The sequence below is a fragment of the Eretmochelys imbricata genome, chromosome 7, assembly GCF_965152235.1.
Source record: "Eretmochelys imbricata isolate rEreImb1 chromosome 7, rEreImb1.hap1, whole genome shotgun sequence".
Classification (NCBI taxonomy): Eukaryota; Metazoa; Chordata; order Testudines; family Cheloniidae; genus Eretmochelys; species Eretmochelys imbricata.
Window position 1 is genome coordinate 124,783,427 of NC_135578.1, and position 61,277 is coordinate 124,844,703.

Sequence of the window (61,277 nt, forward strand, 5' to 3'; positions counted from 1 at the left end):
CCCCTGGGGGGATGTACCCAGCACCCACCGCTGGCCCAAATCCCGTGCTGGGTGCAGGACAGGTGCAGTCTCACCCTGTGACCCCTTGTGCCTGTGGGGCCAGAATCCTGCTCCCAGCTTGTGGCCAGGCAAGAGACAGGGCCTTCTGCTCGGGCAGCTCTGCCTCGTCTGGAGGCGCAACGTCTGGAGGTGCCAGGCCTTGGGCTGGGCTCCCCTCACAGGGGCCTGAATATCCACGCACCTCTGAGACGTCCCGGGCAGGGACTGACCCGTTTGGCCTGGACTGTCCCCTGCCCTCTCACTGCAGAGCCAGCTGCCTGTCACTCAGATTTCTCTGTGCCCAGTGGCAGGAGGGTGCCCAGGTGCTGCCCCCCCCCACGGCCCACCATGTCCTGTGGGTGCCTCCAGGGCCCCTGGGTGATGACCCTGTACTAGCTGTCTGAATGCCCATGTGCACTGAGGGAGCTGGGTGCAGGTTGGAGCATCCCCTGGCCACTGGGCTTCCCCCTCAGCTTGGCAGCTGCCTGCCCAGTGGCAGGCTGGGAGAGGGCAGCATTAAGATTGGGCTGGAAACTTACCCAGCACTGGGGCCTGCTTGAACGGCTTCCCTCCTGCAGTGTGGCTAGTGGGAGCCAAGCTTGGAGCATTTCTGAGGAATCTGTACTCGCTGGGGCAGGGGGTGGGGGTGGGTGTTCATGGTGGCTGTGAAATGCTTTGGCCAGGTGCTTAAGAGCCTTTGGTGAGGGACCTTGTCAAAGGCTTTCTGAAAATCTAAGTACACTGTATCCACTGGATCCCCCTGGTCCACATGCTTGTTGACCCCCTCAGAGAATTCCAGTAGATTGTTGAGGCATGATTTCCCTTTACAAAAACCATGCTGACTCTTCCCCAACATATGGTGTTCATCTATGTGTCTGACAATTCTGTTCTTTACTATAGTTTCAACTTGGGCTGTCGATTAATCGCAGTAAACTCACACAATTAACTCAAAAAGATTAACTGCAATTAAAAAAATTAATCACAATTAATCACACTGTTAAACAATAGAATACAAATTGAAATTTATATTTTTGGATGTTTTTCTACATTTTCAAATATATTGATTTCAATTACACCACAGAATACAAACTGTACAGTGCTCACTTTATACTATTTTCTATCACAAATATTTGCACTGTAAAAATGATAAAAGAAATAGTATTTTTCAATTCACCTCATACAAATACTGTCGTGTGATCTCTTTATCATGAAAGTGTAACTTACAAATGTAGATTTTTTTTTTGTTACATAAGTGCACTGAAAAACAAAACAATGTAAAACTTTAGCGCCTACAAGTCCACTCAGTCCTACTTCTGGTTCAGCCAATAGCTCAGACAAACAAGTTGGTTTACATTCGCAGGAGATAATGCTGCCTGCTTCTTATTTACTATGTCACCTGAAAGTGAGAACAGGCATTTGCATGGCACGTTTGTAGCTGGCATCATAAGATATTCACATGCCAGATATGCTAAACATTCAAATGCCTCTTTACATGTCGGCCACCATTCCAGAGGACATGCTTCCATGCTGATGATGTTCATTAATTAAATTTGAGACTGAACTCTTTGGGGGAGAATTGTTCGTCCCCTGCTCTGTTTGACCCACATTCTGCCAGATATCTCATGTTATAGCCGTCTCGGGTGATGACCCAGCACATGTTCGTTTTAAGAACACTTTCACTGCAGACTTGACAAAACACAAAGAAGGTACCAATGTCAGATTTCTAAAGATAGCTACAGCACTCGACCCAAGGTTTAAGAATCTGAAGTGCCTTCCAAAATCTGAGAGGTGTGGCGCATGCTTTCAGAAGTCTTAAAAGAGCAACACTCCGATGCGGAAACTACAGAACCCGAACCACCAAAAAAGAAAATCACCCTTCTGCTGGTGGCATCTGACTCAGATGATTAAAATCAACATGCGTCGGTCAGCTCTGCTTTGGCTCATTATTGAGCAGAACCTGTCATCAGCATGGAAACATGTCCCCTGGAACGGTGGTTGAAGCATGAAGGGACATATGAATCTTTAGCACATCTGGCACGTAAATATCTTGTGACGCCGGCTACAACAGTGCCATGAGAACGCCTGTTCTCACTTTCAGGTGACAGTGTAAACAAGAAGCGGGCCACATTATCTCCTGGAAATTGTAACCAAACTTGTTTGACTGAGCGATTGGCTGAAGTAGGACTGAGTGGACTTGTAGGCTCTAAAGTTTTACATTGTTTTATTTTTGAATGCAGTTATTTTTTTGTACATAATTTGACATTTGTAAGTTCAACTTTCATGATACAGAGATTGCCCTACAGTGCTTGTATGAGGTGAATTGAAATACACTATTTCTATTTTTACAGTGCAAATATTTGTATTAAAAATAAATAGAAAGTGAGCACTGTACACTGTATTCTGTGTTGTAATTGAAATCAACATATTTGAGAATGTAGAAAACATTCAAAATATTTCAATCAATGGTATTCTATTATTGTTTAACAGTGCGATTAAGAGCAATTAATTTTTTTAATCGCTGGAGAGCCCTAGTTTCAACCTGTTTGCCAGATACTGAAGTCAGGCTCGCCAGCCTGTCATTGCTAGGGTCACCTCTGGAGCCTTTTTGAAAAATGGGTGTCCCATTAGCTCTCCGCCGGTCACCTGGTCCAGAGGCTGATTGAAGCGATAGGTTACACACCACAGTCAGCAGTTCTGCAGTTTCACATCTGAGTTCCTTCAGAACCCTTGAGTGAATCCCATCTGGTCCTGGGGACGTATTGCTGTTTATCAGTTTGTTCCAAACCCTCCTCTAATGACCCCTCAGCCTGGGACAGTTCCTCAGATTGTCACCTAAAAAGACTGGCTCAGGTGTGGGATTCTCCCTCGCACCCTCAGCCGTGAAGACCAATGCAAAGAATTCATTTAGTTTCTCCGCAATGGCCTTGTCATCCTTGAGTGCTCCTTTAGCATCGTGATCCTCCAGTGGCTGTTTGTCAGGCTTCTGAAGTACCTAACATTTTTTGAGTCTTTTGCTCGTTGCTCTTCCAACTCTTTGTTGGTCTCTCGTATTATACTTTTAAAACTATCAGTGGATGTCTGGAACACAGCTAGAAAGTCCTTGCTTCACACAGAACTCAGAAAGTTACAGCATGCTTGGCCCATTCTGGTTACCCCAGCCAAGCGGTGTCCACCCTTGCCTCCTGCTCTGTCCCTCTGTTCAAATTCCCGGGCCTGTCCCAGCTGGCCCCTCCTCAGCCCTTTGTCCAGCTGGTCACACCTGGCTGGCTTCCTGCAAGGGCGGGACCTTGATGGCCCATAGCTGCTAGGTACCAAACGTCCCAGTGATTGGATTTGCCATTGTCTTCATGGGCCCCCCATAGACCTGGGCCCCCAAACCAGAGACAGCCAGGCGACATTCCCACCTCTGTTGTAGCCTGCCCAGCAGCCCGAGACTAAACTGCCTTTTCCCACCACCTACTTATCCATGCAGCAACTAGGGGAAACCGAGGCACACCCAGTTTTCATACAAAATAATACAGGAAATGTCCACCCCACCGCAACAAGCACTTACCCCATTTGTCACCACTCAGTTGTCTGCCTGCAGGTGATGCCATTGAACAGGGCTCTTTCCACCTCTCCTCCCTCAACTTACAGCCTCTCCCCCTCACTAGGGCACAGAACCCCCGTGAATGGACCTCCCCTGGGGATGCCTCTGTCCCCACCCCCGCTCCTCTGCCTCTCAGCTTCCCCCAGGCCCTGGAGGAAACCTGCTCTAGGCCCTTTAATTGCCAGCGACCTGGGGCTGGCGGTCCGCGTGGAGCCCGTCCTTTCCGCACAGGCGCCTCCTTTCCCAAAACATTCCCCCGTTCCTGGCTCCCCTGGCTCCCTCCCCCCCAAACCCCCCCGACCGCGCCCCGAGGCCCTGGAGCTCCGCCGCGGGCTCCCCTGGCTCCCTCCCCCCCAAACCCCCCCGACCGCGCCCCGAGGCCCTGGAGCTCCGCCGCGGGCTCCCCTGGCTCCCTCCCCCCCAAACCCCCCCGACCGCGCCCCGAGGCCCTGGAGCTCCGCCGCGGGCTCCCCTGGCTCCCTCCCCCCCAAACCCCCCCGACCGCGCCCCGAGGCCCTGGAGCTCCGCCGCGGGCTCCCCTGACTCCCTCCCCCCCAAACCCCCCCCGACCGCGCCCCGAGGCCCTGGAGCTCCGCCGCGGGCTCCCCTGACTCCCTCCCCCCCAAACCCCCCCCGACCGCGCCCCGAGGCCCTGGAGCTCCGCCGCGGGCTCCCCTGCGCCCGGCACTGGAGGCATCACAGGGGGGCAGGGGACACGTCTGCGCCCGCCCGCCCGCGGGGCCCCGCCTGTGGGGGGCCAGCCCGAGCCCGAGCCCCAGCCCCAGCCCGAGCCCTCCTCCGAGCCGGGCCTGAGGCCCCCTCCCCACGGCGCCCGGCGCCAGCCCAAGGACCCCCCGTCGCTCAGGGCTGGGCCCAGCCCCCCCCGGCGGCCCGGGGTTCGCGCCCCCGCGCTGCTGCCCACGCCGGGAGCCGCCCGAGCCCGCCCGCTCCCCCGCAGAGCCCGCTGGCGTCGCCGCCCGCTCCCCTGCACCTGCCGCCCCGCCCCGCCAGGGGTCCCACCCCACGCTCTCGCCGGTGGGGGGCGGGGCCAGGGCCTGGGAGGGGCGGGTCGGTCTGGGCTCTGGGGGCGGGGCCTGGCCGGGGAGCGGGGGCGGGGCCAGGGCCTGGGAGGGGGCGGAGTCGGTCTGGGCTCTGGGGGCGGGGCCTGGCCGGGGAGCGAGGGCGGGGCCAGGGCCTGGGAGGGGGCGGAGTCGGTCTGGGCTCTGGGGGCGGGGCCTGGCCGGGGAGCGGGGGCGGGGGCGGGGCCAGGGCCTGGGATGGGGCGGAGTCGGTCTGGGCTCTGGGGGCGGGGCCGAGCCGGGGGGCGAGGGCGGGGCCAGGGCCTGGGAGGGGGCGGAGTCGGTCTGGGCTCCCGGGGCGGGGCCGGGCAGGGTGGGGCGGGGCCAGGGCCCTGGAGGGGGCCGGTCGGTCTGGGCTCTGGGGGCGGGGCCTGGCCGGGGAGCGGGGGCGGGGCCTCCTGGCCAGACCCGCCCCCGCACTCCCGATTGGCTGTTGGGGGCAATGGGCGGGTCCGGGGGTCACGTGCTGAGGAAGCAGCTCCGCCAGCCCCGGAAGCGGACGCTGCGGTCCCAGGGCGGGGCCCGGCCGGGGGCTCCGGCCAGGTGAGAGACCCCCCCCCAAGTCTGGGGGGCACCGGTGGGCCGGGGGGGGTACCGGCGGGGCGGGGCTGGGCTGGGCTGGCGGCGGGCCGGGAGGGGGTGGCGGGGCTGGCAGGGGGTGGCGGGCCGTGGGGGGGGGCACGGGCGGGGCGGGGCTGGCAGGGGGCGGCGGGCTGGGGGGGGGGCACCGGCGGACCGTGGTGGGGCTGGCAGGGGTGGCGGGCCGGGGTGGGGCTGGCAGGGGGCGGCGGGCCGGGGGGGGGCACCGGCGGGGCGGGGCTGGCAGGGGGCGGCGGGCCGGGGGGGGGCACCGGCGGGGCGGGGCGGGCCGGGGCCGGGAGGGGGGGGCGGCGGGCCGGGAGGGGGGGGCACCGGCGGGGCGGGGCTGGCAGGGGGCGGTGGGCCGGGAGGGGGGGGGCACCGGCGGGGCGGGGCTGGCAGGGGGCGGCGGGCCGTGGTGGGGCTGGCAGGGGACGGCAGCCCGGGAGGGGGGGGCGGCGGGGCGGGGCTGGCAGGGGGCGGCGGGCCGGGAGGGGGGGCACCGGCGGGTCGGGGCGGGGCTGGCAGGGGGCGGTGGGCCGGGAGGGGGGGGCACCGGCGGGGCGGGGCTGGCAGGGGGCGGCGGCCCGGGAGGGGGGGGCGGCGGGGCGGGGCTGGCAGGGGGCGGCGGGCCGGGAGGGGGGGCACCGGCGGGCTGGGGTGGGGCTGGCAGGGGGCGGCGGGCCGGGAGCGGGGGGCACCGCCAGAGCTCTGGCACGTTGGTGGCTGCGGGGTTCATCCCTCCTGCCGAGTCCCCTGGTGGGGCTGACGAGATGTGGGACCCCCGGCCCCCAAGACGTGGCGGGCACCGGCACCCTGTCTTGTCTCCCGCCTGCGGAGCGGAGAGCTCGGGCCCCAGGCCGCCCTGGGGGCGGGACGTGCCAGGCCAGCGAGGGGACGGGGCCTTTGCCCTGGCAGGGGAGGCTCTTGGCTGCTGGGCTGCGGCTGCCTCGGGCCTGTCTCCTGCGCTGGCGGCGGGAAGGGGCTGCGAGCCGCCAAGGCGGTGCCCGGGCCCCTCTGCCCCTCAGCCGGGTGGGGCTGCCTCGTGCGTCCCTGGGCTGGCTCTGCCCGGCTGGCTCTGCCCGGCTGGCTGAGCAGGGCCTGGCCGTGCTGCCCTGGGACATGGCCTCCTTTGGAGGGTGCTCCCCCCATGGGGGGCCAGTGGAGGCCCTGTCCCAGAACCTCCCACGTCCCGCAGCCCCTGAGTGTCTCCTCCCCCCACACCCCCCCAGCAGGCAGTGCGGCCCGGGGCCGGCGGGCAGGATCTGACTCCTGTGTGCAGCATGCAGGTGACGGAGCGTGAGGCTGCGGGGCAGGGACTGGAGGGGGGCCCTGCCCAGCCCGATGCCCAGATGGAGTCGCCTGCCCCCCCCAAGTCCCCGGCCTTCGACCTCTTCAGCCTGGTCCTGTCCTCCAAGCGGCTGGAGATGTACCTGGAGCCCCTGGGGGACGCCTGGGAGGGCATCCACTTCCTGCTAAGGTAGGTGCCGTGCCCGGGCTCTCAGCATTGCCTGCGGGTGGGGGGGCTCCCTCTGGCTCCAGCACGGTTGGCAGCCACTAACCTGGGCTCTGCCCTGCAGGTGGCAGATGCCTCTGTGCTCGCTGCTCACCTGCCTGGGCCTCAACTTCTTGCTGCTCACCCTGACTGAAGGTAAGGGGTCGCGGGGGGGTGGGTGGGGTGGGGATGTGGTGGTGGGGATGGGGAGCAGGCTGGTTGGGGGGAGAACGGGGTGGCGGGGGCTGGGGATGTCGTGGCAGGTGGGTGGGGGATGGGGAGCAGGCTGGTGGGGGGGAGGATGGGGTGGCGGGGACTGGGGATGGGGAGCAGGCTGGTGGGGTGGGGGATGGGGAGCAGGCGGGTGGGGCGGGGGAGGAAGGGGCGACGGGGGGGCGGGGTGGGTGGGGGATGGGGAGCAGGCTGGTGGGGCAGGGGATGTCGTGGCAGGCGGGTGGGGGATGGGGAGCAGGCGGGGGAGGAAGGGGGGGGCGGGGTGGGTGGGGGGCTGGGCAGGTGAGCATGGCTGATGGGATGGGCTGCAAGCCTGGGGCTGGAACCGGCTCATGCCCTGGGGCACAGCTGGGGCTGTGGCTGGTTCTGCTCCGGCCTGGGGGCCTGATGTGGCCTGGCTCTTCCAGCTGCCTGGTTCTCGCTGTGCGCGCTGCTGGTCCTGGTGCCCGCCCTGCTGGGCTACCTGCAGGAGGCCTGCCGGGCCCGCCGGCCGGCGCCGGAGCTGGTGCGCCAGAGGTACCATAGCGTGCGGCGCGAGGACCTGCAGCAGGTGCGGCTGGCGCGGCATGAAGCCGTCACTGAGGTGAAGAGATTGTAAGTGCTGGGGCCCGGCGGGGCGGGGCGGGGCCCTACGGGGCGGGGCGTGGCCGGGCAGGGCTCTCAGGGACTCCAGCTTGGGGGTGAGACACCTGACACCCCCACCCCTCCCCGCCAGGGCTCAGGCCTGTGGAGTGGAGGCAGGGAGAGGCTGAGAGAACTGGAGTTATTTAGTCTGCAGAAGAGAAGAGTGAGGGGGGATTTGATAGCAGCCTTCAACTACCTGAACCCCCCTTCCAAAGAGGACGGATCTAGACTGTTCTCAGTGGTGGCAGATGACTGAATGAGGAGCAATGGTCTCAAGTTGCAGTGGGGGAGGTCTACGTTGGCTATTAGGAAACCCTATTTCACGAGGAGGGTGGTGAAGCACTGGAATGGGTTACCTAGTGTCACGGACTCACCGATCGTGCCCACTCTTGGCCCCGTGTGGTCCGTGGCAGGGTGCCCTTTCAGTGAGACAGCCCTTCTAGGGGGTCCACTCTTTCTCGGGGTTAAGCCCCTCCACCTCCTCGATCCACACCTCTTGGAGCTTTAGCACCCCTGTCTCTGCCGTGGGCCCCCTCGGGGAGTCCCCTCACTCTGGACCCCCCAGGGCCTCCGCCTCCCAAAGGGGATGATTCCCCCTGTTCTCTACACCGCAGCGACTCTCAGCCAGCATAAAACAGGAGGTTTATTGAGTGCTGAACACAGTCCAGGAAACTCAGGACCTCAGGCCTGGCCTCCCTCAGCACAGGACATCCAAGTCTCCCTGCACGCAGGGGGGATCTGCCTGCTCCTTCCCTCCAGCCCAGAGCCCCCCTGTTTCCCTGCTGGGCATCTGATAGCACCGGCCCCAAGCCCCCCTCTGTCCATTGTCTTCTCTTCAGGTAAACAGGGTCGCCTGGACCCTTCTCCTCTCGTCTGCCCTCAGGTCCCGGGGGTTCTCTCTTCACAGCCCTTGTTCTCCTGCTGGCCAGAACCAGCTGCCACTGAGCGGAGCCCCCGGGTCACCAGGCCATCGGCCGGGGTCCCCAGTTCCCTGGCTGGTCCTCTGGAACAACAAGCTCCCTCTCCCGTCACCTTGTTAAACCGGTAACCCCCGGAGAAACTGATTCCCACTCCCTCTGCATGCAAACCATAGGAAAACCAAGGGGGGGGGGGAACCCCTAGGAAGCAAGGAAACCAGGAATCTCCCCCACTTCCTCACACCTAGGGAGGTGGTAGAATCTCCTTCCTTAGAGGTTTTTAAGGCCTGGCTTGACCAAGTCCTGGCTGGGATGATTTAGTTGGGGATTGGTCCTGCTTTGAGCAGGGGGTTGGACTAGAACCTCCCGAGGTCCCTGATATTCGATGACTCCGTTTCGTAACTGCCCGCCACGGGGCAGGGTCCCTGCCAGACAGGCCCTGGGGTGGCTAGGCCCTGCTCAGCAGCCTCTGGCTCTGAGCAGTGGGGCAGCCCCAGGGCTGTCTCTATAATCCCAGCATTTGCTGAGCCTAGCGGTGCCCCCGGCCTGGCCCTTCCTGGCTGTGTCAGGCTGAGACAGTCCCCAGGAGCCCTGCAAGGTGCCCCTGTGCTGCTGGGCCTGGCGCAGGCGAGGGGCTGCCCAGCTCAGCGACTGGCAGGGACTGGGTTCAGTTCCTGGCTGTGGGCCCTGCTGGGGAGGATGGGACGCGTGTCCTGCGCGGGGTGGGGTGGATCCGTGGTCTGGGTGGCTGGGTACATGCCCGGGGTGGGCACCCCCTGACGCTACCGTTTCTTCCCCAGCCTGATCCACCTGGAGGGCTTCCTGAGCTGGCTGTGCTATGCCTGCGAGGGGGCGTACCGTGTGCTGCATTGGGAGACCCCTGCCCTGTCGTCCCAGTGAGTCTGCCCGGCCCCCAGGGGCTTTCTCCTCTGGTCCTTTCTGCTGCAGGGCCTGGCTGGGGACCCCCTGGAGAGGTTGCAAACCCAGCCAGTGAGCCAGGCACCTGGTGCCCAGTGTGTCTGGGAGGAAGGGAGGTGTCCAGGTTGGCTCCCCTGTGTTTCGGGGGTGGGGGGTGGGGGTGGACTTTGGGCATGGAAGAGTCATGGAGCAGGTCCTCAAGGAATCAATTCTGAAGCACTTAAAGGAGAGGAAAGTGATCAGGAACAGTCAGCGTGGATTCACCAAGGGCAAGTCATGCCTGACTAATCTAATTGCCTTCTATGACAAGATAACTGGCTCTGTGGATGAGGGGAAAGCGGTGGACGTGTTGTTCCTTGACTTGAGCAAAGCTTTTGGCACGGTCTCCCACAGTATTCTTGCCAGCAAGTTAAAGAAGTATGGGCTGGATGAATGCACTATAAGGTGGATAGAAAGCTGGCTAGATTGTCGGGCTCAACAGGTAGCGATCAATGGCTCCATGTCTACCTGGCAGCCGGTGTCAAGTGGAGTGCCCCAAGGGTCGGTCCTGGGGCCGGTTTTGTTCAATATCTTCATAAATGATCTGGAGGATGGTGTGGATTGCACTCTCAGCAAATTTGCGGATGATACTAAACTGGGAGGAGTGGTAGATACACTGGAGGGTAGGGATAGGATACAGAGGGCCCTAGACAAATTGGAGGATTGGGCCAAAAGAAATCTGATGAGGTTCAACAAGGACAAGTGCAGAGTCCTGCACTTAGGATGGAAGAATCCCATGCACTGCTACAGACTAGGGACCGAATGGCTTGGCAGCTGTTCTGCAGAAAAGGACCTAGGGGTTACAGTGGACGAGAAGCTGGATATGAGTCAACAGTGTGCCCTTGTTGCCAAGAAGGCCAATGGCATTTTGGGATGTATAAGTAGGGGCATAGCCAGCAGATCGAGGGACGTGATCGTTCCCCTCTACTCCGGATGAGGCCTCACCAATGTCGAATACTGTGTCCAGTTTTGGGCCCCACACTACAAGAAGGATGTGGAAAAATTGGAAAGAGTCCAGTGGAGGGCAACAAAAATGATTAGGGGTCTGGAACACATGACTTGTGAGGAGAGGCTGAGGGAACTGGGGATGTTTAGTCCTCAGAAGAGAAGAATAAGGGGGGATTTGATAGCTGCTTTCAACTACCTGAAAGGGGGTTCCAAAGAGGATGGCTCTAGACTGTTCTCAGTGGTAGCAGATGACAGAACAAGGAGTAATGGTCTCAAGTTGCAGTGGGGGAGGTTTAGGTTGGATATTAGGAAAAACTTTCACTAGGAGGGTGGTGAAGCACTGGAATGCGTTACCTGGGGAGGGGGTGGAATCTCCTTCCTTAGAGGTTTTTAAGGTCAGGCTTGACAAATCCCTGGCTGGGATGATTTAGTTGGGGATTGGTCCTGCTTTGAGCAGGGGGTTGGACTAGATGACCTCCAGAGGTCCCTTCCAGCCCTGATATTCTATGATTCTATGCAGCTGTAGGGGGATGGTTGTGACAGCCTGTACGAGGGTGGGGGCGTACACTGTGGGGACATGGCCTGGGGACATGGGGGAGGTACATACACTAGGCACATGGCACGGTGGGAGAGGTGCTGGGGGCTGCGTACGCGTAGCACGGGGTGCGTATGCTAGGCGTGCGGCCAAGGCGCTCCTGCTATCCTGGGCCCTGTACCCTCCTTTCCCAGGTTCTATGGGGCGCTGCTAGGCTCCCTCTGTGTCCTGTACTTGCTGCCCTTCTGCTGGGTCCTCGCCCTGCTCAACAGCACCCTCTTCCTGGGGAACGCCGAGTTCTACCGAGGTGAGAGCCCCCCCGAGGGCGCCCATGGGCTCTGGGGGCAGCAGTGGGTCTGACTGGCTGCCAGGGGACAAGTGCCAACTGGAGACCCACAAGCACCCCCCTCCTGGCTGGGCCCAGGCAGATTCCCCCTGGGTCTGACTCTCCCCATAGCTACAGCTGCCAGGGTCATCCCTGCTGCCAGCCTCCCCGCTGCCCCTCTGCTCTGGGGTCCCCTGTGCCCTCTGTGCCAGGTTCCCGCTGCCCCTTTGGTCCAAGGATCCTGGCTGTGGCAGTAGCTGCTGCTTGGCCCTTCAGGGGGTGACGCCGCAGCCTGGCACCCAACGAGGCCGGTGTGAAGGCAGCTGCTGGCCCTGGTCTCAGACCACTAGCGCCCGAGATGCCATCCTGTTCCCTCTGCCGAGCTAGGGACTTGCTTGGCCCCTCACCGCAGGATCGGCCCCTGGGCTGCCCTGGTACCGACCAGATCCGTGGCCCAGAGAGACCGAGCATCTCCCCGGGTCCCCTCCCCGAGTCGGGGAGCTGGTGGCAGGAGTGAGTGCTAGCCGGGACTCTGCCGGGGGAGGGCTCCCTGCACGTGGAACGGCAGGTCTGGGGGGGGCCCTGCTGTCCCAGCCAGCCCTTGTGCACTGTGGGGCAGGAGGGGCAGCGGCCCCGGCTCCATGCCGGGGCTGCGGCTGCCCCTCGGCACCATGGAAACTGCTGCTAGGGCCTGGATCATGGCTGGGCTGGACCCTGCCTGGGGGTGGGAGCTCTGGGCCCCGCCTGGGGGAGACTGGCATGCTCCAGGTGTGTCCCGCCCCGACGCTCGCTGTCTCCCCAGTGCTGCTGGAGCTCAAGGCTGCGATGGAGCAACGCCTCGGCCCCAAGCCCCTCGCCAGCACCCTGGAGCCGGTGGAGCCTGACGCGGGAGCAGAGGGGGGCAGCTCCCTGGTGGATCGGACCCCCACGCCCACGAGCACCGAGGTGAGCCGGCTGGGCTGGGGGCTGTTGGCTCGTGCTTCCCGGCCCCCATCCGGAGCCTGGTCCCTGTGCTGCCCGCGGCCCTGCCCACGGCCCTGGCTTCCCTGAGCTGCCCGCGCCGCTCCCTGCCCGGGTGGGCAGGGCCGTAGTGACTGGGCCTGTATCCTGGCAGGACCTCACGCCCGGCAGCGTGGAGGAAGCAGAGGAGGCGGAGCCTGACGAAGAGTTTAAAGATGCTATTGAGGTGCGTACCCAGCGGGGCAGGTGGGGGGCTCCCCACACACCAGGGTGCAGGTGGGCATTGCGTTGAGCTGTGTACCCCCTCGGGCGGCCACTGGAGGGCACCGGTGAGCGAGAGCTGGACAGGGATTCTCACTTTCCCCCTTAGAATGAGAGGGGCTGGATGTGGGGGGGGGGTCCTGCCCCCGGCCCTTCCCCACGCCCTGGCACGTGCTGCCCATGTGCCAGGCAGGCAGAGCCTAGTGCTGCCGCCTCTGCCTCGGAGAGAAGCTGGGGGTCTATGGCTGTCCCGGGCAGGGGCGGGGGGGGCCTGCCTCTGTGTGTTCTGTTGCTACTGCCTCTCCTCTCTTCTCTCCACGCGGCGGGAGAAGGAGACCCAGGCGCTGGCCATGGTGAGTACCAGGCAGGGCTGGCGCTCGCCGGGTGCTGGGGACGGGGGTGGCACCTGTCCCGGGCAGAGCGCGGCCCTCGTGTCCCTGGAGCGGAACCAGGCCGAGCAGCAGCTCCTGCCCCGTGGCCCGTGGGAGGCTCGGTCAGGGCGAGCTCTGCGCCCAGCTGGGTCCCCAGGGAGCGGCCCCCGGCTGAGTTGGGCTCTCCGGCAGGAGGACGACGAGGTCTCCCAGTGCTCCGCCACGTTCGACCTCGGCCTCCCGGACGGCAGCAGCGTCATGAGCAAGAACGAGGTGATCCGCAGCAAGGTGTCGCGGCTGACCGAGCGGCTCCGCAAACGATGCCCCAGCAATAACTTCGGTAGGGGGGCGGCGAGCGCCAGCCTGGCAGGAGGGGCTGCCGAACGCCAGCTTGGCGAGGCAGCCCCTCCCCTGCCTGTGTCTGTCTGTCAGGGGCTGGCCTGGGGGTGCCTGGGCGGTTGCTGCCCCGGGGAGCTGGGGATGGGCACTGGCTGGGCTGTGCTGTCCGGGTGCCAGGTCTGCCCGGCCCTGAGCCACGCTGTGGGCAGTGGGGGGCTCCCCCAGGGGTAATGCTGCCGGGGGGATGCTTGGTGCCCCCTGCAGGGCCCTGCCAGCTGGAGCTCTGGCCTCTGCAGCCAGGCTGGAGCCCCCGGGAGATCCCCTGAGCCAGGGCTCCTGCTGGGCTGGACCTGGGGCTCCGAGCTGGGTCCCCACTCTCCCGGGCGGCAGCAACGGGCACGTGGCCGTGGGAGCTCAGGGTGCGGGCGGTTGCCTCTTCCAGAGCCAGGGCATTCTCAGGAGCGCCAGGCGGCTCCGGGGGAGGCTGTGCAGACAGCAGAGAAGCTGGTCTCTGCATTGAGGCTGCCTTGGGCCAGGGCATCGCCTTGGCCCCTGGGATGCAGGGACTGGCGCCAGGCTGAGTTCCCACTTCCCCCCTGCTGCAGGCAGTTCAGCCCCAGGCAGTGCCCAGCCTGACCCTTTGCTCTGTCTCCTCTAGGAAGCTGCACCCGCTGTGCAGCCACCTTCTCCGTGCTCAAGAAGAGGGTGAGTCCTGCCTGCTTCCCACCCGCTCCCATCTTGCCAGCTCTGCTGTGGGTCTCTCTGGGCCCTGGCCTGGCTGGCTCAGCTGGGCAGTAGTGGGGCCTCCTGGCCACCCCATGCCCTGGGCTGTTGGTGCGTGGGTCGGCTCCTTGAACCTGCCACACCAGCGCTGCTTGCAGGCCTTGCTCTCCGGACAGTCAGCGACAGGCACCCGCCATCCCCCGAGTGTCCCGCCACAGGGCCCAGCCGCCGTTCCCTGCCTGGCACTTGGCCCAGGCTGCCGCTTGCCTGACCCCGCAGGGTCTGGGGTGAGACAGTGTGAGAATAAGCCACGTTTACAGTCGGGGGGGAGCCCAGCCATGGGACGTGAGGACCCTGGCACCAGAGCCCGCACTTGGCCCCAGCTGGGTGAGAGCCCCTCTCCGATTGCTTGTCCTCACGCACCCGGGTTCCGCTGCACCCCACACAGCGAACAGGGACTGGTCTTAGGTCAGGTCTTTGCTGGTGAATTAGCTGGCCCCAGGGCATGGTCTGGGGAGTGAAATTCACCCCGCTGCCGACCTAGGCCCTGGTGTAGACAGCGTCGGGCTGCCGCCTGGGGAGGTGAGCTACGCTCCGTGCTGGACTGCGTGTCTATGCTGCAGCACCAGCTCAGCCCCTTTGTAGTGTTGACGTCACCACGCTGGGACGACCCCCCCCGGTCTCCCCTGCAGCCTGACCCGCACTGTGCCCTGACTGTGCCCGCTGTGCCAGACCATAGTGCCGTGCCCAGACAGAGGGACGCGTCCCCCCCTCCTGCCGCATCTCTGCCCGAGGGACAGCAGTTAGCCTGCAGGCAGCTCGGCCCTGCGGGACCTTCCTTGGCACTCGAGGTGGGTGCCAGAGCCAGGTGATCTCCGTAGCCCGGGTGCCCTCAGCAGGTCCTTGGGTCACAGCCCCCCGGGACAGTCTCCAGCAACCCCTGCCCTGCCCCCGACAGGCAATCGCCTGCCTTCCCCCGGGGGGGGCTGCACACTGACCGGCGTCTCTCCCCCCAGCGGAGCTGCAGTAACTGCGGCAACAGCTTCTGCTCCCGCTGCTGCTCCTACAAAGTCCCCAAATCCTCCATGGGAGCCACAGGTGAGCGGGTGCAGGTGGGGGGCCTCTCTTGCTCCTGGCGACTCCAGCCCTGGCCTGTCCCAGCAGGGGGTGCTGTGGGGAGGGGGGCAGGGCACTGGCTGGGGGGGGCTCCCAGCGACTCCAGCCCTGGCCTGTCCCAGCAGGGGGCGCTGTGGGGAGGGGGGCAGGGCACTGGCTGGGGGGGGCTCCCAGCGACTCCAGCCCTGGCCTGTCCCAGCAGGGGGCGCTGTGGGGAGGGGGGCAGGGCACTGGCTGGGGGGGGGCTCCCAGCGACTCCAGCCCTGGCCTGTCCCAGCAGGGGGCGCTGTGGGGAGGGGGGCAGGGCACTGCGGGGGGGCCTCCCGGCAACTCCAGCCCCGGCCTCACCCAGGCAGTGGGGTGGCAGCAGTGCATCGGTGCTCAAGTAGGGATACCAACTTTCTAACTGCAGAAAACCAGCTCCCTTGCCCCACCCCTGCCCTGCCCCTTTGAGGCACCCCCCCCTCCAGCCCCCTCCCTCCATCGCTTGCTTTCACTGGGCTGGCTTGGGGTTGGGGTGCAGGAAGGGTGAGGGCTCCAGCTGGGGCTGCAGGCTCTGGGGTGGAGCTGGGGGATGAGAGGTTTGGGGTGCAGGGGGTTGGGGTGCTGGAGGGGCTGCAGGCTTCGGCTGGGGCGGAGGGGTTTGGCGTGCGGGAGGGGGTTCCAACCTGGGGCAGGGGTGCGGGGTGCAGCTCCCAGGCGGTGGAAGGGAAGCTCCCTGGCTCCGTGCTGCTCCTGAAAGCAGCCGCCAGGTCCCTGCAGCCCCTAGGCGCAGTACATGCTGCCTGTACCCGCAGGCACTGTCCCCGCAGCTCCCATTGGCCACGGTTCCCGACCAATGGGAGCTGCGGAGCTGGTGCTCGGGGCTGGGGGCGCATGTGGAGCCATGGTGGCTGTCCCTACGCCTAGGGGCCGGACATCCCGGCGGCTTCTGGGAGCTGTGCGGAGCCAGGGCTGGCAGGGAGCCTCCCTGAGCCCCGCTGCGCCCCGACCAGACTTTTACCAGCCTGGTCAGCTGCCACGGGCTCTTTTTGACAAAACCGGACACCGGGCAGCCCTAGCGCTCGGGAGCGTGCAGCGGCGATTGCTGGCTCCTCTCCCTTTGCTCTCTGGTGTGGGAGGGGCTCTGCTGGGGGCCATGGTGCAGCCGATCTCGGGCAAGCTGGGGAGGGGACAGGTCTCTGCTAGCTGGGAATGATGGGGAGGGTCTCTGGGGGGGATGGAAGTGATGGGGCATGGGGGTTGGTGTTGGGGGTGGTTGGATGGTGATGGGGGTCTTTGAGAAGGGTGATGGGCAGTGATGGGGGACGATGGGGGTTGGGTTTCTGGGGGGGGCAATGGGGTGGATCTCTGACAGCTCCTTTCCTTCCAGCCCCAGATGCCCAGAGGGAGACCGTGTTCGTTTGCTCGTTGTGTAACCAGGTTCTCGTCAAGTGAGCAGAGCCCCCAGCGGGGGAGTCTCCGGCTGCCTGTCCCTGCTGCTCTGGGCAGGAGAGCACCAGGATCCTGCGTCGCTGAATCCCCCCCTGCCTGCCCTGGCACTGCCCAGCCCATGGCACTGGGTGGCTGCGTGGGCCCCACTGCTCTGTTCCCTGGAGCTTTGCTGTGGGGTCCTGACTGGGGCAGGGGACTGAGGCCAGCCACCCCTCCTCTCTGCTCTGGGGCAGTGCCTCAGGGGCCTTTGCAAACCCCTGACAGTCACCCTGACCTGCCAAGCCCGAGGGGTAACCATATGCACAGTGCCCTCTGCTAGCTAAGTCCCCCACAGCCTGCCCCTGGGCTCGGAGCAGACCCTCCTCGCCCCACAGGGCTGGGCTTCCTCCCCGCCTGCAGGCAGATGGAAGCAGGCAGGAGCCAGGCTGTGCTCAGCTGGGCTGGGCGGAGTGCAGTGGCTGGCTGGAATGGGCCATGGTGGGAGGGCAGGGGGAGTAGAGGGCCTGGCGTGGGGTGGCTCTTGGCTCACACTCTGCATGCTGGGCTGCTGGCTTTGCCCACAGCGGTGGGTGCTGGTTCCGCTCCCCTCACCTGGGGCCACAGCACCCCCCTGCTCTGCTGCCGCCCTGCCCCACGGAATCCGGGCAAAGGCTTCACCCCCCATGGCCCTGGGGGGCTCCTCTCTCAGCAAGGGGGTTGGGTGTCTGCTGCTGTGAGTGAGGGCTGGAAGCACTACAGGGCCAGGGCAGAGCAAGGGTCTCGCAGGCAGGGCGAGGCCCACCGCCCGTTCTGCGCTGACCCCTGCATATGTGGACATTACTCTGTGTGTAGCTGGAGCTGGCTCCTGTGTCCCCCTGTGAGGGATCGTGGGGCCCCTGCAGGCCTCCTGGGCTGCACACGCCCTGCTGGGGTAGCCGGCACCTGTTCTGCTGGGGGGGGCTCCCTGCTGCCCCATGAGCCGCTGGCAGCAGGCTCCAGCCTGGCCCTAGGGCAGCATCTGCCACGTGCAGGTCACGTGAAGCAGGGTTAAAAGGTGGGGCTGCTGTGTGGAGACCTCCACCTGCTTTGTCCCATGGCAAACGCCCTGGACTGGCACCAAAGGTATGGGAGCAAGGAGAGCGCTTCATGCCTGGCCAGGCTGGGTGCCAGGCGTAGCTGGAGCGAGAGGAGACCTGGGGGGGCGGGGGGCAGAGGGGCTAGCTGGCGTGGTTGCTGCTGCTGTGCCAGGGTGTCCCCCTCACTGCCCTGGGCTGCTCAGGAGCAGGGTGACCACGGCCGGCTCCCAGGAGACTGGGGATGGGGGGCTGTCAGCGTGAAGCTCCCTTCAGCTTCTGTTCTGCCTGTTCCCCCTCCCCCTGTCCTTAAGGACTCACAAGGGAGGGCGGGATAGTCCAGCCCTTCCCCCTTTTTCTCCACCACTTAGGCCCAGTGTCTGACTCTCCAGTTTGGGTTTATTAACTTCTGGCCACATGGCCTGGGCCCGGTACCAGGGCGAGTTCTGGGGAGGGTGTGGTGTGAACGTGGCTCCTCTGTTTACGCAACAGCAGCTTCCCCTCTGCTTCTCTTGCACCGGTTGGTAAATGATGTGACTCACTTTCCCTGGCTGAGTTAGCACCAGTGAGAAACCACCTGTCCCGGTGGCCTTGGCCCGCTGGGCAGGTCCCTGCTCTGTGCCTCCAGGCCCCTGTCCCTGGGTGAAGGCAGGGGAGCTCTGAGGAGGACTGTGCTGTTAGGACCAGGGAGCCTAGTTTTCCATGATAACCCCCCCAATAAACGTGACTCTGCATTTCTCTGCCGTTTCGCTGACTCGCTGTGTGTGTTGCCCTGGCCCCAGGTGGGCACCCTCGGCCGGATCTGGCAGGCTCGGATACGGGGGTGCTGCAGAATGTTTTTGTTCTCTCACAAAAGGTGAAAAGTCCAGATTCTCTGCAAACCCCAAATCTGTGTTTTCTGGGCCCAGGGGCTTGCTCGGACCCCTGGTTATTAGTCATGGGGGGCTGGGCTGCCATCTCCTTGCCAGGCGAGGGGGCTTGTGCAGAGCTGAGTAGTGCTGGTGCCGGCTGTGGGGGGGGGTCTTCCCCTAGCACCCATGTCTCTGGCCGGAGGGCAAGGGCCGGCTCCCAGGGTGCTGTGGTGGGGAGGGGGCTTTGCAAGAGAGGAACCTCCCCTCCCACTTCTGCCAGCTTGGAGCTGGGGGTGAGGGCTGAATCCTGAGGTCTCTGCCTGCAGCCCCCCCGGGTCCAGCCGGGAGATGCCCCAAGGGGAGCCAGGCACCCCCAGGCACCTTGCACTGCAGGGACTCAGCCAGCGGGTGACCGCAGGGGCTAGGAGGGGCTGGAACAGGCGTAGCCGGGCCTCGGTTAGCACCGAGAGCAGGAAGTTACAGCCTGGCCCAGCTGGGTCCGGCCCAGGGCCCAGAGCTCGTGGCCCCTCTGTAGTCCCAGCCCAGAAGAGCTTCTCCCTCTGCCTCCAGCAGCCCCCACTTAACCCCACCTGCCCGCCCACCCGCCCCTGCCCTTTCTTCTCCAGCTGGTCACACCCGGCTGGCTTCCGGTGTGGGGGCTACATGGGTGTTTCTTGCTAGGTGCCAAATGTCTGGGCAATTCGGTGGCCATTGTCTTCTGGGACTGTCCGTGGACATGGGGCCCAGACAGCCCAGGGTCAGTCACACCTGGCTCTCTGCAAAGAGCAACCAACCTTCCCCCCACACCTAGTTACCCATGCAGCACGTAGGGGAAACTGAGGCACACAATATTCCTACAAAACATGAAAAATTCCCAGACTGTTCCCTCCCAAACTGGTGCATTCATTAGCCTTGTTCTGTGCCCTGCTACCCCCAAGCCTGGTGTGCCCCAGGCCCTAGTTCACAGGCTTGGCTGTAGCCCCAGCACAGGTCAATCTCCGGCCCAGCCAATGCCCCTCTCAGCCTGCCAGCCCCCGCCTTGCTGCTTCCTGTGACCTGCTGGAGCCGCGCTCCCTCCCCGCGGTGCCTCGTGTACAGCAAAGTGCCCAGCTCTGTGCAGGGCGTAACCCCTGGAGCTGGGGAGGGGGCACTTGGCTGCATTGATGCTCCCGCAGGGTGCCCGGAGAAGGTGTTGCTGGAGTCCTGGCCAGAGTGGCTGATGCAGGGGTGGGGCAAAGGGGGCAGCTCGGGCTGCGGGGCCTTGGCCTGGTCCCCAGTGGGGGTGTCTGTGCCATGGGGACCTGCACAGGCCTTGGCATGGGCCAGTGGATGCTGATGGGGCCAGCGTTTCCGGGGGCAGGTGGCCCCAGCGCCAAGCGGGAGCAGAGTTCTAGGTCTGGCCTGTGGCCCCCACCTGCCTGTTCATTGGAGCCAACGTGTGAGGGAGACAGGGCTTGGGGTGGCTGCGTGGGTCAGCCCCCAGCTCCTGCCACAGCCCCCCAGGTGGTCGTGTCCCTGGACTCAGCTGGTATTTCCTGGCCTGGTGTGTGGCATCTGCCCCTTCCCCCTGAAGTGCCCACCTGGGATGCCAGGCCTGGCTGTGCACGGGCCGGGCAGCTTTGGCACCGTGTGCGGGGGCAGCCAGGCTGTGCTAGGGCCAGGCCACAGTTGCTGTGTGATGCTGGGTGTTGGCAGGATCCTTGGGTGCCCCGCGGCCAGGACCGTGACACGGAGCACAGAGATCTGCCCCCACCCTGCCAGCAGCCAGGTGCCCAGTGTGGGAGCTGCCTTGGCAGCACCCTCTGCCCGTGTCCCCGGTGCTCGGGGCCTGCCGCGTCTCTCCGGCTTGGAGGGGCAGGGCCATTGGGCACGGGGCATTGTGGTGCCTGCAGGGCAGACGGCTGCAGAGCAGGGAGCCGAGCCTTTGCTGGCCAGGACTTGTGCCCTCCTGTAGCCATGGGGTCCCCTGCTGGGGCCTTGCTGGGGGATGGGGCCAACTCTGTGGGTGCTCAGGGGCTCAAGCACCCATGAAGAAGAACTAAGGGGTGCTCAGCACCCATGGGGCTGGCCAGGGCTGCTGTCATGGTGGCCCTGGGGCTGGCTGCCAATCAGCTGCTGAGCAGGAGGGGGCAGACAGGAGCAAGTGAAGGGGGCGGAGCCTGGATTCCCCCCTCCCCCGGGGCCACCCCACTGAGCAGGAGGGACAGGAGGGACCTGGCACCCGGGTTAACCTGCCCGACACACCGGAACTCGCAGGCTGGGATGGGGGGACCCGACTGCCCAGGGTTTGCCACCCGCTGGGCCTGACAAAAACATGGAGTGCCCCTCAGTGCAGCTTGGCCCCCATAGACCAGGGGGTAGCACAAGGGGCAGGTATCCAGCAGGGAGGCGGGAGTTGTGGGGGTCCCAGGGGTGCCCAGCAGAGGGGAGCCCTGGGGGGGTCTCTGGCAGGTGGGTGGGGCGTCTGTGGGGTGGCCGTCAGGCGAGTGGGGTGGGGTCCTGGGGATGCCTGGCAGGCAGGAGGGGGACCTAGTGGGGGAGGGGTGTTCCCGGGGGTGCCCGGCAGGCAGGAGGAGTTCCCAGTGGGGCCTAGCGAGGGGAGGGTTCCCAGGGGTGCCAGGAAGGGGCGGCGCGGGTCGGCCAGCTGCGGGCAGGGGCAGGCGGCCACGTTCCGCATGTGCAGCGCCGGGCGCCGGGGAGCTGCAGGGGGCCCCGCTTCAGCAGCTTCTTCTTCGGCGCTCGCCGCCCTCCGCCCGCAGCTCCCGGAGCTGCGTCTTCAGCACTGCAGGGGGAGTGGGGCTGGCTCGGAGCTGCCCCCGGACTGCCCGGGGTACCTACAGCCCCCCCGGCCTGCTCCCCCCGGCCCCCCGATCCGGCCCCCCTGGCTCCGCTCCCTACTGCCCAGCCCCACCCGGCCCCACTCCCCCCGGCCCCCCGATCCAGCCCCCTTGTGCCCCCCTGGACCCGCTCCCCACTGCCCAGCCCCCCCCCCCGGGCCCCACTCCCCCTGCCCCCCCGATCCATCCCCCCCGGCCCAGCCCCCTCTTGCCTCCCCACTGCCCAGCCCCCCCAGTCCCTTTCCAGCCCCACTGCCCAGCCTCCCCCTACCCGCTCCCCCCACCCACTGCCCAGCTCCCCTTATCCAGTCTTCCCTCCCCCAGGACAAGGCCTACCCAGGCCGATCCGAGGGGGGGACACCCCGGGAGCCCCTTTCTCCCCACCACACTCACTGAAGTCACTAGTACACATCTGCTCCATCATGCCCTCCGCCTTGTGCTCCATCTCGCACTGCGGGCAGACCCTGGACGCTGTGGGGATGGGGAGGTGAGAGGCCTGGCACAGGCCCCCCCATGTGACTGTGTTCCCACCGTGTGCCCAGCTGTCAGCAACCCCCCAGGGCAGAGCATGGGGAGTCAGGCTGGCAGCAGGAGGGGATGCTGCTGCCAAGGTGGGCAGAGGGGCTGGGCTGACGTATCTGCCCCGGGGAGCCCGTGCGGCTGCGGGAACGGAGCCAAAGCCCCAGGCTGAGCCGGTTCAACCCCTCTGCCCCAGGGACCATGGCAGGGTCACTGCTGCCCCCTTCCCATCCACCTGTCTCCCCAGCGCAGCCCCACATGGGGGGCACCAGGGGCTCTGCAGCAGCCCTGCTTGGCCCCGGGCAGGGTCTGCCGGGCATTCAGCCCGCCGACGGGGCTCGGAGCCGCGGGTATCAGGGCCGAGCGGGTGACCCTGGCACTGCGGACGGATGCTCCGCGACCCAGCCCTTCATAGAATCATAGAATATCAGGGCTGGAAGGGACCCCAGGAGGTCATCTAGTCCAACCCCCTGCTCAAAGCAGGACCAATTCCCAACTAAATCATCCCAGCCAGGGCTTTATCAAGCCTGACCTTAAAAACCTCTAAGGAAGGAGATTCCACCACCTCCCTAGGTAACGCATTCCAGTGTTTCACCACCCTCCTAGTGAAAAAGTTTTTCCTAATATCCAACCTAAACCTCCCCCACTGCAACTTGAGACCATTACTCCTCGTTCTGTCACCTGCTACCATTGAGAACAGTCTAGAGCCATCCTCTTTGGAACCCCCTTTCAGGTAGTTGAAAGCAGCTATCAAATCCCCCCTCATTCTTCTCTTCTGCAGACTAAACAATCCCAGCTCCCTCAGCCTCTCCTCATAAGTCATGTGTTCTAGACCCCTAATCATTTTTGTTGCCCTTCGCTGGACTCTCTCCAATTTATCCACATCCTTCTTGTAGTGTGGGGCCCAAAACTGGACACAGTACTCCAGATGAGGCCTCACCAATGTCGAATAGAGGGGGACGATCACGTCCCTCGATCTGCTCGCTATGCCCCTACTTATACATCCCAAAATGCCATTGGCCTTCTTGGCAACAAGGGCACACTGCTGACTCATATCCAGCTTCTCATCCACTGTCACCCCTAGGTCCTTTTCCGCAGAACTGCTGCCGAGCCATTCGGTCCCTAGTCTGTAGTGGTGCATGGGATTCTTCCGTCCTAAGTGCAGGACCCTGCACTTATCCTTATTGAACCTCATCAGATTTCTTTTGGCCCAATCCTCCAATTTGTCTAGGTCCTTCTGTATCCTATCCCTCCCCTCCAGCGTATCTACCACTCCTCCCAGTTTAGTACTTCCCGCTGTCCCACCCCGTTACCTGGCGGCGGGGTGACCTGTCTCCCCCATTACCTGGTGGCAGGGCAGTGTGTCCCCCCTGTTACCTGGAGGCGGGGTGGCCTTTCCCCCCCACGTTACCTGGTGGCTGCGGAAATGGAGGGAGGCCCAGATGGGGCTCTGGCCTCCTGTCACAGAGTCCCCGGGTGATGCTCTGGAATTGCTCCCTATGAAGCCAGTCAGGACTCTGGGGGAGCCGCCTCTCTGTGGGGCCTGTTTTAGCTGTACTTTAACCAACCTTGGGGGGCAGGGAGGCCAGAGCCGCATCTGGGCCTCCCTCCATTTTGCCAGCCAGCTGCAAACTGAAACTCTCCCACTCCTCCTCCGGCCTTTGTGTCTTTCCGGGTCCGGAGGCCACCTGATCTCTTTGTTCTCCAACCCCTTCAGTTGGCCCCTTTGCAGAGGAGGGGCCGTGGCCAGGAGACAGGGTGTCGGCCATTCTCTGTGCAGACACCATCATACTGGCCCTCTCGGGCTCTGCAACAATCACACCCCCTTATCCCACCACCTAGATACTTAAGAACTGCCTAGGGGAAACTGAGGCACCCACACAGTATTCAGAGAAAGCATAAAGAACATTCCCACTTTGTCACACCTCCCTGCCCCCAAGATGGACCTGGCTGAGGGGTCCTGTTCTCTGCAGCTACAAGCTCTGTGTTAGACCATGTTCCTGCCGTCTAATAAACCCCTGTTTTACTGGCTGGCTGAGAGTTACGTCTGACTGCGGAGTTGGGGGGCAGGACCCTCTGGCTTCCCTAGAACCCCGCCTGAGCGGACTCGCTGTGGGAAGCGCACGGAGGGGCAGAGGATGCTGAATGCTCCGAGGTCAGATCCAGGAAGGTGGAAGCTGGGTGAGCTGTGTGTCCTGCAGACAGGCTGCTCACAGGAAGGTGACTGCCCCAGAGTCCTGCCTGGCTTCGTAGGGAGCAGTTCCGGAGCATCGCCCGGGGACGCCGTGACAGGAGCATTGCACAACTTTAAACGAGCATGTTCCCTAATTGAGCAGCGACGTAACTTTGAATCAACGTTAGGCGGGAGGACGTTAAGTGAGGAGTTATGTAGTTTGTTTGCTGACCAGGTATGTCCTTTCTCTGCGGCTCCTTTGTGCTGCCATTTATGGGCAGTTCTCTCCTTCCTCTACCAGTTAGGCAATTTGAATCATAGAATCATAGAACCATAGAATATCAGGGTTGGAAGGGACCCCTGAAGGTCATCTAGTCCAACCCCCTGCTCGAGGCAGGACCAATTCCCAGTTAAATCATCCCAGCCAGGGCTTTGTCAAGCCTGACCTTAAAAACCTCTAAGGAAGGAGATTCTACCACCTTCCTAGGTAACGCATTCCAGTGTTTCACCACCCTCTTAGTGAAAAAGTTTTTCCTAATATCCAATCTAAACCTCCCCCACTGCAACTTGAGACCATTACTCCTCGTTCTGTCACCTGCTACCATTGAGAACAGTCTAGAGCCATCCTCTTTGGAACCCCCTTTCAGGTAGTTGAAAGCAGCTATCAAATCCCCCCTCATTCTTCTCTTCTGCAGGCTAAACAATCTCAGCTCCCTCAGCCTCTCCTCATAAGTCATGTGTTCTAGACCCCTAATCATTTTTGTTGCCCTTCGCTGGACTCTCTCCAATTTATCCACATCCTTCTTGTAGTGTGGGGCCCAAAACTGGACACAGTACTCCAGATGAGGCCTCACCAATGTCGAATAGAGGGGAATGATCACGTCCCTCGATCTGCTCGCTATGCCCCTACTTATACATCCCAAAATGCCATTGGCCTTCTTGGCAACAAGGGCACACTGCTGACTCATATCCAGCTTCTCATCCACTGTCACCCCTAGGTCCTTTTCCGCAGAACTGCTGCCGAGCCATTCGGTCCCTAGTCTGTAGCGGTGCATGGGATTCTTCCGTCCTAAGTGCAGGACCCTGCACTTATCCTTATTGAACCTCATCAGATTTCTTTTGGCCCAATCCTCCAATTTGTCTAGGTCCTTCTGTATCCTATCCCTCCCCTCCAGCGTATCTACCACTCCTCCCAGTTTAGTGTCATCCGCAAATTTGCTGAGGGTGCAATCCACACCATCCTCCAGATCATTTATGAAGATATTGAACAAAACCGGCCCCAGGACCGACCCTTGGGGCACTCCACTTGACACCGGCTGCCAACTAGACATGGAGCCATTGATCACTACCCGTTGAGCCCGACAATCTAGCCAGCTTTCTACCCACCTTATAGTGCATTCATCCAGCCCATACTTCCTTAACTTGCTGACAAGAAATCATCAGCACAGAGGCTTCATTGCATCAGCACAGAGGCTTCCTGTCTTGCTTTGGGATCCAAAGCCATCATCAGAGCTCAGAGACTCTGTCTTAGAAGGGACACAATCAACTTCCACCAGAGTTTTGATTTCTTTTCACTTTCAGCTTCTGCTTCCAAAACACACAGAGATCTGAAAAGGAAAACACAACCTATGGTGGCTCCCTTTTGGAGCCCTAATAGGATTTTAATTAAGTAGCAAGTTTTGTTTGCATTTCTTTTACCCCTTCTCCAAGATACAGTGCACATGTCCTGGGAAAAATGCACATTCCTTCCATAGTGTAGCTTCTATAACATGCTATTAGCCAGATCAGTTTTTACCTCAGGTGTCCCTGTTTCTTTGTGTTCAGAGTTTTCAAGTACCTTTATTAAAGTCACAGTCTGATTACTCCGGGCCACCTAAGGCTCAGTGTTTCTGACACTGCTTCTTACCGTTTTGTGCACCTCACCCCTGTTGTTGCTTCAGTGGGGTGCTGTCTTTTTTTTTTAATTTCCTGTTATTTTACAAACAAACAAAAAAGATCCAGAATCTCTTCCCGTTCGCCTGGTTTTGACTGCCCTGCTGCAGCCATGACTTTGGTCTTTATTTAAGAACAAATTAAACTTTGTAAAGCATTGGGGTTCCTCTTAAGGGTTAAAGGCCAAAGTCCAAAGCAACAACGCTAATTACCCGTATTTGGCAGAAAGGTCTGTCAGTTCCGCAACTTTGAATTAAAGACTCAAATGGATTTTTAGTGGCATTATTGAAACCAAAACCAATTTATCTTAAACCTACAAAACAAGAGTTTTACAAACCAGGTGTGTTGGTGTAGGTCCTTAGAACCTCATGTATTTTCACAATATAGTTATACTGTACACACAGATAGATCCATACATATCTATGTACAGACACATACACATATTCTTTTTTCCTTAACATCCCTTACACTGCTCTATGGATACATAGCTGTACATAGATTACATTCCCTTTATACATTTGGGGCAGTTATGTTCCAACAGAAACCCCCTCTGTTCTTTTACCAAATTTGACTAAATTGTCCATAGTCAAATGATTTCAATCCAATTGTCTCTTTGCCTGGATTATTTACAGGCATTCCTTTGGAAAAGGGCCATTTTTCCTTCAGAATAGCTGCAAAGAAGCCAAGAATTCTCTTTCTATAACATCTTGCCTTTTTAACATTTTCACAATGTTCAACTGTTTAATTCCCTCCAGAATTTGCAGAGTTAACTTCTCACTCTCTTTCCTTAAATCACTTGCTTATCTCCCAGAATGACACCTTCATCAACTCAAGATTTCAGGGTTCCAAGTATTGCCCCAGGGATCTGAAATCCCCATGCCTGGACTTACTTACTGCTTTCCTTACTCCTGCCTCTATGCCCCTCAGGGCTCCCATCCTGTTTTCCAATCTCTTTGTCTGTTGCCTACCTGCTTGTCTGGGCCTGATCCTGCTTTCCTCGCTGAGCAGTCCCTTCCCATGGGCACAGGCTTTGTCCCACTAACCATTTAGCAAGGAGGGAGGGCTCCTCAGCTAGCATGGGTATTGCTCTGTTCTGGGCCTGGCCTGCCCTGTGCGTGTGCGTCACCCCTTGCCCGGGGCAAAGCACTGGCTGCCGCTTGGTTGTGGGACCTCTGTGCCTGGCGTCAGTGACTCAGGGCGTCGGGCACAGGGAGCCTGACCAACCTGTGGTGCATGCTGCCTTTGGCCAGGGCGACCGTGCCCGCTGTATCACCTGGCAAATTCACCGGCTTCCAAGACATCTGCGGCGGCACCGGCTCTGTGTCCGACGCTCCCAGCGCTGCAGCGGCTGAGCCCACACCCCGCTCCACTGAGCTGAGACGGCCGCACGGGGCCCCCTGTCCTCATTTGCCGCCTGAGGGGCTGGAGGGCCAGCCCCCAGCTGGGATCCTGGCACCGTAATGAGGCGGGGCGGGTCCCCTGTGCTGAATGTGTGCCCCACTTGACCGGTGCCTGGCCATCTGGGCCACTGGTTGCTCCTGCCCCGGTTTCCTCCGTGGGCCGGGCTGTAGCTGGGAGGGTTTGCACGTGTGTGAGGGAGTCTCTGCAGAGCTCCCCCGGGAGCGTCTCTCTCCTCCCTAGGAGGCGCTGTGCTCAGCCGGGGCTGTCCGCCTGGCCCCCAGAGCTCTTCTGGAGCAGACACCAATTAGTTACTGGGGCTGCGTCAGCCAGGCTGCTGCCTCCGGGCCGCCAGCTTCCAGCCAGCCTCCACCCGCACGCCCCCTCTGCGGCTCCCACACGGGCCGTAGGTGGGCACCTGGGGAAGGGAGACTCCAGCGCCTGGCTCTAGGCCTCCCCCCAGACGGATGCCCCATGGGGCAGAGCCCAGCTGGGGCAGATTGGCACAGCTCTCAGCAGCCTGGATCCGACAGGGCCAGACGTTGCACTCAAGGGCTGAGCTCTGGGGCCGAGGCACCGGGCTGAGGTTCCTCCCAGGAGCAGGTTAACCTTGGGGGGCAGGCGGGGAGCTTTGTCCCTCCTCCCTGAGGGACTGGCTGTCAGTGGACACCAGAGCCTGGGTCCCATGACGGGGCCCTGAGACCTGTGTGCCTTGACTGGGGTGTGTGTGGGGGGGGGGGGGAGGGGGGGGGGGTTGTGCAGGGAGCTCTGGGACTGGGGATTCCACCCCCCTGCAGGGCCAAGGGGTCCCTTTCCCAGGGCTGGGCCCAGGCCGAGTCCCCCTCCCCAGGGAGCTGGGAGCAGGCCAATGCACAACCCCCGTGAGCCCCTCCCTGCCCTGAGCCCGGGACAGGAGATGAAAGGCCCTGTGAGCAGAGGGCTACCTGCCAGCTGGCCTGTGACCCCCGTCTGTCAGCACGCCTCCATTAGAGCCACTGAGTCACCACCTGGCAGGGAGGGCTGGCGGCTGGGGGGCAGGGCTGGCCCCTGGCTCCCTTAGCTGCCCCCAGACCCCACACAGCCCTGCACTCGGGGCCCCCAGGGGACCCTGGCCTGGGGTAGGGAAGGGCCTGCCCCTTCACTGCCCTGAGGGGAATGCCCAGCTCCAGGCCCCCTGCCCCCCAGCACTGCTGCTGCCCTGCAGCTCTCTGGGGCTCCCGGGGCTGGGCCCAGGCCCCTGCGCTCCTGGAGTGGCGTTTCCCACAGGCTGAGCCCCCCTGCCTCCGCTAATAACCCAGCACCCGCGGGCAAGCAGGTGCTCTCCCCCAGTGGGAAGGGGCCTCTGGCAAGGCAGGGTCATACCCGGAGAGAGAACCCAGGAGTCCTGGCTCCCAGCTCTATGCACCAACTTCAGCCCATCCCCCGAGTCTGGCCTGTGCGGTTTTCTCTCTTCCCCGCTTTAATTTTATCCCCTGCAGCCCCCCTCCCCCTGCACACCCTGCCCCCCTCCAGCCCCTCCCCCACACTCCAGCCCTCTCTGTCTCACCCCCTGTATATGGGCCCCTTGGGGTGTGGGAGGGGCGCTGCTGTCCCTGGCCCAGGGGGCAGGTGGGTTGGAAGGGACAGGAGGGCAAGGAAACCGGCGGGGGATCCCTGGCAGCCCCCCCGTCCTGGGACAGGAGTGCAGGGGAAGTCGCTCCTGGCCTGCAGCCCAGCTGGCATCTGTGCCTGTCATTCGGCTGCGTGGGGCCGGCCAGCCCATGGAGGCAGGAGAGGGGCCTGCCCCAGAGCGGTGGGACTGGCGATGGGGGCTGCCACTTCTGCTGCTGGTGCCCCAGGACCCTCACCAGGTACTGCCGGCTCCCCTCCCCCTCAGGCACGTCCCAAGCACCTGGCACTGCCCAGCCCCCGGCCTGGCTCCGCGTTCTGGGGGACCGTGCAGGCCGTGCTGGAGCGGGGGGTTTGCATACTCTGGCCCCGGCCATGTCGGGGGGGACACATGCATTGGCCCTGTCCGTGTTGGGGCAGGGGACATGCTCTGGCCCTGGCTGTGTGTGTGGGGACATGCTCTCTGGCCATGTCGGGGGGGGACGTGCTCTGGCCCCAGCTGTGTCTGGTGGGTCGTGCCCTGGCTGTGTTGGGGTGGGGGGACGCACTCTCGTGTGGGCCGTGTTGGAGCTGGCAGGGGGTTGCACGCTCTGGCCCTGCCCGTGTCTGGTGGGTCGTGCCCTGGCTGTGTTGGGGTGGGGGGACGCACTCTCGTGTGGGCCGTGTTGGAGCTGGCAGGGGGTTGCAGGCTCTGGCCCTGCCCGTGTCTGGTGGGTCGTGCCCTGGCTGTGTTGGGGTGGGGGGACGCACTCTCGTGTGGGCCGTGTTGGAGCTGGCAGGGGGTTGCACGCTCTGGCCCTGCCCGTGTCTGGTGGGTCGTGCCCTGGCTGTGTTGGGGTGGGGGGACGCACTCTCGTGTGGGCCGTGTTGGAGCTGGCAGGGGGTTGCACGCTCTGGCCCTGCCCGTGTCTGGTGGGTCGTGCCCTGGCTGTGTTGGGGTGAGGGGACGCACTCTCGTGTGGGCCGTGTTGGAGCTGGCAGGGGGTTGCATGCTCTGGCCCTGCCCGTGTCTGGTGGGTCGTGCCCTGGCTGTGTTGGGGTGAGGGGACGCACTCTCGTGTGGGCCGTGTTGGAGCTGGCAGGGGGTTGCACGCTCTGGCCCTGCCCGTGTCTGGTGGGTCGTGCCCTGGCTGTGTTGGGGTGGGGGGACGCACTCTCGTGTGGGCCGTGTTGGAGCTGGCAGGGGGTTGCACGCTCTGGCCCTGCCCGTGTCTGGTGGGTCGTGCCCTGGCTGTATTGGGGTGGGGGGACGCGGCCTGTGAAGCTGTGTCGGGGGATGGGGAGATGTGCTGGGCGGGCAGGGCGAGCCCTACGTGGCTCTGGAACAGGCTCCTCTGCAGAGGGCTCCCCGGAGCTGCTCCCTCCGTGCACTGTGCTCATTGCCAAACCCTGGGCGTGGCACGTCTGGGTTTGGGGCCTCCTGCCAGGGAAGGGAACTGGACCCGCACTCCTGAGTCCCAGCCCAGTGCACTAACCCACCCTGCCTAGCCACAGTGGGCCCCAGGAGCCCCCCTGCCCAGGCCTTGGTGCCAGGGGACTCAAACACACCCAACCTGCCATGATCTTAGGTGCAACGTATGAGCCCACAGAGGCTGGCGGGGCGGCGCTGGGTACCCCTGGGGGGCACTGGTGGGCCTGCTCCCAAGCCCCACACTTGGCCTGTGGGAGGCGGGGGGTGCTGCCCAGCCAGGCAATGCTGGGGCCTGCTGGGGCTCCCTGGCCCTTGGTGAAAGGGCTCAGGTTGTGTCCCATGGCTGGACCACTGGTTCTGGTGGGGGTGGAGGGAGCCCAGGGCTGCTTGCCCTGCTGGGGGGGCTTTTCCTCCGGCTGGGGGGACGGCGGGGTTCAGGACTGCCAGCTCAGCAGGTGCCACAGCGGCCTCTGAGGGTCAAAAGCCATAACTGCAGGTAAATGCCTTCCTGCAGCCCATTGGGCCAGGGCCAGTCCAGCTGGGCAACGGGCATGGGAGTCGTGCCTCGCTCTCAAGCTGGGCAGCCCTGCTCCTCCGGGGCTCTGCACTGCTGTCTGGCGTGCGGCTGTGCCGAGGGGCGGGAGTTGGTGACGGGCGTCTGGCTCCTGCCCGTGGACGCTGGAGCTGGTACTTGCAGAGTTCCCCGAAGTCCTGCAGCAGCCTTTGGCTGAGCACCCTGCGTGCGGGGCGGCTGTGAGCACATGGCAGGTGCGGGTAAGGAGCGAAGGGCTGAGACAGCAGCCCAGCGCCTAGCAGGGCTGTGGCTGGTGATGCCAAAGCAGGTTCTCAGCTGTCTGAGTGGCTGGAATGGATCGTTACAGGGGCCTGGCCAAGGCCGACCCAGATGGCTGGAAAATCCAGGAAGACAATGGAAAGCCCCAATTGCCAGGACACTGACGCCTAGCTGTCAAGGGCTCACAGGAACCCCCTTCAGTGAGACAGCCCTTCTCAGGGGTCCACTCTCTCTCGGGGTTAAGCCCCTCCGCCCCCTGGAGCCGCACCTCTCTGAGCCTTAGCCTGCCTGTCTTTCGGCGTGGGCCCCCTCAGGGAGTCCCCTCGCTCGGGACCCCCGGGGCCTCCACCCCCAGAGGGAATAATGCCCCCTGTTCTCTAGACCGGAGCGACTCTCAGCTAGCATAAAACAGGAGGGTTTATTGAGAGTCCGAACACAGCCCAGGAAACTCTCAGAGCCTCAGGCCTGGCCCCCCTCAGCACAGCACATCCCAGGCTCCCCTGCATCCAGGGGGGCTCTGCCTGCTCCCTCTCTCCAGTCCCGAGCCCCCCGGCTTCCCAGCTGGTCATCTGCTATCACCGGCCCCAAATCCTGCCTCTATCCATTGTCTTCTCTCCAGGTAAAGAGGGTTGCCTGGGCCCCCTCTCCCCTCTTCTGTCCTTTGTCCCCTCTGGCTGGAACTGGCTGGTCAGGTCACGGGGTCCTCTCTCCGCAGCCTATTGTCCTCCCACTGGCCAGACCCGGAGGTGACTCCTGAGCTGGGCCTCTGGGTCCCCAGGTCGCCAGTCGCTGGGGTCTCCATTCTCCAGGCCATTGGCAAGGGTCCCAAGTTCCTCGTCGGTCCTGTGTCCCAACAAACCCCCTCTCCCATCCCCTCGTTAAACCAGTAACACCCAGGGACACTGAGTCCCACCCCCTTGGCATGCAAACCATTGACAAAACCAACCAAGAGAACCCTCACGTCAGCACACTAGCAGCCAACACTGGGAGGGAGGAGGATTTCTCCACCTCTCAGCAAGGAGGGAGCTGAGCGGAGACCCCAGGGAACAAAGGACAGTGAGGTCGGGTCGGGGGTAGAGGAGGGGGAGAAGGAGCCTGGGCTCTCACCTGGGAACTGCCTAAGGATCAGCCGGAGAGGCGCAGAGCCTGATCTGGGCTGCCCAGAATGGACTGGGCTTCACCTAGCTACCAAAGGATTCCCGTGCTTCTGTCATGTCCCGGGGACTAATAACCCGCCTGCTTTGAAAGCACTGCTGGGTCGCTGCACACGCTGGGAGAGGGGCTCACTCCCTGCAGACTGGGCAAGTCCCTGGGGCAGCCGGGCTCATGGTGCCAAGCAGTTTTCTAGTCTGTAAACGGTTGTTACAAAGAGGAGGGTGCCACGTTGTTCTCCTGAGGCCAGGACAAGCTGCAACGGGCTCAAATTGCAGCCAGGGCGGTTTAGGTTGGACACTAGGAAAAACTTCCTGTCAGGGTGGTTAAGCCCTGGGATAAGTTGCCCAGGGGGTTGTGGCGTCCCTGTCATTGGAGGTGTTTAAGAGCAGGATGGACACACACCTGCCAGGGCTGGTCTAGGTAATACTGAGTCCTGCCTCGGTGGGGGCTGGAGTAGCTGACCTAGCGAGATCCCTTCCGGCCCCACATGTCTGTGGTTCTCTGAAGGTTCAGTCTCAGGAAGGGGTGGGTCGCGTGGCCACCCTGGAGGAAGAGTGAGATCCCTGGGGGTCTGGCCCCCTGAAGGGGTCCTCCAGAGACTGTTCCAAAGCTGGGGCCCAGCTCCGCTCCTGTGGGTCTGTGACACAAGCCCTGAGAGAGGCCTGTGTGAAGAGCCAGTTTGTAAATTGTTTAATGGGGAGTCCCTCACCTGCTGGAGAAGGAGCCTGATGGGCTGAGGAGAGCTGTGGCTCCGACAAGACAGAGTCACAAATGTGGGAGCAGAAATTGGAGTTTCCTTAAAGGGATCAGCTGTTAATTCCCAGCCCAGGGGTGACGGAGTCTTCCTAAAAGTGTGTGTGTGGGGGGGGGGGGGGGGGGGACGACATGAGGCCCTGCCACCTCCGTGGCCCTGTCCCCGCCCCCTTGGGCCCCGCCCAGGGCAGGTGGAGGGTCTGCAGGTCTCCACAGCTGCCTGTTGCGGGACCCTGGGGGTAGGGACATGGGCCGGGGGCTGCTCTCGGGTCTCCTCACCCCAGGCAGGTGGAGGGTCCGCGGCTCTGCACAGCTCCCTGGGCTCCCTGGGCTGCTCTTACCTGGGCTGGGCTTCAGGGGCAAGAGGAGGGGCTGGGAGCCAGGCCCCGTGGTGAAAAGTGGGAGGGCCGTGGCCCCTTGTCCCCCTGTTCCAGCACCCCTGTTGCCAGCCCCAGGGCGACTCCTTCCTACCCGAGGCAGCTTTGCAAGGAACGATTGCTAATGAATTGCTGAAAAATCGGAGGAGGCCCATGTGCCAGCTATTCTCCAGCATCCCATGGGTCGGATGCGGGGCTGCTCCCGCGTGGATCCCAGCCCAGCTGACTTGTGCAGATGATGTGGAGGCAAAGGAAACAGAATTGCCCAAGCAGAGGGAAGCCGTGCCAGGGAAACTAGAAGCTGTTGATCCAGTAGGGCCAACCATCAGCAACTATCAGACCGGCCCATGTGAAGAGCTGCCGAGCATGGAATCATAGAATATCAGGGCTGGAAGGGACCTCAGGAGGTCATCTAGTCCAACCCCCGCTCAAAGCAGGACCAATCCCCAACTAAATCATCCCAGCCAGAGCTTTGTCAAGCCTGACCTTGAAAACTTCTAAGGAAGGAGATTCCACCACCTCCCTAGGTAATGCATACCAGTGTTTCGCCACCCTCCTAGTGAAAAAGCTTTCCTAATATCCAACCTAAACCTCCCCCACTGCAACTTGAGACCATTACTCCTCGTTCTGTCATCTGCTACCACTGAGAACAGTCTAGATCCATCCTCTTTGGAACCCCCTTTCAGGTAGTCGAAAGCAGCTATCAAATCCCCCCTCATTCTTCTCTTCCGCAGACTAAACAATCCCAGTTCCCTCAGCCTCTCTTCATAAGTCATGTGTTCCAGACCCCTAATCATTTTTGTTGCCTCTGCTGGACTCTTTCCAATTTTTCCACATCCTTCTTGTAGTGTGGGGCCCAAAACTGGACACAGTACTCCAGATGAGGCCTCACCAATGTTGAAGAGAGGGGAGTGATCATGTCCCTTGATCTGCTGGCAATGCCCCTACTTATACATCCCAAAATGCCATTGGCCTTCTTGGCAACAAGGGCACACTGCTGACTCATATCCAGCTTCTCGTCCACTGTAACCCCTAGAGCCATTCGGTCCCCAGCCTGTAGCAGTGCATGGGATTCTTCCGTCCTAAGTGCAGGACTCTGCACTTGTCCTTGTTGAACCTCATCAGATTTCTTTTGGCCCAATCCTCCAATTTGTCTAGGTCACCCTGGATTCTATCCCTACCCTCCAGCATATCTACCTCTCACCCCAGCTTAGTGTCATCTGCAGACTTGCTGAGGGTGCAATCCACACCATACTCCAGATCATTAGTGAAGATCATGGAGTCAGTCCTGGTGCTCTGGAACTGCTCTGAACAGGGGCAGCAGCTGTGGCAGGCAAAGCTTCCCCTTGGGGAGGCTAACCCCCTACCCCCGCCTCTTCCCACCGAGGCCACGCCCCCACTCGCTGCTCTCAGCCCCTCCCCCTGTGGCCCTGGCAAGGGAGAGAGAGGTTATTTAAATACATTGGAAGTGAGAGAAAGACAAAGGAAAGTCTAGGCCCTCTATTTAGTGGGAAAGAAAAGTTAATAATATCAAGAAAGAACATGTGTTTATTGCCTTTCTAGCCTCTGTCTTCATTTAAGACATTAATGGTGACTCAACACAGTTAATATTAAGAACCCGGGGAAGGAACACAAGCCAAAAAAGGGGAAGAACAGGCTAACAAATATTTCAGTGTATTCAGGGTCATGCCAAACCAACCTGATTTCCTTCATTGCCAGTGTCACTGTCCTACTGGAAAGGGGAAAGTGGTAGACGTGATACACCTTGATTTTAGTGGGGCTTTTGACGCAGTCCCACCTGACATTCACATAAGCAAACTAGGGAAATGGGGTCTGAATCAAATGACTATAAAGTACACCTGGTTGAAAGACCGTGATCAATGATCAATGGTTCACTGTCACACTGGGGGCTAGGGGAAATACCTGATGGGGTCCAGCGGGGGTCAGTCCTGGGTCTGATCCTATGCAATATTTTTGTCAGGGATTTGGAAAATGGATTGGAGAGAATGCTTATAAAATTTGCAGATGACACCAAGCTGGGAGGGGTCATAGGCACTTTGGAGGACAGGATCAGAATTCAAAGTGACCTTGACAAATTGGAGAATTGACCTTGAATCAACAAGATGAAATTCCATAAAGACAAGTGCAAAGTGCTTCACTTAGGAAGGAAAAATCAAATACCCAAGTACACACTGGAGAGCAGCTGGCGAGGTCTCACACAGCTGCCAAGGAGCTGGGGTCAGAGTGACTCACAAATTGAATATGAGTCACAATGTGACACAGTTGCAAAAAAGTCTAATACCATCCTGCGGTGTGTTCACAAGCGCGTCATATGTGAGACACGGGCGGTAATTGTCCTGCTCTACTCAGCACTGGTGAGGCCTCAGGTTCTGGGCCCCACACATGAGGGAAGATGTGGACAAATGGGGGAGACCCCAGAGGTGAGCAACAGAACTGCTCAAAGGTTTAGAAATGCTGCTCTTGAGAAAAGGCTAAAACCTGCTTAGTCTTGAGAAAAGACGACGGGGGGGACGTGCGAAGCATCTGCCCTGTGTGTGAGGGGCGCCCAGGGCTGGTACCGCAGCCCCCTGCACGGCCCAGTGCTGCCCCCTTTGTGGGCTGTACATGGGCTGATGGGCCGGACAGTGGCTCGCGGGGGGGCAGGGGCGTCTCTAGGCCAGGCAGGTCTGGCCCCAGCTCACCGTGCGGAGGGAAGGGACCCAGCTGGGAGAGTAATTACAGCTCCTGCAGCCGCGCTGGGAAACGAGCCGCCTCCACTTCCAGGCCGGTTAAAAATAGCAGCTCTCAGCTGCTGCGGCTGGAGCCCAAGGGCCAAGCCCCCAGCATGGTGGCACCTCGCCGCCCGCGCCAAGGAGCTGCAGCAAAGCGACATGCCAGCCTGGGCGGGGGCTGCCGTTTCAGAGCATCAGTGACGTTTACGGCAGAGCTTTGGGGGGCAAGGTTGGGGGGGTCAGTGAGCATGCCCCTGCCTGCCCCCCAGTGCAGCATGCCGCCCACCTGGCACAGTGTGGGGCCGGCCATGGGGGCTCTATGGGGCCTCTGGCCCTGGGTGGGGCAGACCCAGGAGTTCTCTGGGGGCGCTGGGCGCTGGTGTGGGGCAGACCCAGGGGGCCGCACCGAGATAGCCATGGGGGCAGAGGCTCAGCGCCCAGTTTGCTTCACACTGCTCAGGCGGGGGCTCTTGCCCCGTGCCAGAGGAGCAGGTTTCCTCACCCCCCCGGCATTCCTACCCAGGCACCAGTCACTCGCCGTGCCGCGACCCCGGGGTCTGGGTGCGTGGCGGAGGGGGCCGCTCGCCCAGAGCCAGCCTGAGATGGGGCCTCGCGTAGGAAGTGGCTGCAGGTGGGAGAGAGGAAATCCTCCTGCCACACACGAATGTCGCACCCACTCCCTGGGGCCCCGGGCCGATGCTCCTCTCCCTGGCGCCCGCCCAGCCTGGTGTGACTGAGGGGGCGCCCAGCGGCTGTGCGGCTGTTTGAGGGGGTCTGTGCTGGCTCTGGCTGGGGGACGCTGGGCTACCCTGCCTCAGCCCCTGCCCATTCATGTGCCGTGGTGGCTGCGGGCTCGGCCGTGCCCACAGGGCACACGCCTGGTCCTGGGGTGCTGCAGCTGGCGTTGGTGCTGCCAGGCAGGCAGGGCGCCCTTAGGCAGGGGGCAGCCCACGTGCCCAGCCCTGCGTGTTGGGGTGACATCCCCCTGCCGGTTTGGGGTGGTGCTAAGCTCAAGCAGTGGGGGCGGGGTGGGGTCTTTGTGCCAGGGCTGAACCTGGCCACAGACCAGGCCCCCTCCCCTGGTCCCCAAACCCTTCAGGGCCCTGTGGGAGGCCAGCAGGGCCGAGGGGCAGACTAGGCCGCCCTGGGCAGCGCTGGCTGGGCACAGACAGGCAGCGTCCGCAGACCCAGACTGGTGCTTTCCCAGCCTAGTCACGAGCCACCTTCCCTGCCCCTGGGGGGCCGAGCCCCGGGGGGGCTGCAGGCAGCTGATCTCCTGGCTCCCATTGGGGGGGGCTTTATTCATACAGTCAAAGGCAGCATCGCTATGGCAACACATCCCGTCCTGCCGGGCGGGGGAGGTGGCCTGCTGCTGACGTGGGGGATGACAGGAGGAGAGGCAGGAGCTGGGGCCGTGGGGCCCCGACCCCGGGGGGCACTGGGTCTGTCAGTCCACCGGGCTGCTGGGGGATGAGTGTGGGGGTCTGGGGGCTTGTCCCCCCCCGCAAGCCCCACTCTGGGCTGCAGGGCAGGGGCCGGGCTCTGGGACTCAGGGCCCAGTGCTACCAGGGGCGCCCATCTGGGCACAGGGAGTTGGGTCTGGCCCTGGCTCCAGGCGGGTGGCAGCACCGTGCACAGAGAGTGCGGGGTGGCCGAAGCCTGGCTGCAGCAGCTAGACATGGAGAGGAACCAGATCCCTGCCCCTGCCCCCCGCACAAACCGCCCGCAGCACCATGCCTGTGGAGGGGGGCACAGCATGGCAAAGGCACGGCCTGGGGCAGGCTGGAGTGGGAGAGGTGCCAGCACCATGGGGGTGTTCACTGAAATCCTTCACCCCACCCCAGGGCAGCTTGTGTGGCCTTGTGGGAGGCCGGTGGGCTGGGGGCTCTGCTTGGCTCCCTGGGTGACCTGAGGGGAGCCCTGTCAGGTGCTTTGACACTGTAGGGCTGGGTGCGAGGGGGTGGGGGAGGTAGGTTGGAGAGCTCTGTGCTGGGGGGCCCTGTGAGCCCCTCTCCCTCCCAGCAGCTGCCCCTCCCCAATGTTATCTCAGTGTCTTTGGGTGGCAGGGGCTAATGCCTCCTAGGGGGTTGTTTTCCCCACTCACAGGGCCTTTGGGGGCCACCCATGCTGCCCTGCCAGGCCTTACCTTCCTCTGCTTGCTGGGTTCTAGTCACACGCCAGGCTTGGGCCTGTCCAGGCCCGTCTGAATGCTCCAGCCTTGGGGGTTGCCAGACCCTGTTGCCAAGCTGGGGCAGCTCCCCCCGGCAGATGCTGGTGGAGGCATGGGGGGCGGGGGGATGCTCCATAGGTGCTGGTCGCCCCGGCGTGCTCTGTCTGTGGGGAGCTCAGCTGAGCGGTCTCTGGGCCCTTGGTTGTTCTAAGGGTCCCAACTGGTGTCACTCGCTCGTAGCAGGAATCCTGAGCGGGGCTACCCAGCGTTACCCCATTGACCGCACTGAGCTGCTTTGGATTGATCAGACCCAGGCCGTGGAAGCCATGAAACGGTTGGATTTGCAGCACCAGCCCCACGACACGCAGCTCTGTGCCAGCCCAGGGCAGAGCACGCCCTCCATGGGGGAGCAGAGAGCAGGCTGGAGCGGGTGGGATGGGTCTGCTCTGCGACCAAGGAAAGAGCAGGGCTTCTGCCTCCTCACCCCAGAGACCCCTGAGGGAGCTGCGGGGTCCAGGCTATACACAGGGGTCCTGGCTTTGCAGCGCTGGCGGGGGTGGGGGGGAACAAGGCAGTGATGCGGCACGCCGTTGTGAATGGTGTGAGCACAGCTCCATGGCTGGTGATGGCCCTGGCCGGTGTGGCCGGGAGGAGACATGGTCCAGGCCCTGCCCTGTTTTTGCTCAGCTCTGTGACAGTCCCTGGCACTTGGAGGAGCCTCAGGCCTGCAGCACAGCGAAGACCTTGGGCAGCCGGCAGCTGTGACCCCGCAGTGACCGCCAGGCTGGCAAGCCCATTGTATAAATCACTGGATGCCGCAGCGAGAGGCCTCCTGCAGACCTGAGCACTGCTGTCGGCTCCCGCGTGTCCGCAGGCCCCAGTGCAGCTCGCAGCCCGCAGGGGACGCTTGTCACTGGCACTAAGCCCCGTTTGTCTGCAACACCAGGGTGAGTTCTGGGGCCAGGCTAGTCAGTGCCCACAGCTGGGGGCAGCTTTGCACTGTTTACCCACTGGGCTGGGCATGTCTCAAACCCTGGGTGCATAATTAGGTGCCTAACGGGGACCCGGCGCCCTTGCAGTGCTGGGCGCGGTTCCTGTGGCAGACCAGGCTGGTAAAGGGCGAGATATGGAGCAGGTGACGCTGACCCAGGGTTCAGGTTCCCTGCCCAGGGGGCCCAGCCGCTGAACAACAGCAGTGCAAGAAGCATGAGGAGCTGGTGCCTTCTCTCCCAGGGTCCCTCTGGGGTTGGAGCCAAGGGCAGGGTTCTCCCAGCTCATCCATTCACAGACTGGCGTAGTGCCAGGCCATGAGCCACAGCTATGGGTGCCAGGAGCCTGCTGCAGCCATAGGCACTGGCCTTCCACGGCAGCCGCTGTATCCGCTGGCACCAGGAGCCATAGGTGCCAGGGGTCATGGGCTCTGGTGTCCACGCCAGCATAACATGCGCTGATGTGCTTTGTCGACGTTAGCGAGACCAGGTGGGTGAGGAATATCGGTTATTGGCCAACCCCTGGTGCTGAGTGAGAGGCTTTCACGCTTACCCAGAGCTCTTCTCCAGGCCTGTGCTGGGCTAGTAAAAGCTGGTACCGCCCTGTCCCCGGGCGATGCTCTGGAACTGCTCCCTGCCAGGCAGGACGCTGGGGGAGCCTCCTCTCTGCGAGCAGCCTGTCCCCAGGGCAAGAAGCTCACACAGCCCACGGCAGGAACACGAGTCCGTGGAGCCCCTTGTGAACACAAGGCCTATTAGCCATTAGTGGTGTGGGAGCCAGCAGGGGGTTGGGTCCTTTACTGGCTGGTCCAAGCCGCACAGGCCAGGCTCCCAGGGCCGCTGGTCAAACAGCAGCGGCTGTAAACAGCTCCCACCCCGAGGCGCCAGGCGAGAGATGCCGTTGCACTGTCATGCCCAGGGGTAACTCCAGGCACCCCGCACAGCACCTGCGAGGCCAGCCCCGGAGCGAGACGTGGGCACCGCACACCGGCGGAAGGACACCACAGCCTGCGGACGGCACCAACCTGAGCTGGGGGCAGGCATGGGGGGGGCATGGAGACATGCCAGTGAAGGGGGCCATGCATGTACCTGGAGGGACGGATGGACAGGCAGGCGGGTGCTGCACCTCTGCCATAGTGACCTGGGTACGCAGCAGGCCCCGGCACTGTGGTGGAAGCCCTCACAGATACCAGCTGTGACCAAGTGGGAATTATTTGTAATATTTGGATGAAGCCTGTGCGTGCCTCAGTTTCCCCAACGTGCTGCAGGGCTCCCTAGTGGGTAGAAAGGGGGGTTCTCTGCAGCGGCTCAGAGCCACAGGTGTGACCGGCGCCCGCCCAGCTCTCTGGCCCTTCGGTCCCACAGTTGGAGCATCTGAGAAGACAATGGCAATCCAGTGGCTAGGACTTTGCTCCCGAGCCCCGACCCCAGCACCCGCCAGCCAGGCCATGCGGGGAGCTTGTGCCGGGGCCTGAGGTGAGACCGGCCCGGAGGGGCTTCGCACCACCATTTCCCAGCCAGGCCCTGCAAGCCAGGACCCCGGGGCCAGGGCGGGGGGCAGGCAGAGCGCGAGGTGGTTATTCCCCCTCCCCACGGTGGGTCTGTGCCCTTGGGGGGGGCAATGCCCGGGCACCCCACGCTCATGCAGCCACTGGGCTCTGCCCCCGCTCCCAGCTGCCCTAGGGCAGCGCCCAGGAGGGGCCTCCCCGGGGTGCAGGGGCCCTGCCAGGCCGGGGCTCCCCACCCCGCTGCTCCGACCCGCCGAGCCCCCCCGCGCCAGCGGTGCACGAGGCGGACCGGGCGCCAGCTGGCGGGGGGGGGGGGAGCGGCTCCCCCCGCAGCCAGCGCGGGCCCCGGAGCCGCCTGTCACCGACCCGGGCCGCGCGCCGCTGGGCCCGGGAGTCCTGCGCTCGGCGCCGGGATCCACCCCCCTTGAGCCCCCCCCAGCTCCGGGCTCCGCCCCCCCGGGCTCCCCCCAGCGCCGGGCTCCGCCCCCCTGGGCCCCCCCCAGAGCCGGGCTCCCCCCAGCGCCGGGCTCCGCCCCCCCGGGCTCCCCCCAGCGCCGGGATCCGCCCCCCCGGGCCCCTCCCAGAGCCGGGCTCCCCCCAGCGCCGGGATCCGCCCCCCCGGGCTCCCCCCAGAGCCGGGATCCGCTCCCCCCCGGGCTCCCCCCAGCGCCGGGATCCGCTCCCCCCAGCCCCCCGCCCCTGTTCCCAGCATCCGGGCCGCGCCGCGCAGGCTCAGCCCCGGTTCTGCGCCTCGCTCCGGGCTCCGGGCGCCGAGAAGCGGCTTCAGCACCAGGGACAGAGCCCGCCGGGCCCGCGCCACGCCATGGCCAGCGAGGTGAGCGGGGGGGCGCAGCCTGGGGGGCGGGGGGGCGCAGGCCGGGCGGGGAGCGGGGGGCTGCAGGGGCCGCAGCCGGGGGGGCGGGGGGCGCAGGCCGGGCGGGGAGCGGGGAGCGCAGGCCGAGCGAGGTCCCCGGGCTCCGGACCGGGGGCGGGGGGGCTGCCGACACGGGACATCCGGCCGGCTTGTCCCTGAGCAAACCTGCATCTTGTCCCAGGGGCTGCCCGGAGCTGGGGGGGGGTCCCAGGGGCTGCCCGGAGCTGGGGGAGGCGTCCCAGGGGCTGCCCGGAGCTGGGGGGGGGTCCCAGGGGCTGCCCGGAGCTGGGGGGGGTCCCAGGGGCTGCCCGGAGCTGGGGGGGGGTCCCAGGGGCTGCCCGGAGCTGGGGGCGTCCCGGGGGCTGCCCGGAGCTGGGGGGGGTCCCAGGGGCTGCCCGGAGCTGGGGGGGGTCCCGGGGGCTGCCCGGAGCTGGGGGAGGCGTCCCAGGGGCTGCCCGGAGCTGGGGGGGGTCCCAGGGGCTGCCCGGAGCTGGGGGGGTCCCGGGGGCTGCCCGGAGCTGGGGGAGGAGTCCCAGGGGCTGCCCGGAGCTGGGGGAGGCGTCCCGGGGGCTGCCCGGAGCTGGGGGGGGTCCCGGGGGCTGCCCGGAGCTGGGGGGGTCCCGGGGGCTGCCCGGAGCTGGGGGAGGCGTCCCAGGCGCTGCCCGGAGCTGGGGGGGGGGTCCCAGGGGCTGCCCGGAGCTGGGGGGGTCCCGGGGGCTGCCCGGAGCTGGGGGAGGAGTCCCAGGGGCTGCCCGGAGCTGGGGGAGGCGTCCCGGGGGCTGCCCGGAGCTGGGGGGGTCCCGGGGGCTGCCCGGAGCTGGGGGGGTCCCGGGGGCTGCCCGGAGCTGGGGGAGGCGTCCCGGGGGCTGCCCGGAGCTGGGGGGGGTCCCGGGGGCTGCCCGGAGCTGGGGGAGGCGTCCCGGGGGCTGCCCGGAGCTGGGGGGGGTCCCGGGGGCTGCCCGGAGCTGGTCCTCGTGTGCGCTGTGGCGAAGTGCCTGTCTCCTTGCACTCCCACAGCGGAGCCGGCAGCCCATTGCCCAGCCCAGCTGGTGCTGCCTTCGCGACACCCTGCGACCTGTGCACCACCTGCCCGGCCCAATGGGCTGGAGCCACTTGGGGGCACGAGGGAGATGGGGTCAGCACAGCCCCCCATGGGCTGCTCTTTTGGCCCCCACTCCCTCCCTTCCCAATTCCGGCTGTTGTCCTGCACCCATCCCTGGGGCGTCCCAGCGCCTTCCACAGAGAATCCACAGCAAGAGCCAAATCCCAGTGGGCTCCCTGCCTCTCTGGGTCACAGCTCAGCTGGGGAGGGGGAGTCAGCTGGGTCTGGTGGGTAGAGGGGGGGACAGTCAGTGGAGGGGATGTGGGGCAGTGTCTGGGCTGGGGGCACGAGGGGCAGTATTGGGGGCAGGGGCAGTATGAGGATAGAGGGGCCTGAGTCAAGGCCGGTGCAGCGGGGGGGGGGGGCAGGGGTGAGTGGGGCCTGAGTCAAGGCCGGGGCAGTGGGTGGGGGGGGCAGGGGTGAGAGGGGCCTGAGTCAAGGCTGGGGCAGCGGGGTAGGGGGGCAGGGGTGAGAGGGGCCTGAGTCAAGGCTGGGGCAGCGGGGTGGGGGGGCAGGGGTGAGAGGGGCCTGAGTCAAGGCTGGGGCAGCGGGGTAGGGGGGCAGGGGTGAGAGGGGCCTGAGTCAAGGCTGGGGCAGCGGGGTGGGGGGGCAGGGGTGAGAGGGGCCTGAGTCAAGGCCGGGGCAGCGGGGTGTGGGGGGCAGGGGTGAGAGGGGCCTGAGTCAAGGCCGGGGCAGCGGGGTGTGGGGGGCAGGGGTGAGAGGGGCCTGAGTCAAGGCTGGGGCAGCAGGGTGGGGGTGGCAGGGGTGAGAGGGGCATTCTTATGCAGGTGTCACTGCTGGGTGCTATGCCCCAGCTTTGGCCCAGTCTCTGGGAGGAGCCCGTCAGTGGGCCGGACCCTGAGGGGTCTCCCTCTTCCTCCAGGGTCAGCCCTGAGGCTTCACCACCTCCTTTGGCTGGACCTCTGGGGCTCCAGCCCCCCGTTCCCCACCGTGAGCTCTGCCCAGCGAGTCCCGCCGAGCCAGGCCCTGGGGGGACACTTGTCCGCTCTACAGGGATTAATGCACCGCACGAAGCATCTGCAGTGACGCTCGCCCAGCGCTGGCAGAACGGGCGGGTTTATTCGATGCTTGGCCCCAGGGAGCTCAGAGCACGGGGAGCAGCGTCTGGTGCAGCCAGCTCAATCCCCCAGCCGAGCCGTGTGAGCTCCAGTCCCAGGCGCTGTCTCTGCCGGCCTTCGCCAGGCCCAGCAGAGAGCCCCAGCCTCTTCCAGAGCCCCCCATTAGTCCCTGCTGCCCCCCTCCGGGCAGGGCCACGCTGAGGGCACAGGATCCTCACTCCAGGGTCTCTGGGCTCCTGGGTGCTGGTGTTCTGCCCACCGGGGTTTCCAAGGTCCGCTCACATTTTCACTTGTGGGTCGGCCACGACCAGGCCATTCAGTGACCCGCTGTCTGCTCGCATCAACAGCTGTTGTCTGCCCTGGGAGCAAACGGAGCCCTTTCCCCCATGGGGAGCCATGCAAAGCATAGAGGGAAACTGAGGCACGTAGGGATATTAAATATTACAGAAAACTCCCACTTTGTCATAGATGGGCTGTCCTTGCCCCTGGCTTGCAGAGTGAGTGTTTCCCCCTTGCTGGTCCCAGGCCTGGCCATGGAGCTGGGGGGTCTCTTCCAGGAGAGGGAACAGCATCCAGGCTGAGGCCAGCTCCTTCCCCCAATGCTGACCCCTTAGCCAGGAGATAGGAGCACCTCAAAGACACCCTGCAAGATCCAGCCCCCTCCCCAAGCTGGGGCTAGGGCTGTGTCTGCAAGGGGCAGTAGAGGATGGAGGGGCGCTGGGGGGGGCACCGAGCCCCTGAGTGCTGCTCGCTCCCCGTACAGTGGGGGTGGGAGTCTGGCTGCAGGGGCACCAGCTGGTAGGGAGGAGTGGTCTCTGCTCACTCTGGGCTGGAGGAAAGGCTTGTGCACCAGAAACAGGGGGAAGGAGCCACCCCAGCTAAGTGCTCTGGGAAAGCAAGGAGCCCTTCCCAAGTGCCAAGGCTGGCCCGTGGGCCATGGTGGGGCACAGGGATGGTTTGTTGACACAGAGGACGTGCATTGGTCAAAGAGCCACAGGCCCAGTGCTATAGCCCCAGCTTTGGAAGAGTCTCTGGGAGCCCGTCAGTGGACCAGGCCCCTGGGGGTCCCACTCTTCCTTCCCCCAGGGTGGGCCACAAGGCTTCCCTGTCTCCTTCGGCTGGACGCTGTGCCTTTGGGCCTCCTGCTGCACCCCGTGAGCTCCATGCAGCGAGTTCAGCTGAGACAGACCCTGAGGGACACTCGTCCAGGCTTTGGGAGCCAGGCAGCTCCCTGCGCCAGCGGCTGCAGGGACACATGGGGTTTATTAGTGGCCTGGACACAGCACAGGAAGTCCTTGGTTAGCCCAGAGAAAAGGAAGTGACAGCCTAGTCCATCCTGCTCAGCACAGAGCCCAACCTCCGTCCCTCTGACCTCTCTTTGTCCCAGGTCAGATGTCCCGACTGCTTCCCATAGCCACCACTTAACTCCCACCTCACCCCCAGGCCTTTGTTCCCCAGCTGGGGGATGTGGTGCAGCCCCCCTCGGAGAGGCGGGAAGTCCATGTCTCTGGGGACTTGCTTGCTAGGGGTTTGTGTCCAGATGATTGGATTTGCCAGTCTTCTCAAGAGCTCCTGATCTTGGACCTAAGTCCCCAGAGAGCTGGACACTAGCCACACCTGTGTCTCTGAGCCACTGCAGAATGCAAACAACCCTCTCTACCCCGCCGGGTAGCCCTGCAGCATACAGGGAAACTGAGGCACACAGAGCCATCAGAAAATGATTACAGAACATTCTCATTTTGTCACCAAGATGTATGGGGGGGGGAATCGGGGGGTGTGCGTGTGTGACAGCACCCACGGATTCACACTCTACACACCAGTGTAACAATCTTCGTACAAAATGTGCCTCGTGAGGGGTCATTTGAAAACGAATAACTCACTGGTCAGGAACAGCCTGGGGAAAGGTTGCAGCCCCATTACCTGCCCCGTCAGGACTCCGCCCTGGCTTGGAACATTGCCAGCACACGTGCAAACCTAGGTGATGGACGCGTCTGTCCTCAGCACAGGCCTGTGGGGTCCCGCCGGCCGCGGGAACCAGGGCCCGCGCGACAGCAGGGGCGGAGACGGCGGGAAACAGAACAAGCTGCATTTGAGCAGAGACAAGGGGGGGGAAGGAGCAGGGAGTGGCTGTGTTGCCGCCCTCCCCGTTGGGCTAACTGTTGCTCTGAGGGGTAACCGTCAGCAGATGCCGCTTCAAAGGCTCCCTGGCCTATGGAAGTGAGGGGCAGAGAACGCCAAGTTCCCGCCTTCACCAGGAAGACAAAGGCCTGGCACCGTTGGGCCGCAGGGCGCAGTCCTGCCCCAGGAGTGGGTCAGTGCCCCCCACGGGAAGCCAGGGGGACTGGCCTGGCCCTTGCTAGACTAAGTGGTAGCCTTTAGCTGTGAGTTTTCCGCGTCGTCGGCTGGTCACCACCTCTCGAGTAGCGTCACTGTTAATCTAACCCCGCAGTGCTGCGTGCGAAGGGCGCTGCTTGGGGACACCCACTAGTGCACCACGCTGGGGACAGTGACTCTGTGCGGGCGCAGGGAACCTTGAGTGCTGAACTGGCCGGGGTGGGCTGCGGGGTGTGTGCGGAGGGGGTACGGGGGGTGGGCTGCGGGGTGTGTGCAGAGGGGGTACGGGGGGTGGGATGGGGTGTGTGCAGAGGGGGTACGGGGGGTGGGCTGTGGTGTGTGTGCAGAGGGGGTACGGGGGGTGGGATGGGGTGTGTGTGCGGAGGGGGTACGGGGGGTGGGCTGCGGGGTGTGTGCAGAGGGGGTACGGGGGGTGGGATGGGGTGTGTGCGGAGGGGGTACGGGGGGTGGGCTGCGGGGTGTGTGCAGAGGGGGTACAGGGGGTGGGGGATGGGATGGGGTGTGTGCAGAGGGGGTACGGGGGGTGGGCTGCGGTGTGTGTGCGGAGGGGGTACAGGGGGTGGGCTGCGGGGTGTGTGCAGAGGGGGTACGGGGGGTGGGCTGCGGGGTGTGTGCGGAGGGGGTACGGGGGGTGGGATGGGGTGTGTGCAGAGGGGGTACGGGGGGTGGGCTGCGGGGTGTGTGCGGAGGAGGTACGGGGGGTGGGATGGGGTGTGTGCGGAGGGGGTACGGGGGGTGGGATGGGGTGTGTGCAGAGGGGGTACGGGGGGTGGGCTGCGGTGTGTGTGTGCAGAGGGGGTACAGGGGGTGGGGGGTGGGATGGGGTGTGTGCGGAGGGGGTACGGGGGGTGGGCTGCGGTGTGTGTGCGGAGGGGGTACGGGGGGTGGGATGGGGTGTGTGCAGAGGGGGTACAGGGGGTGGGGGATGGGATGGGGTGTGTGCAGAGGGGGTACGGGGGGTGGGCTGCGGTGTGTGTGCGGAGGGGGTACGGGGGGTGGGTTGGGGTGTGTGCAGAGGGGGTACGGGGGGTGGGATGGGGTGTGTGCAGAGGGGGTACGGGGGGTGGGGGATGGGATGGGGTGTGTGCAGAGGGGGTACGGGGGGTGGGCTGCGGGGTGTATGCGGAGGAGGTACGGGGGGTGGGATGGGGTGTGTGCGGAGGGGGTACGGGGGGTGGGCTGCGGTGTGTGTGCGGAGGGGGTACGGGGGGTGGGATGGGGTGTGTGCAGAGGGGGTACAGGGGGTGGGGGATGGGATGGGGTGTGTGCAGAGGGGGTACGGGGGGTGGGCTGCGGTGTGTGTGCGGAGGGGGTACGGGGGGTGGGTTGGGGTGTGTGCAGAGGGGGTACGGGGGGTGGGATGGGGTGTGTGCGGAGAAGGTACGGGGGGTGGGATGGGGTGTGTGCGGAGGGGGTACGGGGGGTGGGATGGGGTGTGTGCAGAGGGGGTACAGGGGGTGGGGGATGGGACGGGGTGTGTGCAGAGGGGGTACGGGGGGTGGGCTGCAGTGCGTGTGTGGAGGGGGTACAGGGGGTGGGGGATGGGACGGCGTGTGTGCAGAGGGAGTACGGGGGTGGGATGGGGTGTGTGCAGAGGGGGTACGGGGGGTGGGATGGGGTGTGTGCAGAGGGGGTACAGGGGGTGGGGGATGGGACGGGGTGTGTGCACAGGGGGTACAGGGGGTGGGGGATGGGACGGGGTGTGTGCACAGGGGGTACGGGGGGTGGGGGATGGGATGGTGTATGTCACCCAGTCTTTGCCCCCCAGCCCGGGGCTGCAGTCCTGAGCTCTGCTCTGTGTCAGGACCCTCCTTCCCTTCCCCAGAGTCCTGCGACAGCCCCCTCGCCCCGTCCCTGCCCCTGGGTAACCTGCCGCGCCCCTGTCCCCCCAGGCCCATGACCTGCAGGAGCTGCGGCGAAGCGCCTCGCTGGCCACCAAGGTCTTTGTGCAGCGGGACTACAGCGACGGGACCCTCTGCCAATTCCAGACCAAGTTCCCCCTGGAGCTGGACAGCCGGGTAGGAAGCGCGGTGCCCTGCTGCGCTGGCAGGTGATGGGGGCTGGGGGGGGCAGAGCAGGGCCCGGCAGAGCCTTGGGGCAAAGGCCCCTGTGACTGGAGTCCCGGGGGGGCCCTGCTGAGATGGCTCAGTTCGGGCAAACTGCACAGGCTGGGGCAGACAATCCCCCAAACTGATGGCTATTCTGCTACTTCGATGCACCAAGCCAGGGACAAAACAGCGGCTGCAACACCTCACTGGCTACCCGGAAGCCAACACACAGCTCCCTTCCAGCGACCCAGCCTTGGGCTCCCACCGCACCCCACACCCAACATCACGAGGGTTCCTGAAAATCTTGTTCATCCTATAAACAGTTCTACCAGTCCCAGAGGAGCAGACACATCACCCACCAGGCTCATGAGCGTCTTAGACCCTGCCAAATGCACGCTGGCGGCCACCGCTTATTAACCAGACGAAAAGGTGTTACAAGAAAAGCGAGGGAGAGTCCTGGTTAAAGGAGCATTAAACATGCAGGCATGAGTCATAGGCCAATCTCAGGGCAATCCAGAATGGACCTGGGGCCCCTGACCAAGCTTAGGCAGATCTGAAGATAACAAGACCAGGGCCCAAGAGTTCTCTCTAAAGGTCTCTGGCAGGCTAAGACACCTCCTGGCTCCAGGGCTCCCTTGCGTGAAGAGTAGTAGATCGGAAGCAGAATTACCTGGTCCCTGCGTACACACAGGTAATGAGAAAAGGAGTACTTGTGGCACCTTAGAGACTAACCCATTTATTTGAGCATAAGCTTTCGTGAGCTACAGCTCACTTCATCGGATGCATGCTGTGGAAAGTGTAGAAGACCTTTTTATACACACAAAGCATGAAAAAATACCTCCCCCCACCCCACTCTCCTGCTGGTAATAGCTTATCTAAAGTGACCACTCTCCTTACAATGTGTATGATAATCAAGGTGGGCCATTTCCAGCACAAATCCAGGGTTTAACAAGAACGTCTTGGGGGAGGCGGGGGGTAGGAAAAAACAAGGGGAAATAGGCTACCTTGCATAATTACTTAGCCACTCCCAGTCTCTATTCCAGCCTAAGTTAATTGTATCCAATTTGCAAGTGAATTCCAATTCAGCAGTCTCTCGCTGGAGTCTGGATTTGAAGTTTTTTTGTTGTAATATCGCAACTTTCATGTCTGTAATCGCGTGACCAGAGAGATTGAAGTGTTCTCCGACTGGTTTATGAATGTTATAATTCTTGACATCTGATTTATGTCCATTTATTCTTTTACGTAGAGACTGTCCAGTTTGACCAATGTACATGGCAGAGGGGCATTGCTGGCACATGATGGCATAGATCACATTGGTGGATGTGCAGGTGAACGAGCCTCTGATAGTGTGGCTGATGTTATTAGGCCCTGTGATGGTGTCCCCTGAATAGATATGTGGGCACAGCTGGCAACGGGCTTTGTTGCAAGGATAGGTTCCTGGGTTAGTGGTTCTGTTGTGTGGTATGTGGTTGCTGGTGAGTATTTGCTTCAGGTTGGGGGGCTGTCTGTAGGCAAGGACTGGCCTGTCTCCCAAGGTTTGTGAGAGTGTTGGGTCATCCTTCAGGATAGGTTGTAGATCCCTGATGATGCGTTGGTGGGGTTTTAGTTGGGGGCTGAAGGTGACGGCTAGTGGCGTTCTGTTATTTTCTTTGTTAGGCCTGTCCTGTAGTGGGTGACTTCTGGGAACTCTTCTGGCTCTGTCAATCTGTTTCTTCACTTCCGCAGGTGGGTATTGTAGTTGTAAGAATGCTTGATAGAGATCTTGTAGGTGTTTGTCTCTGTCTGAGGGGTTGGAGCAAATGCGGTTGTATTGCAGAGTTTGGCTGTAGACGATGGATCGTGTGGTGTGGTCAGGGTGAAAGCTGGAGGCATGTAGGTAGGAATAGCGGTCAGTAGGTTTCCGGTATAGGGTGGTGGTTATGTGACCATCGTTTATTAGCACCCTAGTGTCCAGGAAGTGGATCTCTTGTGTGGACTGGACCAGGCTGAGGTTGATGGTGGGATGGAAATTGTTGAAATCATGGTGGAATTCCTCAAGGGCTTCTTTTCCATGGGTCCAGATGATGAAGATGTCATCAATATAGCACAAGTAGAGTAGGGGTGTTAGGGGACGAGAGCTGAGGAAGCGTTGTTCTAAGTCAGCCATAAAAATGTTGGCATACTGTGGGGCCATGCAGTGCCGCTGATCTGAAGGTATACATTGTCCCCAAATGTAAAATAGTTATGGGTAAGGACAAAGTCACAAAGTTCAGCCACCAGGTTGGCCGTGACATTATCGGGGATAGTGTTCCTGACGGCTTGTAGTCCATCTTTGTGTGGAATGTTGGTGTAGAGGGCTTCTACATCCATAGTGGCCAGGATGGTGTTATCAGGAAGATCACCGATGGATTGTAGTTTCCTCAGGAAGTCAGTGGTGTCTCGAAGGTAGCTGGGAGTGCTGGTAGCATAGGGCCTGAGGAGGGAGTCTACATAGCCAGACAATCCTGCTGTCAGGGTGCCAATGCCTGAGATGATGGGGTGCCCAGGATTTCCAGGTTTATGGATCTTGGGTAGCAGATAGAATATCCCAGGTCGGGGTTCCAGGGGGGTGTCTGTGCGGATTTGATCTTGTGCTTTTTCAGGGAGTTTCTTGAGCAAATGCTGTAGTTTCTTTTGGTAACTCTCAGTGGGATCAGAGGGTAATGGCTTGTAGAAAGTGGTGTTGGAGAGCTGCCGAGCAGCCTCTTGTTCATATTCCGACCTATTCATGATGACAACAGCACCTCCTTTGTCAGCCTTTTTGATTATGATGTCAGAGTTGTTTCTGAGGCAGCCTACAGACAGCTCCCCAACCTGAAGCAAATACTCACCAGCAACCACACACCACACAACAGAACCACTAGCCCAGGAACCTATCCTTGCAACAAAGCCCGTTGCCAACTGTGCCCACATATCTATTCAGGGGACACCATCACAGGGCCTAATAACATCAGCCACACTATCAGAGGCTCGTTCACCTGCACATCTACCAATGTGATCTACGCCATCATGTGCCAGCAATGCCCCTCTGCCATGTACATTGGTCAAACTGGGCAGTCTCTACGTAAAAGAATAAATGGACATAAATCAGATGTCAAGAATTATAACATTCATAAACCAGTCGGAGAACACTTCAATCTCCCTGGTCACGCGATTACAGACATGAAAGTTGTGATATTACAACAAAAAAACTTCAAATCCAGACTCCAGCGAGAGACTGCTGAATTGGAATTCATTTGCAAATTGGATACAATTAACTTAGGCTTGAATAGAGACTGGGAGTGGCTAAGTTATTATGCAAGGTAACCTATTTTCCCTTGTTTTTTCCACCCCCCCCCCAGACATTCTTGTTAAACCCTGGATTTGCCCTGGAAATGGCTCACCTTGATTATCATACACATTGTAAGGAGAGTGGTCACTTTAGATAAGCTATTACCAGCCCGAGAATGGGTTTGTTTGTGTGTGTGTGGGGGGGGAGTGAGAAAACCTGGATTTGTGCTGGAAATGGTCCACCTTCATTATCATACACATTAGATAAGCTGTTACCAGCAGGAGAGTGGGGTGAGGGGAGGTATTTTTTCATGCTTTGTGTGTATAAAAAGATCTTCTACACTTTCCACAGTATGCATCCGATGAAGTGAGCTGTAGCTCACGAAAGCTGATGCTCAAATAAATGGGTTAGTCTCTAAGGTGCCACAAGTCCTCCTGTTCTTTTTGCGACTACAGACTGACACGGCTGTTTCTCTGACACAGGTAATGAGTTGCATTGCTTAGCAGAAGGCGAGTGACCATTCCAGCAGTTCAGAGACCGTTGACTACAAACTTCCAAGCGAAATACAGCCAGTGACATTATTCCATTCAGGGTTGATCTAAATGTTACTATCCCCGTTTGACCTCTGACTCAATAGCTCAGTGACCGACAGGAGCCCCCCGTTTACATGGCTGACATCTAGCAAGGCATAAGGAAACACCCCCATAGCACCTACCCCCGATCCTGCAACAATGCAGGCTGCATTTCACAGCTCCAGTCTGCGTCCCAGGCTTTGTTAGTTGTTATCCGGAATGGCCCCTTTCACCACGGACATACTTCTCTGAGAGGCCTTTAAAGATTGGATTTGAGTCATTTAGCCTGCTTGCTGCTTCACCCTTTCTGGCCCTGTGTCACAGCCTGTGACGAAGTGAGACTGTTCTTAATGTTTCCTCTCGCGGGCTGGGCCTGGGGTCACAGCCCCGCTGAGCCCTGGCCCTGGTTGCTCCCTCCCTGCCCTGGGATCACTTCCCAGCAGCGCCTCTGGACCAGGCAAACCTGGTTGGCAGCCGATCTGCCCTGCCTGTGTGTCCCCCGCCCCCAGCTGGGGTCTCAGCGCTGCCCTTGCTGTCCCAGTGGGGGTAGGCAGCCAGCTCGCTGCTTTCCTCACTGCATCAGAGCCAGCATGAGCCCCTCTCCGGTGTGCAAGGGGGCAGGGAGCATCTCTCTGTCCCACCCAGCCCCAGGGGACTGGTTACAGGCAGGCAGGTAGCCTGAGCCTAGCCGCTCCTCCCCCTGCCAGCCAGGTCATCTGCATTGTCCAGAGGCGCTGCTGGGAAGTGAGTCCAGGGCAGGGAGGGAGCGACCAGGGCCAGGGCTCAGTGGGGCTGTGACCCCAGGCCCAGCCAGCGAGAGGAAACATTAAGAACAGCCCCACTTGGTCACAGCCCCGCCCCCCGCTCCAGTTATTCCTGGTGTGGGCCTGGGGCCCGGAGGCTGTGTGGACTTGCGATCCCTGGGCAGGGCCGGCCAGTGGCTCTCTGGGAAGGGTCTCCCCCCAGCGAGCACAGATGCCAGTGTAGCCCTCAGATGGTGCCCGTCATGAACCCCCAGGGTTGGTGCTCAGCAACAGCCCACAAAGGCCCCCTTCAGGGAGCCAGATCCTCCCAGGGGCTCGCTCTGTCACTAGGGGAAGCCCCTCGGCTTCACTGCCCCCTTGGACTGAGCCTTCAGCACCCCTGGGTCATGCTGTGAGCTCCCTCCAGCGCGGGCACCTGAGAGAGACTTGGACCCCCAAGGAGCGCAATGCCCCCCACCTCCAGCCCCTGCAGGGCCGCAGCCGGCGTGGTTACAGCAGGAGGGTTATGAGGGGCGTGGAACAGAGCTGGGCAGGCCTTGGGTAGCACCGAGAGCAGGAAGTTACAGCCTGGCCCGTTCGGGTTCCCCAGAGTCCCAGCCAAGCAGTGTCCGCCCTCGGCTCCCGCTCTGTGTTCAGATTCCTGGCCAGCCCCAGTTGTACTCTTCTCAGCCCTTTGTCCAGCTGGTCACACCCAGCTGGCTTCCTGGTTAGTGGGGGCTCCAGGGTCGTTAGCAGCCAGCACGTAGCAAATGTCCCAGGGGTTGGGTTGGCCATTGTCTTCATGGGCCCCCTAGTGACCTGGCCCCCAAACATGAGCCAGCCAGGAGCCATCCCCACCTTTGTAGTAACCGCCTTTCCCCACCACCTAGCTGTCCATGCAGCACATAGGGGAAACTGAGGCACACACCGCATTCATACAAAATAATACAGAAAATTCCCACTCTGGCACATCCCCCGACGAGAGCTGCACCCACAGCCATGGGGTCTGGGCTGGTGGCAGCTGCCCAGGCTCACGCTGGGCCAGGTCCTGGATGTGCCCAAATGTCTGTGTGCATATGCCCTGGATCTGTGTGTGTGTGCAAACTCATGGGGGTGGGGAGGTACCCGCCCAGGTGTCTGTGTGCATGTGTATGGGGGGCTTTGTCCTCCTGAGGGGCTCCCTATGGGGCACCGTGCTGGCTGTTCCCTGGGTCCCTGCAGAGTGCCTACTAGCTGAGCTGGTCTGTCTGTGGTCGGGGGACAGGTGGGGTCCTTCAGGGTCAGCTCACTGGAATGCTCACGATGCCCCAGCCGCTGCTGCAGGGCATGGGCTGAGTGTGGGCAGGGGCTCCCAGTGCCGGCTGGCGGGGCCCCGTGTGACCCCCAACGCCCTCACCCGGGTTTCTCTCCCCAGCTCGAGCGGCAGCTCTTTGAGGAGACGGTGAAGACCCTCAATGGCTTCTACGCCGAGGCCGAGAAGATCGGGGGCAGCTCCTACCTGGAGGGGTGCCTGGCCTGTGCCACGGCCTACTTCATCTTCCTCTGCATGGAGACCCACTACGAGAAGGTACGGCCGGCACCTGGGGCCCCCACCTGCCACTGGGTCAGCCCGGCGAAATGCAGGGACAATTGCAGGCCCCAGCAGTGCCCTCGCCCCACCCCCCAGGCCTGGGCTCCCCTGGGTCCCGTTCCACAGGGGACAACGGCCTTATTCTCTGTGGTGACCCCCTCGCTCCTCCCTGGCAGGGTCCCCAGGTGGCTCGGAAGGGAAATTCTCCCGGGTACCCTGCCGTGCCAGCCAGCCGGAGCCTCCCCAGGCATTAACCCCCGAGGGAGAGCGGACCCCTGAGAGGGGCTGTCGCACTGAAGGGGGCTCCCCCCACGGGGCCAAGAGTGGGCACGACCTGTGAGTCTGTACACGTGGGAACACTTTAATGGTGGTGCTGAAAGGCAGCCCCCTTACCCCGTCCGTGCCCCCTTCAGAGCTGGGGCCAGGAGCAGGGCTGTGTCTCTGGGTGGGGGCCCAGACAGGAGTGAGGGGTGAGGCTGGGGCCACAGCTGGGGCTGGGCGCAGGACCAGTAGTGGAGCTGCATGTGCGGGGCTGGGAGCTGGCACCCCGGGTGCCGGGTGTCCCGGGGTCCCCGGGTGATGCTCTGGAACTGCTCCCCACGACGCCAGGCGGGACTCTGGGGCAGTCTCCTCTCTGGGAGCAGCCTGTCTGCCGGACACACAGCTCACCCAGCTTCTACCTTCCTGGGTCTGACCTCGGAGCATCCAGCATCCTCTGCCCCTCCGTGCGCTTCCCACGGCCAGTCCACCCAGGCGGGGTCCTGGGGGGGCCAGAGGGTCCTGCCCCCCAACTCCGCCTTATTCTCTCAGCCAGCCAGTAAATCAGAGGTTTATTAGACGACAGGAACATGGTCTAACACAGAGCTTGCAGGTGCAGAGAACCGGACCCCTCAGCTGGGTCCATTTTGGAGGGCAGTGAGCCAGACAACCACGTCTGCCCTTCACTCCATGTCCCAGCCAGCCCCAAACTGAAACTCCCTCCAGCCCCTCCTCCTCTGGGCTTTGTTCCTTTCCCGGGCCAGGAGGTCACCTGATTCCTTTGTTCTCCAGCCCTTTAGCTCTCACCTTGCAGGGGGGAAGGGCCAAGGCCATCAGTGGCCAGGAAACAGGGTGTCGGCCATTCTCTGTGTCCAGACCCCTGCACACACCTGCCCTCTAGGGCTCTGCAATGATCATACACCCTTACCCCACCCCCTAGATACTTAAGAACTGGCTAGGGGAAACTGAGGCACCCCCACACTATTCAGAGGAAACATTAAGAACAGTCCCGTTTCATCACACGGGGCTGGGAGCCCGCATGCAGGGCCAGGAGCGGAGCCGCGTGTAAAACCTGGGGGTGCCGCACTATGTTCCCTCTCCTTTTTCCATCCACATGCGAATGAATTTTGTTACGTGCAGCACCAATAAGGAGGTGATGCCGAGGTCTGGGGCCATTGTGACTTCGTTGGACTGTGTGGGAAAGTCGGGGGAAAGCTGCCCTATGGGCAGAGATTAGTAGTCGTTAGTAGCAAGTGCCACGGTAAGAAAGGCTCTCCTAGAGTTGCATAAAATAATGAATGGGACGGAGAAGGTGAACTGGGAGCTCCTCTTCACCCTCTCGACACGGACCAAGGTGGCATTCAATCACAGTGAAAAGCAACACGTCCAAAACGGCGAGAGAGACATTTTTTAACATCATGAATCACTGGCGTGTGGAACTCACTGCCAGCCATGCCACCTGTACACCAGCCTTTCTAAGCGTTCACAACAGGAGGACGTGTTCATCAGAATAATACCCCGTCAGCAAGGCTCCACAGAGAGACCCCGCGGCTACCTGCCACGGGTGGGAGACGAATAGTACCAATTACTTTCCTTTCTGCAGCTCCCGCCCCTTTGCCCCCATCTCCAGCCCAGCACAACCCAGGGTGAGTGGCTGATGGAACGCAGCTCACTGGGTCGGAGACTACCCTAAGCACAGGAAACAGTGCAGGCCGGTGCCTGGAGCCGAATGCTCGAGCTCACTGCGTCTCCGCTCAAGGAGAAAAGGAATGGACCTTTCTCCAGCAGCCCCGTCTCCCACAGAGACAAGAAATACTCTCCTCCCCCAGCCTCAGAAAGACAGCCCCAAGAGTGTGAGTAGGCCTGAGGGACAGTGTGTGTGAACGGAAGTGCGGGGAAGTGAGTGTGAGCGGATCTGTGGGTGTGCGGGGAAGTGAGTGTGAGCAGATCTGTGGGTGTGCGGGGAAGTGAGTGTGAGCGGATCTGTGGGTGTGCGGGGAAGTGAGTGTGAGCGGATCTGGGGGTGTGCGGGGAAGTGAGTGTGAGCGGATCTGTGGGTGTGCGGGGAAGTGAGTGTGAGCTGATCTGGGGGTGTGCGGGGAAGTGAGTGTGAGCGGATCTGTGGGTGTGCGGGGAAGTGAGTGTGAGCGGATCTGGGGGTGTGCGGGGAAGTGAGTGTGAGCGGATCTGTGGGTGTGCGGGGAAGTGAGTGTGAGCGGATCTGGGGGTGTGCGGGGAAGTGAGTGTGAGCGGATCTGGGGGTGTGCGGGGAAGTGAGTGTGAGCGGATCTGGGGGTGTGCGGGGAAGTGAGTGTGATGTCACCAGCCCCTTTGCACAGACGGAGGAGTTGCACTAACACTATTAGTCTCCAATAGAGGCTTTATGACCAAGGAGTCTGGTCCCCAAGCGCACAGAGGTCTGGTAATTTTTCTCAGGGAAAGAAACAAGGTATTTCTTGCAATGTGCTCGTGAGTTTTACAGATAGTGTTGGTTTCTAGGGTCCGGCTGCGGGAGAAGCAGGAAGTTTCCAGGCTGGTAACTAACGTCAGCTCCAAGAGCCAGTCGGATGTTAACGTAAATGGCAATGGTTAATACGCTGTGCACAGTGCTGCTGAGGGAGACCTCTCTCCCCCCGTAGAGCTGCACGCCCCAAGCTCCCCCAAGCCCCATCACAGCCCACCTCACCCCACCGCCCCCACCCACCCTACACATCCGCCTGGAGCACAGCCCTTGATGGCCTCCGGGGCAGCCACGCCCTTAGCGGGACCCGGGTGCTGCAGCAGCCCTGCACCCTTGGCGCCCCGCCGGCATCCCCAGGAATCACACGAACACCCAGTGCAGTCACGGCGTACTGACCGCACCCTGCCAGGGAGAACACCCCTGCCAGGGCCATGAGCCCACGCTGCCCCAGCCACCAGTGACATGCGGTGGCCCTTGGGCCGCGTGCTCCTGGGGCCCGGGCCTGTGACCGCCCTGCCCCATGCAGCAGAGCAGCCTGGCTGCATGAGACTTGCGGGGGACAAGGCAGCCAGTGATACAGTCCCCCAACCCTTACCCCGCCCTGAAGGCACAGAGCAGGGAGCTGGGGTCTCCCAAGGGTGGTTACTCAGCGAGGGCCGCTCGGGCTCTGAGAGGGGGCTGGGGGCTGCAGACGGCTCCCTCATCACACAGGTATCAGGTTGGTGCTGGGCCCGGCTTGCCCTCCCCACAAGGGGTGCAGATTGCAATAGCCCCTGCCCCCAAGCTCGGCCCTGCGCCCCCAGGCGGCAGCCCTGTGAGCCCCAGAGCAGCGGGACTCGGGGTGACTGGTCTGGGCAGGTGCCGGGGAGGGGGAACTCAGCCCAGCAAAGCTCTGCACTGGGGATCCCCTTGGGCAGGGAAAGGCCCAGCTCAGGGGTGTTGCTGCCAAGCACCCCAGCTCTCAGGCCCGTGTGCGCCCTGGGACTCACCGGCTGCCTGGCCCTGGCTCCAGAACCCCAGACTGGCTTCTCCCGGTCCCAGCACTCTAAGAAGCCAGCTCTTATTCCTGGGCCGTCACCAGCCAATGGTTTGACTCTGGCCCCGCCTTCCCCTCAGACATTGCCCCTCCTCTGAGCAGGCGGCTGGGAGCCAGGACTCCTGGGTTCTAGCCCAGCTCTGGGAGGGGGGTGGGTTCTAGTGGTTAGAGTGGGGCGGGGCTGGGAGCCAGGACGCCTGGGTTCTAGCCCAGCTCTGCCCCTGACTGTGACCGTGGGCCTGTGCTCCCCGCTCCCTGTTCCCCAGGACCTCCTCCTTTCCCAAAGGGGCAGTGACCCGCCCCCAGAGGCTGTTGCTGTGGGGCAGGTGCAGTGGGGCGGGCGTGCTGGTTAGCATCAGTGAGAGCCAGCACAGCCAAAGGGCCCGATCCCCTGCCAGGGAGGGCCGCAGACTGGTGCCCCGGGCTAGGGAGTCACTGGGTGCGCCCGGGCCTGCGGGTGCTGACGGGGTGCCCGGGGCGGTGGGCCCTGACGGGCTGTCCCCTTTGCCCTCGCAGGTGCTGAAGAAGATCTCCAAGTACATCCAGGAGCAGAACGAACAGGTCTACGCGCCACGGGGCCTGCTGCTCACCGACCCCGTGGAGCGGGGCATGCGGGTCGTATCCTCCTGGGCTGGCTGGGCGGGTGGGCATGGGGCAGGGAAGATGGGCATGGCTGAGCCTGGCGGGACGGGCGCGGGCACAGCGTGATGCTCTTACAGTGGTGCGTACGGCTGCCGCAGACAGGCCCCTCTCTGCAACGCCAGCCCTGCCCCGAGCCCACGACCAGGCCCCAGTCGGGGTGGCGAGGGGCTGGAGGGCCCTGGCTGACCTCAGAAGTGGGAGCAGAGACGGGCACCGCCCTGCCTGCCCTCCCCCTGCCCAGCAGCCCTTGCCCGGCTGTCGGTCCTTAGCCGGGGCCCAGATCGAGATCTCCATCTACGAGGACAGATGCAGCAGCCGCAGCACCAGCAGCCGCAGCAGCAGCAGCGGGGGCGGGGGGGGGCGGTGACTGGCAGCGAGCCCCTGCGGGGACCTGCACTGCCGGGACCAAGGCCTCGCCGAGCTGGGCCGGCTGCGGTACCAGAGCACCCGGTTCTGAGCAGGGCGGGGCGGGCGGCCGCTGGGGGGACCCCCGCAGAGACCGGCTGCCGGAGCGGGGCGAGGGCGCCTCGGGCGAGCCCCCTGGGGCCCCTCGGCCGCCGGCCCAGCCCAGAGCCGATGGCCCTGTGCCAGGACTTGCCCCCGCCCATGCCCTGGGCAGTGCCGCCTGGGGCCTCACCCTCCCATAAAGCCAGGAGCTGAGGGAGCTGCAGAGGGGCAGCGGGGTGAGCGTGATCGGGGGTCTCCAGCTCGCGCGGAGCAGCCTCCCGCCGGCCACTGCCACTGCTCCTGCTGCCGTGAGCGTAACCCCGGCACGGGGCACATGCACGGCCCTGCTGTGGCTGGCAAAGCCCTAGGCACCAGCTTCCTCTCCAGGTTGGGCCCGGTCCTGTATCGCCCTGACCCACCAGCGAGCCTGGTTCCCTGGCCGTGTCCTTCCCCTGTCCCCCCGATCCCCTCCCAGCTCGCAACTCCCACGCCCCATGCCCAGCTGTTCGGGCCAGAGACCGGGCTTGCTGGGGACCATCTGCCACGGCTGGGTCACTGTCACCCTCCCCTGCGTGAATGAGCCCATGTGGGACACTGGTGGACATGCGGGGGAGAGGGAAGGGCTGGGGGGTGATGGCACATCCCAAGGGGTCACCAACTCTCGCCAAACTCCTCCTCAGCCGAAGGGATTGAAGCCCGTGAGCCCGGGGGTGTGGCCAGCCCCACGCCTGCTGCAGCCCCTATGTCCCAGCCCCGCCTCTCTGCCTGCTCCCCTCTGCAGGAGGGGTGTTTGCACCCTGGGAGTTGCCTGGCCCGGCCCCGTCCTGCCTGCCCCCCATGTCCCTTCCCTGCGCATCTCCTGCATGAGCCTGTCGCTTCTCCGCGGCATGAACCGCCCCAGCCCAGGGCTCGTGTGGAGTGCATGGCCCCAGCACTGGGGCCGTGTCCTGGGGGCTTTGTGCCCCCATCAAAGGTCAAAGTGTTGACCTTACCAACGGGGGAGGAGTGACCCATCAGCCCCATCGGGGCGTCCCCCAAGGCAGCTTTCCTGGAAGGTGCCCCCCGCGTCCTGGGCCGTGCGAGCTAGGTGCACACCCAGTGGCCTGCAGGGGGTGAGCTGAACTAGGCTAGTAGCCAGCCCGCTTCACCGGGCCAGCTCTGGTGGGGGCAGGGAGGGGGCTACAGAGGAGAGGCCCGGCCCTATGGGGCAGGGGCAGGGGCGCTGCAGGGAATGGGGCCATGGGTGAGAGGTGAGGTTCCCTGGCCGGGATGTTACCAGAGGCCAAAGTGAAGGGCCCATGGATCTGGCGATACGAGTCTGCCCTACACAGCAGGGGGCGCTGCAGGGCCTGGGGCAGACGGGGCCCGGGGCAGGTCTGAGCAGATGTCGCTCTCAGAGGGCTCTGGGAGAGCAGGCTGGGGGCACAGAGCACCGGGAACGGCCCCTGCCCCCCATGGACACACAATAAAGGGGGCAGGGGCCGTGTCGAGGGGGCATGGGAAGCTGGCAGCTGGGGGCCCTGCTGGCTGGGACTGGGGGTGGCAGCCGGCCGGGTCTGGACCGACACCACAATCGCAGGGCTGGGGAGCCCGCCTCTCCTGGCCTGGCACCCTGGGGGCAAAGCTGGGGGTGCCATGTGGCTGGCACATGGGCTGGCCCAGAGCAGGCTACAGGGAAACCAGCCCCCTCCCCTGGCTGACGTAACCCTCCCTGCCTGGGGCCCCGCTCCATCCTGTTCCTCCCTAGAGCTAGCTCCCCTGGCTGCGGGGCCTGGCCCCACCTGGTGTAAAAGGCAGCACTGCAGCTGGCAGTCCGTGCAGGGCGCTGTACAGCCCCCCCGCTACTGGATCCAGTGGCCTGCACCCCCAGCACACACTGCACCACCTGGGGAGGGGGTGCTCAGGAACACAAATCCGGCATGCAGTGACAGAAGAGACGGGGGGCGTGGGGAAGGGGGGGCATATTCAGGAGAAGGGGAAAGGGGCCGAGAGGGGGGGTGACAGCGGGGGCCAGGGCA

At 62.8% G+C, this 61,277-nt stretch overlaps 2 protein-coding genes across 5 annotated transcripts; both read left to right on the forward strand.

The window, feature by feature from the left end:
* Positions 1-5,153: 5,153 nt before the first annotated feature.
* ZFYVE27 (zinc finger FYVE-type containing 27) lies at positions 5,154-18,315 on the forward strand. Of its 4 annotated transcripts, XM_077823371.1 has the most exons (12): positions 5,154-5,250; positions 6,519-6,766; positions 6,867-6,937; positions 7,423-7,609; positions 9,357-9,452; positions 11,191-11,303; positions 12,124-12,266; positions 12,436-12,507; positions 13,106-13,253; positions 13,911-13,957; positions 14,992-15,073; positions 16,464-16,676. In XM_077823371.1, exons 2-12 carry the CDS (start codon positions 6,570-6,572, stop codon positions 16,526-16,528), a joined length of 1,221 nt encoding a protein of 406 aa, XP_077679497.1. In that variant the 5' UTR covers positions 5,154-5,250; positions 6,519-6,569; the 3' UTR covers positions 16,529-16,676. The 4 variants fall into 4 exon arrangements, with proteins under 4 accessions (XP_077679497.1, XP_077679495.1, XP_077679496.1 ...); XM_077823369.1 differs by lacking the exon at positions 14,992-15,073 and having other exon boundaries at positions 16,464-18,315; XM_077823370.1 differs by lacking the exon at positions 14,992-15,073 and having other exon boundaries at positions 5,182-5,250; positions 6,522-6,766; positions 16,464-18,315.
* A 21,097-nt stretch (positions 18,316-39,412) lies between these two features.
* On the forward strand, positions 39,413-59,179 carry GOLGA7B (golgin A7 family member B). The gene is made up of 6 exons (XM_077822886.1): positions 39,413-39,421; positions 41,493-41,618; positions 48,062-48,211; positions 54,260-54,412; positions 58,687-58,788; positions 59,093-59,179. The coding sequence occupies exons 1-6, from the start codon at positions 39,413-39,415 to the stop codon at positions 59,177-59,179; spliced, it is 627 nt and encodes a 208-aa protein (XP_077679012.1).
* Positions 59,180-61,277: the final 2,098 nt, after the last annotated feature.

Bases quoted from the DNA above. Each gene is read 5' to 3' on its own strand.
- GOLGA7B (XM_077822886.1), top strand. The intron at 41,619-48,061 runs GTGAGCGGGGGG...GCCCCTGGGTAA, and splicing joins GCCACGCCATGGCCAGCGAG to CCTGCCGCGCCCCTGTCCCC. The intron at 48,212-54,259 runs GTAGGAAGCGCG...TTCTCTCCCCAG, and splicing joins CCCTGGAGCTGGACAGCCGG to CTCGAGCGGCAGCTCTTTGA.
- ZFYVE27 (XM_077823369.1), top strand. From the start codon at position 6,570: ATGCAGGTGACGGAGCGTGAGGCTGCGGGGCAGGGACTGGAGGGGGGC. The intron at 12,267-12,435 runs GTGAGCCGGCTG...GTATCCTGGCAG, and splicing joins CCACGCCCACGAGCACCGAG to GACCTCACGCCCGGCAGCGT. The intron at 12,508-13,105 runs GTGCGTACCCAG...GCTCTCCGGCAG, and splicing joins AGTTTAAAGATGCTATTGAG to GAGGACGACGAGGTCTCCCA.